Consider the following 67,500-nt stretch of genomic DNA (forward strand, 5'->3'; position numbering starts at 1 on the left):
AAGATTCCAGGTGCACACAGAGCCTAACCTGGTCAGAGGAGGGGCCCCAGGTGCCCAGGGAACAGCAAAGAGGTGATAATGGGAAGGGCTGCAACCTCTGGACCCAGAGTGGTTGTGGGCTGTGCTTCACCCCACCTTGCAGCCCCCAGCTGAGACAAGTCCCACATGCCCACCAGGCAGAGGCCAGCACAGGCCCTGCCAGGGGTAGAATGCCCAGTCACACTGCCACTCCACAGGACACTGTCACTCACAAAGCCTCACTGGACCACATCTCTGCCAAAGATTGTGAGGATCAACCTCACCAGTACCCCCCTTCACAGGTGGGAAACTGAGGCCCAGGCCCCAGACAGTTGACCAGCTCTGAGCCACTGGACTCAAGGAGAGCATTCACTGAAGTTGGTCAAGCCTGGCTGCAAGGAGACCAGACCCAAGACTACCACAGCCCAGGCCCAGGGCAAGTGAACAACTTCATCAATACAGTCTCGCCCCCAGCACTGGACCGCGCTGTGGACTTCACTGCACAGAGGAGGACACTGAGTCCTGTAGAGGCTCAGAGGCTTTCCCTGTCACACAGCTGGGAGACAGCAGAGCCAAGAAAGGAACCCCAAAGCCTGGCCCCAAAGTCTACACCCTCCAGGAGACTTGGCCAGTGGGGCGTCCCCCACAGGACCTTGACAGACGTGGCCTGGAAAAGCAGGGGGGCAGAGCTCACGCTGGCCGGAAGGTGGCAGGGCAGGCAGAGCCTTAGTGCCCGCCAAGGACTATGGAGGTCACTCGTACGCCCCGCCCAAGCTCCACCCAATCTCAGCGCCACCGGGACTCAGACCCTGGCTAGCTTCAGCCCCACCCAGATTGCACCCCAACTCCACCCAGGCCCCGCTGCGCCTGGCCAATGGCCCAGGCCTGCAATTGGACACCTAAGAAACTCCAGACTAGGGCTGGAGTTGACCTCTGCTCCATCCCCCAGGGACCCCAACTGTGGGTGTAGGGGTGTAGGGGTGTAGGTAGGCAGTAAAGGCCGGCAGAGCCCAGGAGGGCCTTCCCCCTGGTCCAGCCCACAGTCACAGCCAATCAGAACCCCACTCCCGCAGGAATTGTCGCCTGTGTTAGCAGCTTTATTGAGGTTTAATTTGCATGCCCTGCAGTTCACCATTTAAGGTGTACATTTAAGGTGGGTTTCACTCAGGCTGTGCAGCCCTGGACACAACCTAATTTGACAGCATTTTCACCCCTTAAAAAGAAACCCAACACAGGGCTGGGGCTCAGCGGCAGAGCACTCGCCTAGCATGTGTGAGACTCTGGGTTCCATCCTCAGCACCACATAAAATAAAGGTATTGTGTCCAACTACAACTAAAAAAAATATTTGAAAGAAAAAGAAACCCAATATCCACGAGCAATCACTGCCCATGTTCACCTCCCCCGAGTGCCCTGTGTTTGTGTGTCTGGATTTTTTTTTTTTTTTTTTTAACCAGGATTGAACTCAGGGGCACTTAACCACTGAACCACGACCCCAGCCCCCACCCCCTTTATTTTGAGACAGAGTCTCACTAAGTTGCTTAGGGCCTGGCTGAGTTGCTGAGGCCTATGCCACCACACCAGTTGTGTCTGGATTCTTTGACTCAGCACAGTGCATTCAAGACTCACCCGTGTTACAGTGTGTCAATGCTCCACTCCTTACTACGACTCCACGGTATGGGTTTACCACCTTGATCCATTCATCAGGCATCATCAGAGGTTAGATTGCTTCTGTCTTCCTGCCATTATGGGTAGCTCTGGAACATTCCTGTGGCAGCCTTTGTGTAGATGCATGTCTTCATTTACCTCTGGTAGGGACCAACGGTGAGCTGCTGGATCTTATGGTGACAACGTTCAGTCCCTTAAAGAATTGCCTGTTTTCAAAGACAGCTGCCCTGTGATTCAGTCTCACCGTCTCTGCCTGCAGGTCCTCGATTTCTCCACATCCTCCCCAGCGCTGATCTCATCAGGCTTTCTTATTCTAGTCACCCAGGAGGATGTTAAAGGGCATGTCACTTTTTTACTGGTGCATTATAATTGTACATTCATCGATGTGTGTTTGTAAATGCCCAAGTATGTAGTTTTGATTTGCATTTCCCTAATAACCAGTGGCGCCAACCATCTTTTCATGTGCTCGTTGTCCATCTATATGTCTTCTTTGGAGAAATGTCCAGTCAAGTATATTGACTATTTTAGTCGGATTAATTGTTGTGTTCATATTAATTGTAAGAGTTACGCATTATGGATACAAGTTCCATCAGATATACGATTTGCAAATATTTTCTCCCACCCCGTGGGTCATCTTTTCGTTTTTTTGGTAGTGTTCTTTGACACACAAGTTTTCTTTCATTTTTCTAGTTTGATGCCGTGTTCTTCATCTCATCGCGCTTTTTAAAATAACGTTTTTTAAGTGCCCTGCACCAGCCCCCTGCAACCCGCAGAGCCAAGCAGAGTGCGGCGGGAAGAGTCGGCCGCCAGGGGGCGCCGCGGGCATGCGCCGGAAGCCAGGACTTCTTTGCGCCTGCGCCGAAGCGGCGCGCGCGCCCGCCTGGCGCGTACCCGCCCGCCTTCGAGTGCGCCTGCGCGGAGCCCGTGGCCGCGCCTGCTCGCGCCGGGCGCTGGTCGCTCCCGGCGGCCATGGGGGAAGCCGAGGTGGGCGGCGGGGGCGCCCCGGGCGACAAGGGCCCCGGGGAGGCGGCCACCAGCCCGGCCGAGGAGACGGTGGTGTGGAGCCCCGAAGTGGAGGTGTGCCTCTTCCACGCCATGCTGGGCCACAAGCCCGTCGGTGAGCGCCGGGCGCGGACCCGCGTGGGGGCGGGGCGGGGCGGCCGCAACCGTCGGGCGGGGCGGGGCCTGCGACCCCGCGCCGGACCGCTGCCCGGGACTCCCTGCCCTGGACCCCGCTGCCCCTGGACCCCGCCGCCCCTGGGACTGTCCTTCCCCTGGACATGAACTCGCCGCCCGGGACACCCCTGCCCCTGGACACATCTGTCCCGGGACACCCCTGCCCCTGAACCCGCCGCCCAGGGCACCCCTGCCCCTGGATCCCGCCGCTCCAGAGACACCCCTGCCCTAGATCCCCCCGCCCGAGGGACATCCTTGCCCTAGACCCCGCTGTCCCGGGACACCCCCTGCCCCTGGACCCTGCTGCCCCGGGACACCCTTACCCCTGGACCCTCCCCGGCCCCTGGATCCTGCTGGCCCAGAGACACTTCTGTCCTCAGATCCCGCTGCCCTTGGGACACCCTTGCCCCTGTGCTCCAGAGACACCCCTACCCTGGATTCTGCTTCTCTGGGGACGCTACTGGACGCTACTACACCAAGATAGTCTTGTCCCTGGCACCCAGCCCCTGGTCACCCCTATTCCCAAGGACTTCTTGCAGGGACACCACACACGTTCTCCCTGCCCCAGATATTGGGCTGTTCTCAGACCACCCCTCCACCACCACTCCTGGCACATTCTGGCTCATACACACACTCTGGCTGCCAGGGACACCTCTCACCTCTGTCAAACCCCTGTGCCCACAATTCCCCCCCTTAATATCCCTTTCCCTGCCACACCCCTACCCCTGCAACACCCCTGCCCTTCCCCTTGGGCACTGCTGCCCCTCCTACATCACCTCCACTCACCCCTGACCCTTCCTACCACTCACTACCCTCCCCACTGCCACCCTCCCGGCTCCAGCCCCCATTGCCCTTTCATTCTCCAGGACAGCACTTTCTCCCCTTCCCCTTTATCTACTGTCCTGCTTCTCCTCTCACAGGGGTAAACCGACACTTCCACATGATCTGTATCCGGGACAAGTTCAGCCAGAATATTGGGCGGCAAGTCCCATCCAAGGTCATCTGGGACCATCTGAGTACCATGTACGACATGCAGGCACTGGTGAGCTGGACCCCTCTCCCTCATGGGGTGGGGAGACAAGAAGCCCACACTGTGTTCCCTGGAGGCCAGGCCCAGTGGGTTGGGGAGTGCCTATTGCTGACCTCCTAGTGTCTGCTGAGCAGAGCAGCAGAGGTGGTCCCACAGATGAGGCTCATGAGAAGCACAGTCTAATCGTGGCAATTGGTTACTTTTTCAGGGAACTTACTTGAGATTGGGCAGTCAGCGCAAGTTTCCAGGGACTAACTGGGGACCTGAGAAGCAGGGGCTTTCCCCACAGGGTGCCAAGGCATGGGCCCCTTGCTGTTGTCAGTCTCTGGGAGTCCCAAAAGTGCTTAAGGTAGGAGGTGAACTTATCTGAGTCACATAAGGTGAACATGGTGGCACAGAGAGCCCCATCCTTATGGAGCCCAGAGCTGGCAGTGTCTGACAGGCAGGTGGGTTTGTTGAATAACCAGGGTGGCCAGTAGACAGGTGGGTGTTCTTGGCAGAGGAAAGGCAGCTGTCAGAGCCCTGCGGCAGCAGGAGTGGGTGGGATCAGGAACTCAAAGGTGAGTATGCTTGGAGTGTGAGGTGCGTTGAGGTCAGGGGGCCAGGAGAGCAGTGCTGGTAGAAGGAGATCTGAGCCTCCGGGCTGGACTCAGCCCTGCTGGTCCTTGCAAGACTGGGGTACACACTGTTAAAGCAGAGAATGCTGCCTGTTGACCTTGGGTGAGTCCCAAGTGCCCCACTTTCTGTAGCTGTAGGGAGCCAGTAGGGATGCCCTGAAAACCTGGGTGGTGGCTGCCAGTGGCATCTCACACTGAAGGCATTCTGAGCCTGGTAGGCAGTTTGCAGCAGCACCTGTAGTGACCAGCACCTGTAGCCCAGATGTAGCCGTCAGTGAGGTCCTCCCTGCAGCAGCCTCACTCCTGTCTGCACAACGAGCATGTCAAGTCAGGTGTGAGTCCCTGGTCACCACCCGCTCTATCTGGACTCCCTAGGATCCCAGTTGTGGGGTTTCTTGGAGCACCTGCTCCCCAGATGTTTCCTGCCCAGGTGCAGAGATGAGTACAGCATCATGCCCGTCTAGGGAAGACAAAGCTCTGGGCTGAGATTGGCACAGGTGCTTGCTTGGGAGGCACAGTGGCCTTCCAGGTCCTCAGGGAACTTCCATTTACCCCCAGGACAGCTGCCCCATGTCTTCTACAGTGGCCTCTAAGGACAGGAAGGACTGTAAAATACGGATCTGTCCCCTTATCTGGCACACCACACATTGATGCATAAACTTAGACCGACCACCTGACTTCACGCAGCACCTGGGCTGCCAGTGGAAGCCCCTCTCCTAATCCCCTCCCATCCAGGGACCTTCCTGCCAACTCAACCTTCCCTTGGTTCCATTGTCTTGTATTCTCAGGTCCCTGTCCCCTCTGGTATGTGGGACATGCAGGACAGGTGGAAGCCCAGTCTGCTTGAGGACCTTTCCTCACTTGCCTTACTCTCTGGGCTTCTTTGCACATGGCCTTCCTACTGGCACCATGTGGGCAGGGACTGTCAACTGCCTTGGTACACCACGGTGCAGTCACTCTTATGAGGAAGCCACAGGGGTAAGCTGCCCAGTGTGTCTGGGCAGGACTGCTCTTCCCTTGGGGCCCTCCAGTGGTATGGACCCCCTTCTGCCTTCCCATGGCTGCCTGTGGTGTCTGTGCCCTCCTGTCCCTCCCTCTTCTGTCTGCCAAGCCTAGATTATGGTAGGCTCTGCAGGTGGAAGGAAGGAAGGGTCAGTACCCACAGATCTGTCCATTCGGCCCAGTAGTTAGAGGCACTTGCTGTTGCCCCCCGAGCAGCTTCTGTATGTCTTTACGACCTGCAAACATTACACCTGTTTTTCTGTTTGTTTTTTCTTTTTTTAAATACAAAATGCCGTATTTGCTGTCAGCATGAGTCGGAGATTCTTCCATTCCCGAATCCAGAGAGGAACTTTGTCCTTCCAGAAGAGATCATTCAAGAAGTCCGAGAAGGTGAGGCTCCAGAGAGGTCTGATCTGGGAGTAGAAAAGGTGGGACCTGGGCCAGGGGTGGGCGGTTACCGTGAAGGTCAGGGGCCTTGGGGAGGGGGAATTCTGCCTCCACTGCATGGGGGTGGTCTGGGGGCCTGGGGGGCAGGGCAAGGGTGGGTGTTCAAGGGCATCCGTGTGACGGATGCTGCCGCCTGTGTGGGCAGCCAGAGTCGGGGCAGTCCTGGCCCACCCGTCCCCAGCGCTGGCCGCCACCGTGGGTTTCCAGTGAAGGTCAGCTGTCTCCTCCACAGGAAAAGTGGTCATTGAAGAGGAGATGAAGGAGGAGATGAAGGAGGACGTGGACCCCCACAGTGGGGCCGACGACGGTAAGTGTGGAACCCCCCACCCTGCCCTGCACCCGCTGGAGCACAGCACCCCGTCGCCCTCCCCGAAAGGCCTCCCTCACGCAGGGCGCGGTCAGGTGGCCGTAGAGTCTGCAGGACGGAGGGTCATCTCAGTGCAGGAGGAGTCCTGACAGCGTCCCCGCAGCAAAGCAAAGTGCAGGAGCCGCGGGCTCAGCTGCTCCTCTCCTGACGTCGTGGCGGAGCCTGGAAGCCTAGCGTGGGACGCCCGAGGCTCTCTGTCGGGAGGCCCCTCTTCAGGCCTCGCGTAAGGGGCTCCCCACCCAGGGGGAAGCCTGCTGGGGTCAGGGGTCCTGTGTGTAGATTCTGATTTTCCTAACTGAGAAGACGATGAAATGAGGTTCTGGGTATTCTGTCTTCAGCCAAATGATTTTGTTTCTCAGTTTTTTCATCTTCAGGGAGCTTGGGGAAGTCAACAGAAAAATCCAGCAAAGACAAAGAGAAGAGCTCCTCAGACTTGGGGTGTAAAGACGGGGCGGACAAGCGGAAGCGCAGCCGGGTCACTGACAAAGTCCTGACCGCTAACAGTAACCCCTCCAGCCCCAGCGCTGCCAAGCGGCGCCGAACATAGACACCACAGCCTGGCAGCAGAGTCGTCCAAGCTGCAAGCCCTACCGCCTGCCCTCAGGTCCCTGGGCAAACATGGCCATCTACAGGAAGCTGTCTAGGCTCCCGCCATGTTGTCAGATCGCCAGGGTCCCTGGGGGACCCAAAAGACCAGGACCAACCCTCTTGGACGTTGAGCCGCCAAGTCCACGTCTGTCTTCTCTGGGCTCAGCTCCTCCCTTGCCAGGTCTCAGGGAGGAGAGCAAGGGCAGGGGCCAGGAGAAGGCTGCGAATCAGCAAGCAATAAAACAGCCTCCACTCCGTCCTCAGAAAGACCATAGTGCTAGCCTTCCCTGGGGACTCGCTCTGCATTTGCTTGTCCTTCTAAACCTCCCTGCTGTCCCATGGAGGCATCAGGAGCATGTGGCCCAGGTCACCACGTGCCCCACTCCCTACCTGGGAGACTAAGAACTGGATGTTTTTCTCATTCACTTGTACTGTAACGATGTATATAATTTGGTTGGTATTTCACTATTTAATTTTTAAGAAGCCTATTTTACTAGCATTTTATATGAGAAAGAATACTGCAGAAGTTAAACCTGTGTTGTATTTTTTCTGAGATGTTTTGTTTTTAGGTAATAACTACTGAGATACTTTTTGCTCAGTTTTTATATTCCAGATACAGAGAATTTATAGTGGTTATTTTTGTAATTCTAGTAACTTACAAAAAGACCAAATGAGGGAGTTGAGGGGAAGACGCAACCTTTGGGCTGGTGAGGCAGTGGCCTCAGTATTGGTTGAAGTATGCTTTCATTGGACTACAGAACATTAAAGCACAAAAAATCAACCTGGAGTTGTGTGGTTTCAATAACCAAAAGGGGTCAGCTTTTTCTGCAATAGGAAGTTTTATTTTTCCAAGATTTCTAACTGAAGAGCACACTTAAACAACTTGTTAACATCACTTGATACAATGTACAAACAGTAACCGTCCAGAGAGATTACTTTGTTGAACATGTGTCACATCCAGAGAGACATACAGCTCTGGCACCTGCCAAACTGCTCTCTGGCCTGTGACCTTAGACTGCTGAATGAGTGTTCTTCACAAAGCACAGTCCAGCCACTGGGCATGAGGAGGTGTGGTAGGAGACCAGCCTACACACACATGCACCTCAGCATCTCAATACCAACGTAAAGCTGAGCAATCTGCAGTGTCCTGGGTGACAAGAGGCGCAGCATGGGGTCCAAGTTGATCACACCAAACCCAGTCACTTCTGGGTGGGGCAGTAGGGTACCTGTAAAATATGACTGGATCCAGTTTCCTTGCACAGAAAGAATATCTTGTGGGGACAAACGAGCTGGTCTCACAGCCTTCCCTTCCACATGCCCAGGTTAGACCAGCTGCAGAGCCTGGGCTGCTCTATGCCCTTGTCCGTACTATCCTGCCCCATGGGTGGGAGCCAAGGACGGAGTTTTGCCCCATTTGAGATGAGGTCCCAGCACAGTAGACTCCTTGCTCACTCTGACACTCAAGACCTTGGCCTGTGCAGCGTCAAGACAGAGGTCAGCACTGCAGACAGTTGGGGGCCAGCCTCAGGAGCACCCCCCCCCCCCGCAAACCCCACAGAGGGAAGAGTAAGGTCTCTGTTCACCCAAGTGCCCACCCACCTCCATGTGCTCTCTCCTTCCAGGTCAACCTTCACTCAGTGCCCATTTGTGCTGGTCCTGCTGCTGGATCCTGGCTCTTTTGAGTCCAGAACTAGCATGGGAAAGGGAAGCAGACAGTCACCCTGAGGGATGACCAGGAAGGAGGCCCCTCTCCAGCAAGGACCACTGTCAGAAGCCCCACCTAAAGCTGCGTCTTCAGGATTTCAGCATGCACTGGAGAGCCTGGTCAACAGGTCAGCCTCCGCCTTGTGCTGCCCCTCAGGAGCAGGCGTCACCCCACAGCCCCAGTGGCCCTACCTGGTTCTTCAGCCCTTACAGCTCACGGGAGCTCCTGCTGCATGTAAGAATGACCAGGTGGAATTCACAGCACAAAGTCCTGCACTGTGATCCACTCGTTTGCAAAGCCTGTCCATGCTAAGATGGACACCTCAGCAGACACACTGTGTGCCAAGCACGCCTGACCTCCAGGCACCTTTCCTGCAGCGGACAGATGTTCCCTCAGGTGTCATCAGTGTGCAGGGAGTCAGTAAGGGCTGCTCAGCTGGGCGTGGTCTCACCTCTTCCAGACTGGTCCAGGGACAACAGGGAAGCCACAGTTAGTTCCACTGTTCCTCAAACTCTGGCAAGGCTGAGCCATAAGCAACACTACTTGCAAAGATGTCCTCTCCAGCATGACAAGGCAAGCTGTGCCACTGCTCAGCTCCCATCAAGGGCAGCAAAGCTATCTGGAAAACGGAGCCCCACTGGGTGACAGCTGACTGCAGAAGATGCTCAGGGAAGACACAATGCCATCTCATGGCTCTCTAAAGATGAGCTCTGCACAAACTACACAAAACCAAAGGACAACTCATGGTGGCTGTGTGTGCAAAAGAGAGGTTGCACAATATCTTAAAAACAACTCTTTCTGGCGCTGTAGCCAGGTTCTTACTCTGGCAGCAGGCAGCGGTAGACACTGTCCCTTGGCTTGGCATGCCTGTTTTTCTGCTCTCTGAAGTACTAAAAGGGCAGCCTGCTCATCCAGGTGTCCCAGATCAAACCCTGAAAGCTGTCCCAGCAACCATTAGTGCCCCACCAAAGACCGCCCTGCCTACCCTGGAGCTATAACCAGAACCCAGCTGTACATCACATAACAAACAGGACCATGTTCCCAGTCTGCAGTGGGTCTGCCCCACCAGAAGCCCTGGGCTGCTTGCTCACACATTCACAGTAACCTTGCACTGGCTGCACAGTGAGACAATCTGCAGAAATATCCAGAGCTCTGTAGCTTCGGGGTTCAGTACTGTCTTCCTAGGAAGTATGTCACATGGACACATGCTCAGCCAGGAGAGATTGTCCCCAGGTTAATAAAAGTCAGCAGGGACTAGGGGCCAGCACCAGAGGTCCTTAATAAGAGTGCTCATGACTGAGATGGGAAGACTGCATTCACTTCCTCACTCTCACCTGTCCCCCACAGGCACCAAAATCCTGTCAGCTGGCCCCAGTCCCAGCAGTTGGGACTGCCAATGTGTAAAGGCACACCTACCTCCAGCCACCATCAGTCCCCCAGAGATTCCTAAGGAGGCATTTTATTCGGGTCAGCCTATGTTGCACCATCCTTAGGCTGACCCCAGTAACCTCTGTCTCCTGGCTTTCAAGACTGTGTGGTCCCTCCACCTAAGTGTGGCACCTGTGACTTCCCACAACTGACCCGGTGGCAACAGCGGTGGGATGTCACTCCCAATATCATGTGGCATTCCCTGAGGCATCACCTGCAGATAGAGTGAGGACTTGGAAGATTACTAGGCTGTCCTGTGCTGCCAGTGGAGGGCGCAGGCACCGGTCAGCAGCCTCCGGAGCCCAGCGCCCCCCACCCCTCGCCTGACCACAGCTAGCAGGATCACAGGGACTCCAGACCCGGTGGCGAGGCACGGAGCACCGACCAGAGGGCATCCTTCAGAGGACAGCCTCTGGAGGAACTTCTCTGGGGAGAAGGGATAGTCTCAGGAGAGGGATTCTCTGGGGTCAGGCGTCCCCTAGGGAGGTGAGACCTAAAGGGGGTCATCCTGAAGCCTCTTCTGGGGGTGGGCGCTGTCCTTCTGGGGGACATCTCCGTAGGGTCATCCTTCAGGGTGGACATGATGGAATAAATGGTGGCTGCTCGAAGGGCATCCTCTGGGTACAATCGTCTGGGGGACATCTCCACGGGTGGCTTCTTCCTCCGCGGAGGCAGGCGTCCTCCGTGGGGACCCCCGGGGGCAGGGGCTCCCGGAACGGCAGCATCCTCGGGGGGTCGCTGTCCCCGCAGGGACGCTCCGCGGCGCGCGGCGCGGGCGGGGCCTCACGGGCGGGGCCTGCGGCCGCCCCCGCCCCGCCCCCGCGCTTCCTCCGCTTTCACTTTCGCTTCCGCCGCGAGCGGGTCCCGCGGCCCCAGTATGGACGACCCGGACTGCGACTCCACCTGGGAGGAGGACGAGGACGCGGAGGGCGGCGAGGACGGCCAGGCGGGCGAGGCGGACGCGGGGGACGAGGACGAGGACGCGGAGGGGCCGCGGGCCGGCGCGCTCCAGGTGCGGGAGGCGGGGAGGCCGGGCCGCGCTCCGCCGCGCCGCAGCCGGGGACCCCAGGCCCCGCCGCCCCGCCGGGGCCGCCCCCGGAGTCGGCCGGTGCGTGGGTGGCGTCAGAGCGGTGCGTGGTGATGTCAGAGCCGCGGCCGCGAGCGGGGGCCGTGCGTGGGTGACGTCAGAGCAGCGGCCTGGGGCGGCGTGGGTGGGTGCCTCGGGGCGCCTCGGGCGCAGGCCAGCCCCGTCCGATGGCCGCGGCTGATCCTGACGGCCCGCCTCTGGCCCGGGCGGTGGGCTCCCAGCCGCCCCGCCGTCGGCCCCGCGGGCGCAGCGTCCCGGCTCGTCCTGGGCTGAGCTGGGGCACCGCGGACCCGCCGCGGCCAGGCGGCTGTCAGCCACTGGTTACTTTTGTTGCCACCGTGCTTGTGACTCCGGGGCTACTTTTGTTGCCAGCGGTTATCCGTTCTGTACAGAGCCTCGTCATCGTTCCAGCTGTGGTTCCAGATGTGGAGGGCCCAGAAAATGGGCTTCAGATTCTCCCCGTGGCAGTGAGCCCTGGTTTCCAGTTTATCTCAGTGCCCTGGAGTGGTCAGGGACAGTGGCCCCGGAACCTGGAGGGCTCCCAGGCCTACCTGGAAGCCTTCCGCGCCCTCTGGCCTTCAGCACACCTGCACAGGGCCTAAGTGCTGCAGGAGGTGGGGTCAGGGTCACAGGGCAGTGTGCCAACCGGCCGGCTATGACGTGAGTGTCCGCGAGGCTCAGGCCGCCATCCTGAGCAGCGCTCAGGCACCTTGGCCCTGTGGGGTGCCCATGATCTCCCATCTTTTCCCTTTTGCCTCCTGCCTGGACCATTTCCTTCCTTCCCCTGCAGAGCCTCCTCAACCCTGACTAGGCTGGCCCTGCTCTGAGCTGTGTGCATCCTGTTGACCAGCAGGAAGTGGGAAAGCACCGGGGCAGCCAACTCCTCAGAGTTTCTGTTTCTGTCTGCTGGCCCTTCCCTGGCAAGAGAACCCTACCAGCTGGCCCTGGTTTGAAATTAGCAGCTGCAAAGCCCTACCTTGGCTGGAGTCCTATCAAGTTGGGGCAGGGGGTGATGAGCTCTGAGATGATATTTGGGAACCTGGCCTCCTGCGCCTCTCAGTGCTTCCCCATCCCTTGAGCCAGTTGTTTCCCAGGTCAGGACAACCTGCGCCTTGTGGGTTGCACCACCCTTCATCCTGCCCAGCTGGGCACAGCCCACCCTCTGCTCCCACCTCATAACACAGTGGGGTCAAGGCTGTTTCCCAGCATCCTTGTGACCAGTTGCCTCCCATCTGTCCTGGACCCCTGGGTGTGTGACATGGAGAAAAAGTGGTGCAGAGCGTGAGGCTGAGGGGGCCACATCTTGCTGAAAGCAGCCTCTGACAGGAGGCACAGGGCTTGTCCTCTCTATGGTCTCTGACCAAGGAGGAGTGGGGTTAGTGGGGACAGGCCTTTGTTGCTTATTTCTCACATGTGGTCAGAGGCCTGAGTCCCCTCCTGGGGCTGTAGGTGGCAAGATGGCTGCCACTGGGGACACAGCCTGATGTCAACTTAAAGCACAATGTAAGGGGAAGTACAGTGGGATCTGGGGACATGGTGGGTTGAGGCAAGAGTGAGGATAGCCAGTAAACCTGGGGGGAAGAGTTGGAGCTGCGGCTTGGGGACAGGAAGGCATCGTGGCCACACCCCGTGGGAGTATACACGTCCCTGAGGTGGAAGCCCAGAGTCTCCCAGGGGGAGCAGGAATAGGAGCAGGCCTCAGCTCCAGCTGTCTGACTCTTCAGGGAGGGGTACTTCACTGGGTCCACATCTACCCACTGGGAACCCTCAGAAATCCAGGGTTAGGGATTGGAGGGAAGAACTGTGACAAGTGACCACTCCCCTTCAAGCACCTCACCAGAGCTGGCCCAGACCACATGGCCTTGCCAGAGTAGGGGCTCCCTGGGGCTTCTCCTAGGGGAGGCTCATCCCATGCCATCTCTTCCCAGTCCAGGATAACAGGGTCCCGCAACTGGAGAGCCATGCAGGACATGCGCAGGTACCGGCACCACTACCCGGTAGGTACCCACAGCCCCCTGTGTTCCCTGTAGCACCCGTGCGTGCACTGGCCCATCTGGAGACACACAACCCATTAGCACCTGTCAGACAGAATGTCCCCTGTCTTGCTCGAAACCTGGGCCTGGATTCTGGGTGTGCCCCTCATTGTCCAGAGCACAGACCAGGTGTGAGTTCTAATCGTGGTGTGAGGGGAACATGCTTCCCCCGCTCTGAGCCTCAGCACCCCAGCTGTAGAGTTGGGTAGCAGTTCTGGCCTCCTAATGCAAGTGTGTGGTCTGGTGGGGGGCTCCTGGGGAGGGTGTTAGAAGCCATCCTGGGGGTGGGGGTAGGAGCATTGTCCTCAGTTCCTGCCCACATGAGTGGGAGGTGAGGAGGCCCTGTCCTCCAAGCCTCTCCTCACCTGCAGAGGAGCCCCAACTGGGCTCAGGGCCTCACGGCAGCCTCCGGAGGCCTGGAGGTTTGCATATGCACTGGACTGAGGGCCCTCGGAGGCAGTGTATTTTTGATGAGGCCCCAGCCATGCCCTCTCTCTGCCCTTCAGGATTTGGTGGAACGAGACTGCAACGGTGACATGCCCAACCTGAGTTTCTACAAAAATGAGATCCGCTTCCTGCCAAACGGTACACACCCCCTCAGCTGCCCTGCTTTCAGAGAGCTCCACAGAGCCCCCCTGGAGGCAGCCAGAGGGGTCCAGGTTGGGGGGCTGTGTAAAGGGTCCCAGAGGAACATTGGAGGCTTCCCCACCACATGGTCTCTGCTGCAGCTGCTCAAGGCAACAGGTGAACTAACGAGCCGATGGTCTTACTGTTCTACGTGGTGTCATAAAAAGTAGGATAATAATTTGTGATGTACAGTTGAGTTGAAATTTAAGTTTCTTTGTCATCGAGTCTTATTGGAACCTACCTGTGCCCATTCATTTATGCAGCTGCTTTCTCTCTGGAGCAGGAAACAGCCTGCTTAGGTGGAGACCATGTGGCCCCCCAGCCTGGGGTGTTTACTGTCTGGCCTCACAGACATGGGCCCACCTGCTCTGGACTGTGCCCCGGGGTTGGGTTCTGCTGGGGTCTTGTTTGAGGACAGAGTGAGTACCAGGGCTCACAGGCCAGGCTTTGAGTGAGGCACCCCTTTGGCAGAAATGGGTCTGAGTCTGGACCACAGGTTCCCCAGAGGGGCCTCCCAGGCCTCCACTGAGTTTGTCCTCAGTCACACTGAGGGTCTGGCTTCCACACTGCAGAGCGGCTGAGTACCTTGAGCCCAAAGCCGTTGATGGTCTTAAAGAGTTGGGGGCCTGAATTGGCAGCACTCTGTCCCTGAGCCCTGTCAGGGGTTTTGTCCCCACTGCTGACTTGGCCCCATGGGGTTCCCAGGATGTTTCATTGAAGACATTCTTCAGAATTGGAGGGACAACTATGATCTCCTCGAGGACAATCACTCCTACATCCAGTGGTGAGCCTGTAGGGAGGAGCAGGAGGGCAGACGGGGAGGGGGGCCTGGGCCCTGGGCCACTTGCTGCCTTCTCATGTGCACTTAGTAGTGTCCTTCCCAGAAGCCCACACCCACGCCGCAGGATGGTGCTTGCACACGCTTGGGTGGGCATCAGCAGACACTGCAGGGGCCAGTGCCACAGAGGGGAGACTCCAGCCTGTCCCACGGTCTGTTGGCTCTTTAGGTCTCAGCACCTCTGTGGTTGGGAACACAGTGGCCCCAGGAGACAGGAGGGGATACACACAAGCTGGGGCGTGGGGTGGGAAATGGCCTGCCTGCCCACCTGCCAGGGGCTGCAGCCTTGGCACCAGGCCTGAGCCCCCAGGGGCAGGTGGGGCTGGGCTGTGCCTGACTCAGGCCATGGTGAGGCTCTAGGTCAGGCTTGGGCAGAAATGTGGGGTGCTCTTGGAGGCCATGACTGCCCTGAAGAGCAGTGTGCCTCTGCTTGAGGTCAGCCTTCTGGGCAGCTCCAGGGGGTCTCCTGCGTGAGGTGCATCATGGGGATGAGCTCCTGGCATCAGTGAAGGGAAGCAAAGGAGGATGAGCAAGCAGGAAGGAGAGCCCTGGCCCCAGCCTGAGCAGGGGGACAAGGCAGCCTTCCATGGATTGCCCACAGGTCACCAGGCATGCATGCTGGGCTCTGGCTAGTCACACTCACCTGTGCTAAACCCTCCTTTTCTACCCTTGACCCTTTGCTTTGTGAACTGCGGGAGGCCACCACCCTCCTAGAGTTAAGCAGCAAGCCCAGAGAGGGTAATACACTGCCCCAGGCCACCCAGCAAGCTTGAGCCTGAGGCCTTGGAAGTCTGGCCCTGGTCATTAAAGGGCCTGCGCCCTCCCTGTCTTCGCAGGCTGTTTCCTCTGAGGGAACCGGGAGTGAACTGGCACGCCAAGCCCCTCACACTCAAGGAGGTCCAGGTGAGCTCCTGTGCCCCTGCTAGAGAGGTCACATCTGATACCAGGTGCTGAATGCCACCTGGAGGGCTGCTGGGAGATGCAGAGGCCCAGAGAACCTGCGTCCCACACTCTGCCTTCCAGAATGGTCATCTTCCTGCATGGGCTCCTGCAGCATCTAGAAATCTGACTCTCAGGCCGTCTGCTGCCTGCTAGGGAGTTGGGGGAAGGGCCTGAGCAGGAGGAGCACCTTGATGCCAGGGCAGGATCGGAGCGGAGGCAGCCTTCCCCCGGCTCTGGGAATCTGGTTCTGTACAGGGAGGAGCTGCGTTAATGTGCCTGCTGTCATTCTGCCTTAAAAGGCTGAGTCATGACCCAGGAGGCATCTGCCCACCTGGCGTCCACGGCCGTCCCACACAGCCCAACAGAGGCCCAGGAACGGCCTCCTGAGCTCCCTTGGGGGTGTTTTCCAGGCATTCAAAAGCTCCAAGGAGGTCAGGGAGCGGCTTGTCCGGGCCTATGAGCTCATGCTGGGCTTCTACGGGATCCAGCTCAAAGACCGGGACACGGGTGTTGTGTGCCGAGCACAGAACTACCACAGTCGCTTCCAGAACCTGAACTGGTGAGGAGCGGGCGAGCCTCAGGTGCAGGACACTGGGTTTCAGGCAGGTGTGAGGGGCCTGCGGGGAGGCATGATGCCCACCCGGTCAGGTGGTGAGGACGTAAAGGAAGGGCTTCCTTTGCCTGGGAGGTGTCAGCCCTGTGGGGAAGCGGGTCAGGGACAATCTGTAGGTGGCACCATCCCCCTTGCTGGGGGTGTTGGCCCCTCTGCCCTCCTCCAGCCAGCACCTCCCCACGTGAGTCCACTGATGGAGTTACTGCCCTCCGTGGACGCTCCCCATGGGTGTGAGTCCTCCTGGAGGCGCTAGCCGAGCTCGCTCACCCCTCCCCTCTCACAGGCGCAGCCACAACAACCTGCGCATCACGCGCATCCTCAAGTCTCTGGGCGAGCTGGGCCTGGAGCACTACCAGGCCCCGCTGGCACGCTTCTTCCTGGAGGAGACGCTGGTGCGCTGCGAGCTGCCCGGCGTGCGCCAGAGCGCCCTGGACTACTTCCTGTTTGCTGTGCGCTGCCGGCGCCAGCGCCGGGAGCTCGTGCACTTTGCCTGGGAGCACTTCCAGCCTCGCTGCAAGTTCGTCTGGGGGCCACGTGACAAGCTGCAGCGCTTTAGGCCCCGCGCCACACTCCAGCCACTGGCAGCCCCCAGGCAGGCAGAGGGGGACGAGGGCCCAGGGGACTCCCTCCAGGAGGCTGGCACCCAGGATCAGACCTGTGGGCAGGAGAGGGACCCTGGTGGGGACAGGGTGTCAGCTGAGGTTCCCCAGCCACTGAGTGTGAAGCACCAGGATGCGGAAACCCTGGAGGGGGGCCAAGGGAATGAGGCTGAGCCCCCAAGTCCCAAAGAGAGCAAGAAGAGGAAGTTGGAGGCAAACCGGAAGGAGCAGGCCCCAGGGGAGCCAGGCCCCCCAGGCCCCTCGGAGGTGGAGAAAATAGCTCAGAACCTGGAGGGGTGTGCCCTCAGCCAGGGCAGCCAGGACCTGGGGGAGACGGAGCAGCCCTGCCCCCAGCCTCCAGGGGCCAGGGTGGCCGATGAGGTGAGGAAGCGGAGGAAGGTGGAGGAGGGTGCTGGGGACGAAGCAGTGGTCAGCAGCAGCACCCAGATGCCTGCCCCCACCCCATCCCAGTGCTTCAGGGCCCAAAAGGGTGGAGGCGAGGTGGAGGAAGAACCAGAAAGCCAGGTGGGGCCCGAGCAGAGTGCCGGTGGGAGCCCGCCAGAGGGCCCAGGGCCTGCCACCACAGGGACCCCTGTGGATGGGATGGGGGAGGCAGCCGGGACCGGACCTTCTGCCAAACCTGGAAACGGAAAGCCTTAAGGATCGGGGAGCCTGCGGGCATCTTGGCCCTGCCCAGCCCTGCTGCAGGGGGAGTCTGGGTCCCAGGAGCCCTGTTGCTGGCTCTTCTCAGTGCCCAGCAGTGCTGGCCTCTCCCTGGTGGTCACTGCAGTGGCCACTGGATGGACCGAGGCCCCGCCCTCAGGGAAGGCCCGAGCCTTCAGAACCCTCCTTACCTCACTGCGTTCTCCCTGCTCTTCCTCTGAGCCCCCGTGTTTGTAAATAAACCCTCCAGGGTCCCGGAGGGTCCTTTTCTCAGTGTGGTGCCAAGCAAGGCCTTTTCTGAATAAACTCCTCTGACTTTGAGTCTTCGTGGTGTGGGCAGCAGTCCTCTTTGGTGGCCTGGGACTGGTTTCCTGAGGGTCCTCTCCAGGTTCTTCTACGCCCAGCTGCAGAGTGGCCTGGCCTGGTGCCATCTCACTTTGCCCAGGCAAGTGCCCACCAGGCAGCATGGCACAGCTCTCCTGGAAGCACAGTCCCCTGATCCTGTCCGAGCAAGCAGCCTCTCCAGCCCCGGCACTAGACCTCTGGCCCCTCAGCTGCCTTGGGTCACCTTCCAGTAGTCAGTCTAGGACTTGAGCATAGCCCCTTGGGTGGGGGGACAGCAGTTGGGGTGCTACAGGTCTAGAGCAGGTCTTACTTCTGCCTGGTTGGGGTGCACTGATGCCTCAGGCCCCAGTCCAGCAGTGCCCTTGCCCAGCCCTGCCCCTCCACACCTCCCTCTGCCTTCCTAGGACTCCCTTGGCTGCACCCTACCTGGTGGAGCCCATGAGCCTCCCTTGGCAGCCCTTGGCCACAGCTTGGCTTTGTCCTGAGCCAGGAGCCCAGGACACCTAAATTAGCGGGTGAGGAGCTTTTGTGGGGCCTCTGAGAAAAGGGTTCCCCAAGTGGCTCTCGGCCGCAGGCTTGCCTTTGGGCCAGAGAAGGGTGGAAGGGCCATGGCTAATTCTGGGCAGAGGCCTTCTGCATCTGACTCACCTCCTCCACTGGATGCTGTGGGACCCTGGTGCTGCCCCCACTCATTAGCTCAGTAGTGGGGTTTCCACCTGGAGGGGAAATCAGGCTCTGGTGTAGAGGTGGGGCATCAGTGTCTTCAACAGGCCCCCTCTGATCTCCAGAGCTCGGGGACCTCGGTCCAGCCCGTTGGGGCCCCAGTCAGTTGGGAAATTACAGCGCCTGTTGTGATAAGAGGCCCCATTGGAACAACACTGAGGAGAGGGCTGTGTCCAGCACTGGGCACCTGGGGATGGTCATTCTGGCTCACTGAACCCTGAGCTTCAGAGAAAGTGTCCCAAAATAGGTGAATAGGGCTTTGGCTCTGCTCAGCTTGGGTGCTGGGGAGGCTGGACTCTGGCTGGTGGGTGTGAGGCCAGCCCCCTGCCCTCAGCTGGCCTGGCCCTAAAGGTCTGTGCATTGTTGGGGTGGGTTTGTGAGGGTGCCTGAGTGGAGGGGCTTGGGGAAGGACACTAGGCTGTCATTTCTCCACCCAAGGTGAAGGCTAACTGTGCTTCCTGAGTCTAGCTACATGCTAGGAACTGGGGTAAGGGGCAGAGCTGGACTGGGGGGCCAGGTAGGAGCCTGGGATGGGGAGAGAGAGCCCGAGGAAGGGGCTGCCATGCCCCCTCGTTCCAAGTTGAACCGGGGAGGAACCCTCTTGCTCCTAGATGCAGAGATTGGAGTGGGGCTACCCCAGGCCTCTACTCCCAACCCCTGCTATCTGCAGCTCCCTCCCCTTTCCACGAGACTGTCTCTGAAGATGTGCCCTAGGATGTCCTGGACTCTGCTGGAGGGCAGGCCCTTTTGAGCTTCCCCTCGCCTCCTGATGTGCCCCAGCCCTCCCACTGGAGGGCTCCTGGGCAGACAGCTGTGGGTTTTGGTGGTGGTGAGACTCTCCTGCCACCTCACCTGGGCCGAGGGGTGCCGACTCCTCACTGAGCTGTTTTGTCTAAACTCCCCTTTTCACCCCTACTTGATTCCCATCCTCTCGACAGTTGTGAATGGGCTGGGGAAGTGGCTCCATGGTGCAGGGCCTCGGCTGTGAATGGTGATGGCCTGGGTTCCACCTCCAACCACTGCACTCCCTGCAAGGGGGCCAGGCCAGCTGAGAGCAGGGGGCTGGCCTCACACCCACCAGCCAGAGTCCAGCCTCCCCGGCACCTAAGCTGGGCAGAGCCAAAGCCCTATTCACCTGTTTGGGGACACTTTCCCTGAAGCTCAGGGTTCAGTGAACCAGAATGACACCCCCAGGTGCCCAGGTGCCCCACTGCAGTGGCGCTCCAACACACCCTGTAGGGGGCAGCACTCCCAGAAGCCGGAGGATCCCCGGTGCGCGGCAATCCTGCATGGGTTCCGGCCCCATGGGGAACCTGAACATTGAGATGTGCCTAGGGTAGCTTGGAGGCCCGTCCCAGGCCAGCGCTCACCCTGCTGCAGTATCAGGGTAGGGTAAGTGCAGCAGTCTTAGGGTCCTGTTGGTGACAAATTCCCTCAGGCCAGGATAAGGAGCTGCTTCCCCCTCTCTTCTAGGGGGACCGTTTTGCTCTCTCTTGAAGAGGCAGGGTGTCAATGGTGACCCACGTGGACAGAACCCTTGGGAGAGTGCAGGTTTCAGTGTGTGACGTGCCTGCAGGCAGCCCTGCGCTGTCCCGGGTTGGAGGGGATTCACCCACGGAGGTCTCCTGGGCTGGGGCAGCCTGCTGGCCCCCCTCCTAAAAGGCCCCTCCAACTCGACCGCGGAGAAAGGAGCCTTTCTTGTCGGCTGAAAGGTGTGTGTGTGCCCGGCGCCAGCCCGGGATAATTTTAACTCCGGGCCGGCCAGAAAATGCCGGAGGCTGGCCCAGCCCGCGCCCGCGCCCGCGCCCCGCCCGCCCAGGTGGGCCGGCTGAATGGGGGCTTGTGCCGCGGGGCGGGGCGGCCGGCCGCGCACCGCCCTCCGCCCCAGGCCCTGCGCCGCCGCCGCCGCCGCCGAGCCGCTCAGAGTGCGAGCCAGCCATGGCCCGAGCGCCCGCCCTGACCCTGCTCCTGCTGGGGCAGCTCCTGGCGGCCGCCGCGGCGCAGGTGAGCGGCCCGCGGCCGCCCCGGCTCGACCCGCTCAAGGGCCGTCGAGGGTTTGGGACTAAGGCTGGAGGTCCAGGCGCGCGACCCGGGACGACCCCGCCGCGCCACCCCGGACCGGCCACCTCTCCGCGGCCGCGCGGAGTCCCGCTGAGCCCCACCGACGCCGAGACGCGTCGGGGATGAGCCCTGGCGGATGAGCCCTCGCGGGCCTGGCCCGGCTGCTGCCAGCACTGCCACGGGGCTGGAAGCACAATGTCGCCTTTGTTCCTGACCACTCCCAGCCAGAGAGATGCAGTGGTTAAACTGCCCGCTGGCGCCAGGCTCCGCAGGGTGGTGGGCTCTAGTTCAGACCCCAGAGCTGCTTGGAGGGGAAGAAGGGACCCTGTACCCTGAGCAGACTGGAGGGCTGACTTGTGGGACTGCGGTGGGGTAGGGATACCTCCCTAATGACTTTTCTACATTTCAGAAAGCAGGACCTCGAGGCCCTCCTGGCCCCCAAGGGCCACCTGGAAAGCCGGGCAAGGATGGCATCGATGTGAGTTGGGGGGTGGGCTGGGCTGGGGGTTCCCTGCATTCTAGCTCTGGTCCTAGCCTTCCTGATGGAGGTAAAACAAGTCCCACCTTCAGAGCTGGGGTCATACAGGGTGATGAGCCAGTGCCCGTGTTGGACTGAAGGGACAAAGACACTCCTTGTTCCTGCTCCGGGCAGAACCTGAGGTGGGGTAGCATGGTGGTCCTGGGGCCAGAAATGTGGACACTGAGGTGTGTTTCTGGGTCTCCTGAGGGGCTGTGCTTCTGTGGGATATGGGCCCTGGGGCTCTGTGCTGGTGTGGGGCTTGTCCTTCTGGGTGGATGGGGGTTGTGGGTCTTGTTGGGGGATGCTGGGGGCTGGAGCCAGTCTTGGAGGGGCTCGGGGACACATTTAGCCCCAGAGATGGCATCCTCTATGGTATCCTGGGCTTGTGTGAGCCCAGTGATTTGGGGAGGCACAGCTCCTACTGGGGCAGCTCCTGGCGGCTGGGATGGTCCGGGATAAAGACCTCCCCTGTCCAGCCAGCCACCTCCAGGAAGGGCAGGGATCCCTATAGGGCCTGTCCTCACCTGTTGTTCCCTGTCAGGGTTTTGGGAGGGCCATGGAGAGCCACATGGACAGTCCCCCACAACCCCTCCTCAGCCTCCCTGCAAGTCTCCAGCAAGCTTTGCCTTGATGGCCATAAGCCTCCCTGCCCCCACCACAGGGCAGCTGTTCTGGGGCCATGTTGGACTACATCCTAGGTGGCCCAGGGCCTTGGCCTCCCAATACCCCTCTTACTGGGGTTGGGCACCTGGGTCCTGGGCTCACACTTAAACCCTGGCCTCTCTCCCTCTGCAGGGAGAAGCTGGTCCTCCAGGTCTGCCTGGGCCCCCGGTGAGTGTCCTTAGCTGGAGAGAGGGGCAGCCTCTTTCCATCTGGCGAGGAGGGATAGACACAGAGAACAGAAGGTCATTGACGCCATGTCCCACCATGCTGGGCCTAGCAGAGGCCTCAGAGGGCTGGAGTGGGGGTTGGAGCCAGGAAGAGGGTGGGGGGAGAATGTGTGGGATCCGATGTCTCTGGAGGCAGGGTCTGGCTGGAAGCTTTCTTTGGGCCAGTGCCCAGGCAGGCCAGGCAAGGGGGACAAATACAGCTCTGATGGTCTCCCCAGCCTGGAGCTACCCCAGGCCCCTCAACTCGTCCAGCTGTAAGGACTGAGGGCACTGGAAACACTGGCAATCCCACACGGGCTGCTGGCCTGGGGTGGGGAACCTGAATCTACCAGGTAAATGACTACTGATGGGACTGAAAGATGGGGAGGGTAGTCTTCCTGGGGCCAGCGTTCTTGGATGCCTAGGTGGTACCCGGCATTTCTTCCTTGTTGAAGACCAGCGTTTGAGGCTGGACCCTCCCTCACAAGTCTGCCCTTTCCTCTTGCTCAGGGACCAAAAGGGACCCCAGGGAAGCCAGGGAAGCCAGGAGAGGCAGGTCTGCCGGGACTGCCTGGTGTGGACGTGAGTGTACAGCCCCGGCTCCTCACAGACTAAGGGTCACCTTCTAATTGGTGTTCTCCCGCTGGGCCTGCTCAGGCTGGAAACCCAGTCCTGACAGAAGTCTCCAGAAGTCCCCACAGGGGTCCCTGGCCCCGGCCCAGACCCTGCCAGGCCTGGTGGGGGACAGAGCCAGCCCACAGCAGAGCTGGAGGCCCTGCCAGCTCTGGCTGATGCAGGAACAAGTGCCCATTGTCAAGCTCCTCTGCCCGTGCTGGCCGGGGGCCCTCCTAGCCCAGCCCGGCCCTGGGGGTTGAGGTGGACTGGAGGCTGGGCTCCAGGTTCAGCAGGCCAGAGTCTGGCAAGTGAACTGCTGTCTGAGCAGCTGGTCCCCACTTACTCCCCCACCTCCCAGCTCTGGGGGAGCTAGGTCCACAGACGGCAGAGCCAGACCGAGGGTTGTCACCTCTGGGCTCGTTTCAGTGAAGAAAAGATCTGTGTCCATTTTTGTTTTGGGGGTGGGGGACAAGTGCTTCCCATATGGTCTCTTGATCCCCTATTCTGATTCCCTCCCAAGGGTCTGACTGGGCGGGATGGACCCCCTGGACCCAAAGGTGCCCCTGGAGAACGGGTAAGTTCCTGCCCCACGTCCAGTGGCTATGTCCCTTGGCCAGGTGGTTGCCAGGTGGAGTTTCCTATGCCCACAAGGCCATGGGGCTGGAAGTTCTAAGAGTGGTGACCATGACTGTATTGGCTGGGCCCCTGTCCCCATAGAGGAGCAGGCAGGCAGAGGGTGCCGGGTGGCCAGCCACTGTGGCTGCCTCCCTGTCCCACACCCACGTCTGGTCAGAGTTGTCCTGGGGTTCAGACTGTGGAGAGCTGGTGTGGTTGGGGGGTGGCGACCAGCACCAGGTACCCCATCCTCAGAGTCCTGGCTGCACTGGCACGGTGGCCAGCCTTCTGTGTCCCACATCGGACTGTCATGACCATCATTTGAAGTCACCTGGTACTTTCTTTAGCTGATTTCCCCTCCTGTGGCTTCTGAGAGTAAAACAGTCCTACCAGCTCTCTCCTCCCTCATGAGAGGTGACTGGCGGCCAGCAGGCGCTCCTGGCCCTAGGCACAGAGCATAGCCAAGAAGAGGAAAGCTGGATAGGGACACGCCTGTCCTGACAGCCTGCCCTCAGGAACTCTGTGTGCAGCATCTGAGCTAAAGGCTTCAGAGAGGAAGCAGCTGATGGCCAGGGAGGCCACTGATGCCCACCTGGGACGGGCTGGTCCCAGGCTCTCAGGGAAGCTCTGGCTCCCATTCAGGCGTGGGCTTGTGCCTTCCCGGGGCCTGCAGACCTGTCATTGCAAAGGCAGGGCATGCGGCAGCAGGAGGCCGCAGGCTGACCAGCTGCAGCACTTATGGCCTCTTGGGGCTGGTGTTGGGGGTGCCTCCTGGAGGGAGGGGCTCGTGGCGCCTCCGCCTGGCTGGTGCCAGCCCTGGCCTTGCACTGCCGTGGTGGCTGAGCCCCCAGCAGCCTTTGCAGGAAGAGTGCTGTCCTGGCCACCAGGACAGCAAGCAGAGGATCCCACCCAGGCTGCTGGGGCAGCTGAGCCCCTTTTCCTTTTTGGTCTTCCGTGAAAGGGACTTCTGTCCCTGTTCCTCCTCCTTGGAGGAGTTGGATCAGACTTTGGGGCGGCAGGGGGACAGGCCCACCGATACCCATTTTCCTCCTCAGGGAAGTCTAGGACCTCCGGGGCCACCCGGGCTGGGGGTGAGTACTGTCCTCTCCGTGGGGGTTTGAGCCAGAGTGTCCAGACCTATCAAGCTGCCCCTTGTGGTCTCCCCTAGAGGCTGGGCCCTGGAGTGGGGTCCTGGGGTCCTACCTAGGCTGTGCCCTTTGTGGGGGTCTCCTGGGCCAGCCACCAATGCCCTGAGGTGCCTTCTGTTGCCTTGGGGTGGCAGGGCGAGCCCACCCTGTGCTCTGACCCTGTGCTTGGCTTTGCAGGGCAAAGGCCTCCCTGGACCCCCCGTGAGTACTGCACACCCTCATGGCCTTCGCCCAGGCCGCTGAGCTCCCAGGGCTGTCCCCATACCCAGAGCCCACTTGGGCTGGGGTGTCCCAAACCGCTGCAGGGGTGGAACTTCTCAGGATATGACCCATACCCAGAGCCCTTGTCCCTTCAGAAAGAGCACACTGGCCTGGGGGGTCCCTCCCCAGGACCCGTGTGGCTCCTTGGGTGCAGGCTCCCTCCCTCTCACTTCTTTACTCCCCAGGGAGAGGCGGGAGTGAGCGGCCTCCCAGGTGGCATCGGCCTCCGTGGTCCCCCGGTGAGTGGCTCCCCCTGCCCATAAGTCCAAACTCAACTGCAGGGCTCCCTGTCCCTCTTCCCCATTCCTTGTGGTCATTGACAGAGCCCAGGCAAGGGGACATCCCAGATATCAGGACACCACACAGGCTGAGCCAGCGCAGGTGTTGTCCAGGGAGAGGAGGGAGCTGGGAGTGTCCTTGTCCTTGGGCAAAGCTGGTCCCCTCACTCAGGTGGGGCTGGCCCTGTTTGAGTCATGATCACTCCCCAGGGACCCTCTGGACTTCCAGGCCTGCCTGGCCCCCCAGGACCTCCTGGACCTCCCGTAAGTACTGGGTAGGGGCCCTGAAGTCCCAGGCATGGACTTCCCTAGAAGCATACAAGTGCTGGATTGGACCCTCACCCAGACCACATGACACTGGAGATGCTGGCCACTCCCCAGAAACAAGCTGGGGCAAGGTCCAGGCCAGAATCTGAGGCCTCCCTGCCCCAGGACAGGTGGTTTCTATCATTGTCACATGCACTGAGGATGGTCCAGATAGCACTGTCACTTGGGAGATGGGATGAGGGGTCCCCAGCCTCATGGGTGGGGGAAGTCATGGTGAAAGTGGGTGGGAGGGCAGGTGGACTCAGCTGCCCCCTTCTGTGTTTCAGGGACACCCTGGGGTCCTCCCCGAAGGTGCTACAGATCTGCAGGTGGGCACTTGTGGCCATTTGTGAAGGGGGCAGGGGGTGCTTGCTTTAGCGGGAAGCATCTGGCCCCGATCGCCATCTTGGGGACCCCCAACACAACACTGCCTCTGGGAAAGGCCCCGCTCTGCATGGCAGGACGGCAGGGCCCGAGGGAGCTCCTGCTGACGGGTGCTCAGTGCGGGCAGGTCAGGAGTAACCTGGGGCCCACCCTTACCCTCCCCACCCTGCCCTGCCACCATCTGGACCTACTTTGTTCCTCACAAAGCCACTAGCCTTGTGGGGTGATGCAGAGCTCAAATCACTACAGTCACGTCAGATGAGAACTCAGTCCTGCACCAGCCGCTCTGCCCTGGGCACGGCAGGCAGTGTGTCCCTCGTCACGGACTTTTACCTTGGTCTTTGAGCCCTGTCCTGAGCCTGGGGCACAGGGTCTGCTTCTCTGTCTGTGAGCTGTACGCAGTACAAGCACCCGTTTCCATGGAGAGAAAGTGATAATGCCTTTGGCTAACGCTGAGGGCTGTTTGCAGCTGTCCCTCTGCCTGTGGGCGGAGTGCTTGACCAGGTCATGTCCTGGAAGGGAGGGCTTAGGGTTCTTCCCCACAAGAATGCTGGACGCAAGGACGGGCCACAGTGGGCAGTTGACAGGACTAGCTCTGCCTCTCTGCCCAGCCTGCCCAGTGCAGTGTGGAATGATCTAGAAATCTACATATCCTCCCAGGGTCCCCTGCCTCCGGCTCAGGGTGCCTTCAAGCCAGAGCGTCATACCTGTTGCTTGGGCTCACGGTAGCATCTTTCCTAAAAGCCACCAAGCGCCTGGTCAGAGGATGAGGTCTCTGGTGGAGCCAGCAGTCCCCCTGTGATTGGCTGCTTGGAAACCCAGCACCTGCTCAGAAGGTGGACGTCTGGGAGGGAAGCCCCCAGCCCCGGCTGGCCTCGCCGCAGCCCCTCGCCACAGCCCCAGGCCGGCCCTGAGTGGCGCCTCGTCTGGGCTCATCCGTGGTCCCCCCATGGCGTGGCCTTCCACGTGGCCTTCCACGTGGCCCCTCAGGATGCTGACTTCTCTTGGGGACCCTGCCCTGTTGGACTGGGGTCTGACTCTTCTGTCTTCCAACAGTGCCCGGCCATCTGCCCACCGGGTCCCCCAGGTCCCCCAGGAATGCCAGGGTTCAAGGTGAGTGGTGGCTGCAGGGGGACTTGGGCTGAGCTCACCTCCCCACTGTCAAGAGGCATCTCCTCGTGGCGGGGGGATCTCAGGGATATGGGGGTCCGGGGCATCACTGGGAGAAAGTGGTGTTGGAACCCCTATCCCACCCTCTGCACCCCAGTAACATGCTGAAACCTGGTGTGGCTGGGCTGGGCCTGGACTGTGGCGATCAGAGGAAGCCCAGAGAGGGCAACAGGGCTGGCCCAGGGTCCCCTGGTAGGTCACAGTGCCTCTCAGGCCTGTTTCCCCTACCTGGGCCTGGGTCTTTGGTCCTGAATGCTGTGGTGTTACTGTGGCTAGATCCTGGGCTGACTGGCTGTATAGGCCTCAGTTCAGTGCTGCTTGAGGAGGGTGCCCAAGGGTCTGGGGACTATGATTTCTATGTTTGCTTTCAGGGGCCCACGGGCTACAAAGGGGATCAGGGAGAAGTCGGCAAGGATGGTGAGAAGGTACCATGCTGACTGTGCCCGGGCACTGACCCTGGAGGGCCTGGCCTGGGCTGGGGGTGGGCCTGGACTCACCAGGGGAGGGTGGCACAGCCTCACGGGCTCCCCCCGAGTTGACACCTGCTGTGTCTGTCCCCTAGACAGGTCTAGCTGGTCAGAACTGGTGATTGGAGCAGGGTCCCTGGACAGACCCCCACCAGCCTGACTTCATGTGAAAGCTCCCCTGGGGTTGGGAGGGTACCCGAGTGCCTTGGCCCCACATGGCCTGAAGAGGCCTCAGCAGTTCTTGCCCCTGCTGACAGAGGGCATTCGCCCCTCCTCACCTCCGGCTGGGAACGAGGTCGAGGACACCCTTTAGTGTGGCAGGAATGACCAGATGAGGACGGTGCCTGACGGTAGGGGCCAGGAGGGGTTGTCTGGAAGGGCCAGGGGACTGTGCCACAAGAGACCCCAGCCCCAGCCCGGGGAGGGGCAAAGCCCAGGTGACACATGACCTCTCTGGAGCCATGGGTGGGTAAGTGACCCTCACTCAGCCTCTCTGGCTCAGATGTGAAGTGGGAGCAGTGACCCTTACTGCCTGGCTCTGGTGGGCCCTGGAGGGCAGCGGAAGGTGCTAGAAGAGCCAGGATGAACCCCTGACCACCACTTTCTCCATTGCAGGGTGACCCTGGCCCCCCTGGTCCTGCTGGCATCCCAGGCACCGTGGGGCTGCAGGTGAGACCAATAGAACGGGAGCCCCACAGACAGCCGCCCTCAGACTTGGGGACAGTCAGCGCAGGACAGGGGCTGGTTCCACTGTGCGCACCGAGCTCCCCCAGAGCCAGGCCCGCGGTGGCCCGGTGAGGTGCATTCCAGCTGTGCAGCTCCAGCTCTCTCCCAACAGGGTCCCCGAGGATTGCCAGGACTTCCAGGGCCACTTGGGCCCCCTGGGGACCGGGTAAGTTCTGCTGGGCTTGTGAGGTGCCATGGCCAGCCAAGGCTGGCCCAGGTGGCTGTGGGGCCTGGGCTTGTCCTGCCCCCACCTTCATGTGGCTCAGGGTTGGAGGTGCTCAGCAGCTGGCACGGGGCTCTTCCCATGTGCCTAACTGGCTGGCTGTGGCCTCCCTCTGAGTCCCTATTCCTACAAAAGAATCCCAATGCCCGCTCTCCTTTGCAGGGTCCCATTGGGTTCCGAGGCCCCCCTGGGGTTCCAGGAGCACCTGGGAAAGTGGTACGTGTGCGTCTGGAGTGGAGGGCCCCATGTAGGCCCAGGCCCTCTGGCCTCTCCTTCTGCTGTTGCCCCCTCGGAGACCTCCCCTGCTGCGGCTGGCTGAGCCCCAGGCTTGCTGTCCCAGGGGCACGTCTTGGTGGGCTTGTAGCACACCTGGGGGGTGGCCACAGTACTGGGGGGATGGTGCAGGGTTCCTGTGGCCTACCTGGGAGCCCTACTGCAGCTGGGGACACCTGAGGAACTTGTTAAGGGAGGGTCCACCCTCTGTAGGAGATCTGCCCCCTCAGTCTTCCTGGAGGTGAAGTGGGTCCTCCCTCTGGCCCCCCATGACCCTCAGTAGCATCTGTCTGGCCATCTCTGGCCACACCTGGAGGGCTCCCATCAGGTCACATGTCAGTCTGGCTCTCCTGCCTTCTCTATGACATTTGTCATTTTCAGGGTGACAGAGGCGAGAGGGGCCCAGAAGGTTTCCGTGGCCCCAAAGGTGACCTTGTAAGTACAGACTTTGATTCTCTAGTCTTTTGTGGACGAATCTTATCTAGTCTTAGCTGGTGTCAGGGGTGGGGGTACATGTGGAGGGACCTGAATGGGGTCTCGGGGACCTCCCCATTCCAGGCGGTCACCTGGGAATGGGTGGGGACAAGCTGCTGGACACATTGCGGCTTGGCCCTGGAAGGACCGCAGCCCTCCCCTGCCCCTTAGCCCCTCCCAAGCCTGCACTGAAGCCCTTGGCCCACCCCAGGAGGCAGCTGCTGCTGCAGGGAGGGGCACGCAAGGGGGACATGGTGCAGGGCCCTGGACAGAGCACAGTCCCCAGTGCCCAGGTTCTCAGCCGAATAGTGGGAACAAGGGAGAAAGCCGCTCTCGGTCTAGGTGTGCGAGTCCTGAGCCAGGCGGGCATCTCCTGAAGTGAGCCAAAGGGACGGCCGTGCCCAACGTGCCTGCCTGCGGTGACTTCCACACGTGCCTGCGAAGCCGAGGGGCTGGGAGTCCTGGGGTGCTGCAGCGTCCATGGCACCACCCAGAGTCTTCTCCACACTCCGGTCCTTGGGTGGCTGCCCCCACCCAGAGCATGTGCCTCGTGCCTGGAGGGCCATGGCTGGAGACTCCCCAGGTGCCAACTGCTGCTCTTCCATCCCTCTGTGTCCTTCAGGGCAGACCCGGTCCCAGAGGGATCCCTGGAATGGCGGGGCCAGCTGGCGAGCCGGTGAGTCCCCGTGGCTGCCGCAGCGTGCTCAGGCAGGAGGCCCTGGAGCCGGCAGGAGGCGCGCGGCTGTGCTCCCAGCTGGGCTCTCCTCGCCTTTGGATTCTTTCATGACGCTGGCCGTGCACACCCAGCAGGCCTCTGACCACGGTCAGACAGGGGTCCCTCCCAGAAGGGCCCATGCGTGGTCTAACCCTTGGCTGTTACCTTCTCGACAAAGTAAAGCTGGACGGCCAGCGGCCCTGCGTTTCCCTCCTGCCCCCGCCTGAGATCCTCTGCCACCGCAGCCCTGCAGAGCCCAGGGACCAGGCAGGCCTCGTCTGCTTGCAGAGCTCATGAGCAGGAAGGGTGCCGGTGGGACTGGGGTGCCCGAGCGTCCTGGGCACGCTGCCTGGCCAGTGACGCCAGCCTGCATTTCTCCCTGGGCTGGTCTGTGAGGGTGAAACAGGTTGTCACGTGCCCTTCCCGGTCCTTAGAGCACAGCACCTCCCAGGTGCTCCAGGGACAGACCCCACTGCAGGGGGTAGAAGAGGCTGCCCTGAGGGGAACAGGGCTGTGGAGGAAGGGGAGGCCTGACGCTGTCCCTTGTCCCCAGGGCATGCCAGGCAAGGATGGCCGGGACGGGGTGCCAGGACTCGACGGCGAGAAGGTGGGTGCTTGGCAGGCTGGGAGAGGGTGACTGGGGAGAGCCGGCCTCCTGAGGCCTCAGCGTCTGTCTCCCTCCCATCCCAACTGCTGTCCTGGCAGGGGGAGGCTGGTCGCAGCGGAGCCCCAGGAGAGAAGGGTCCCAACGGGCTGCCGGTGAGTGCCTGTGTGGGGGGCGGGGTCTGCAGGGCTGGCTCCTGTGGGTATCCCTGGGAACTGTACCCTCTGGGGTCTGGCTTAGCCCTGGTGCCCAGTGGGACCTGTGGACAGGGGCCTGTGGTGTCCAGGCCTGTGTCCTCATGTGCATGGGGACATGCAGTGTACCTCTGCCCATCCCTGAGTACTGCAGGGCGTCTGTGGGCCTTGCCTGGGCTCTTGCAGGGACACTACACCAGAGGCAAGGGAAGCTCAGGGCCCACCCTTGGGTCCGCAGGGCCAGAGGTGGCCTGGCCCCTGCCTGAGTGCGGGAGGACTCGGCAGCCTTAACTGGGAGCTCTCTCCTGCAGGGCCTCCCTGGACGAGCAGGCGCCAAGGGCGAGAAGGGAGAACCGGTATGTGCAGCTTCCTTCTGGTGAGGGGCAGGCAGGGTCCTGTCCTGGGAGGCTGAGGCCTTAGGCTCCCCTCCATTCTCCAGGGTAGAGCTGGGGAACTGGGTGAGGCTGGCCCCTCCGGAGAGCCAGGAGTCCCTGTGAGTACCCAGGTCCTCCCCACTCGTGGGCACGGAACCCTGGCCCTCCCTGACGTGTGTTTGGGACCCGCCCTTATACCCTTTTCTCTCTGGTCAGGGAGATGTTGGCGTGCCTGGGGAGCGTGGTGAGGCTGGTCACAGGGGCTCAGCGGTGAGTGGGCACAGCCCGGAGGAGTGGGCGCTGGCTTCTGAGCAGGACAGGGTGGCACTATGGGGGTACTGATGGGCCAGCCTCACAAAAGCTGGAGATGTTAGAGATAGAGACCCTAACTCCTGGTCCCTCACCCACGGGGGCGGGGGTGCTTGCCTGGGCTGCCCTGTCCTCGGGTCTCTGTGCCAGTGCACAACTTAGAACCCAGCAAGTACAATGGAGGTGCCTAAGCCTCCAGCCTCCACAGGGATTGCCAGCCAGCAGTGGCCTTTTGTGACTGACAAGCGTCTGCCTTGACAAATAGGGCCTAAGAGTGTACCTGAGCTCCGAGACCCCTCACTTGTCCCCCGCCAGGAGGTGCCCTGCTTTTGTCCCCAGCAGCGTGGCCTCAGATGACTTGGGACTAGCCCCATGATGACCTAGCTGCATGGGGAGGCAGAACTGGGCTCCCCAGGCCGCAGAGGCTCCGGGGTCCCCTCCAGGACTTCTGGGCCTCGAGGCATCCGCTCACACTCTGTCTTTCAGGGGGCTCTTGGCCCACAAGGCCCTCCGGGAGCCCCTGGTGTACGAGGCTTCCAGGTGGGTAGTGTTGGAGTGGGAGTTTGGCCTGGTGCAGTGGCCAACACACCCAGGCCAGGGCAGTGCCCTCTGGTGGGCTGGGCAGGAGAGGGATCCTGGCCAAGTTCTCATGGGCACCCACGGGCTGGAACTTTGTCCACAGGGCCGGAAGGGCAGCATGGGAGACCCCGGCCTTCCAGGTCCCCAGGGTCTCCGAGGCGATGTGGGTGACCGGGTAAGTGGCTATCCTGGCAGGTGAGCCCTGCTCTTGTACCCCAGTGGCCATTACCACTGCCCGTTGGATCTAGGCAGCAAGAAGAGTGCCCCCAGCTGCCAGTGGGCTAGCCCACTCTGCTCGCCTGGGTGGTGACATTCTTTGTGGGTGAGAGGGAGCCTCCAGCCCCAGGGGGAGGTGTGGCGGGGGAACAACCCAGTAACTGGGGCAAGGTGTGAGGTGGAGGCCCAGAACCCATGCCCTGCACCACCTGAGGGTGCCAGCTGAGGCTGGATTTGGCCAAGAGTCACACTGCTGTAAAGTAAGTCTGAACACCAGTGTTCCAACAACTGGAAATTTCCAAGACCTTTGCCTGCCAGTCTTGAAATCGATGACAATATAAGCTTGTGGAGGACCATGGCTCAGGGTGCAAGGCATGCCCCCCGTTGGTGGGCAAGGCCTCAGTTCCCAAGGCCAAGGGAAGAGGCTTGGGTTGGTCTGGCTGTGCCACCAGGTCCCTGGGGTCCAGCGGATCTGCCTTAGGCTGTCCCAGTGGGCAGAGACGGAGCCCTTTCTAGAGTATGCACACGGCCCTGGTTTCAGAGGCAGGGAGCTGTTTCCCCCACACAGTAGGACAGGGGCCCCTTATTAGCCTCTGGACAGGACATTGCAGAGGTCAGGGGACCTGCCGACAACACTGGGGCCTTGGAGAGGTTTGCAGGGCCGGGCTGTCCCAGGGGGTGAGGCGGGTCCTGGCTCCCCTGCCCCCACTCTCACACCTCCATAGGTTCCCACACTTTGCAAATGGATTTTTTTTAAGAGGAGATCCTAGCAATTCCCAGACATGTCCCTAATTTTCCAACCTGATGGGAAGACAATTAGGATCTTTGCCTCAGCAAACACACCAGGATGACACTGTCCTGGGCTGCATGTGCAATGACAGCTTCCCAATCCACGGTCACCACCAGCACCAACTTAAAGGACCCGCTCTTCACCAGGACCAAAGGACAAGGGGCTCTGGGGAAGCTGGCACTCAAGGGACCGAGGCCAGAGCAGAGCTGAGTGCACAGGGGCAGCTGGCCTGGGAACAGGCCTTCAGGCCCTGTGGGGGGAGGGGGCGGTGTTGCTGCCTCCCCACGAGGAGCCCTGTGTGAATTCCTGGGACCCCCTAACACACGCCTTCTCTCTCCAGGGCCCAGGAGGTACCACAGGCCCTAAGGGAGACCAGGTGAGCCAGCGCCGGGGTCAGGTCAGGTCTGAGTCCTGCCAAAGTGCAATCCCAAAGTCCTCCGGCTTCAGTGGCTCCGTGCTGTTTGGCTCTGGGTCTGCTTTTAGGGTTCTGGACGGCTCCCTTGGGTCTCATTTCCCCTCCTCATCTTCTTCACTCCTGCTTAGCAAGTGACCACAGCTCTGCGTACCAGCCTCAGGTGGAGCAGGCCGCCTTCCTGGTACAGACCCCTGGCCGGACAGATGCCGTGGAGCCCTGGGTGCAGTGGCAGAAGCCTCCGGTGCAGAGCACTAGTGTTGCAAAAGCGTCTCTGGGCTCTTGCCCCGCGGCCAGCAGCACGTTAAAGGCGCCTGCTTCTCCTGGAGAAGCTCAGGGTGGGGGGGCTGTGGCTACTGCTGCAGACCCTGCTTCCTCCTACGCCAGACGCTGCCGGGGCCTTTCCATCTAAAACCACACACAGCTCTGCCCGGCACAGAAAGCCTCGTTAGGCAAACATGTGCCTTCAGTTTCCATCCTTGGCTAGGTCGTGGGTCTCAGAGGCCGTGGAACCAGTTCACAGACAGGTGCCTCATCTCAGGGATGATGTTAGACACCTGATGTCTGAGAGCTGGCAGTGCAAGGCGAGGAGAGCTGCTGCTAAGGCTGGAACTCATTGCAGGGCATGGCGGGTTCCGATGGCCTTCCTGGGGACAAAGGCGAGCTGGTAAGTGAACCAACTAGTCCGTTTGGGTGGGGTGCTCTCCCATGGACAAAGTCAGTATCTGCAGATCCTAGCAAAAGAACCAGCAGCGTCTTGGGCAGCATGGGGAGAAGTGCAGTGTCCCCTGGGCACCAAGGCCTGGGCACTGGCCATCCTTGGAGTGAGGGGCGGGGCCTGGCTGGTGTGGGTGCTCGCGTACTGAGATGGGTCTCACCCGTGACCTGCTCTGTGCAAGTCACTCCTCCGTGCCTCTCGGGGGAACCGACCACAGCTGGGGCCTAACCAGTACAGACTGCACTTCCCAGAGAGGACTCAGGCCGAGCCCAAGGTGAGCTCCTTCACCTGGCAGCTCAGGCTCCTGCGTCTCCTTCCTGTACCCGAGACGAATGACTGTGATGTCCTTGCTGGCTTTCCAGTGGCCAGGCTCAAGCTATAGCTGAGTTTTCTTGCCCTGATGTCTGGGGGCAGAAACCGCCTGCTCCCGGGTAACACCGCCAGCCCAGCATGACCTCTCACTCCTCTAGCCAAGACGATCTCGTTAGAGGTGCTTTATTTATTTTGGCAAATTCTTAAATAGTATTGATAAGCAGGAGCCCAGAAATCGCCCCACCCAGCCACCCTGAAACTGACGGGATGGTGGGTCATGACCGAGAGGGACAGAGCTGCCCCTGGAAAGCCCACAGGGGTCTCTGCCCCTCTATCAGCAAGCGCAGAGGGCCCTCTCCCTCAGTCCTTTTGGCCTTGGCTATGGGCAGTCAGCTCTGGGTGTGGACAGAGGGGTGGCCAGGCCCCAGTCCACCTGCTGTCTGGTTAGGACCTGGGGCCATCGTTGTAGGTCCCGGCTGGAGAAGGACCCGGAGTTTTAGGACAGAGATGTTCAGCTCAGTGTCAGTTGGGATACTGTAGTAAAAATAATGAAAACACAGCAAATGGGTATCAGAGTGTTTCAGTCAGCTTTTCACTCCTGTGACTGACAGATCTGAACCAGAACAATTTAGGGAAGAAGAGTTTACTTGAGGCCTCACGGTTTCCAAGGTCTCAGTCCATGATGCCGGCTCCGTTCCTCGGGGCTGGAGGTGAGGTGGAACATCAAGTGGAAGAGTGGCAGAGGGAGCAGCTCACATGGTGACCAGGAAGAGAGAGAGGCTCCACTCCCAGACAGGAAGCCGTGCCGCCATGCCCCCTCCTCCAGCCGCACCCTCCCTCGCCTCCAGCCACCACGCATTGATCCCATCATTTGATTAATTCCCTGATTGGGTTAAGGCTGTCCCAACCCACGGAGGAGTGCCTCTGCTAAACCTTCTTCCATTGACTCTCACGTGAGCTTCTGGGGGTCCCTCACATGCCAACCACAACGAAAGAATATGATGCAGCTACTAAAAAACATCAAGACTGAGCGACCTCTCAGCCATAGCAAAAGCACACGCAGAAAAACAAAGGGGGCTGGCCCAGTGACCACCCCACGATCCCCGCAGGTCTGAGGCTGAGGAAGGACAGCCACAAGCTCCAGGCCAGCCTCAGCTACTTAGTGAGGCCCTGTCTCAAAATGAAAAATAGAAAGGTCCAGGGATGTACCTCAATGGCAGAGCTCCCCTGGGTTCTATCCCCAGCCAAAAAAAGTTAAGTTAGAAGGGAAGAAACCTGTCAGTAATATTTTGATGGGTCGTAGATGATTTTTAATTTTTTCCTCGACTCTTAAATGTCCAGGGGCTGGGGCTGGGGCTCAGAGGTAGAGCGCTTGCCTGGCACATGTGAGGCCCTGGGTTCCATCCTCAGCACCACATAAAAACGAAATAAAAAGGTATTGTGTCCACTTATAGCTAAAAAATAAATATTTAAAAAATGATAATAAGGTGCCAGACGGGTTCCTCGGCAGTCACTTCCCACTCACTGACCATGGTCTCTCTGCAGGGTCCCAGCGGCCCCCTTGGACCTAAAGGAGAGGTGAGTGCCCGCAGGCATTCCCACGGCAGGTCCCGGGAGCCCGCAAGCCCACCCGCCTCGGCACTGCTGGCCCCGCAGGGTGCTGCCCAGATGTGAGATGGGAAAATGCTCCCTGCTCCGAGCCGCTGGGGTGGCAGCTCCTGGCCGTGGGCCAGGTGTGGTCCAGCCCTCTTTGTCCTGCTTCTCTACAGGCTGGAGATCGAGGGGAGCTGGGCCCCAAAGGCATCCAAGGACCCAATGGCACGAGCGGAGTCCAGGGCGTGCCTGGGCCCCCAGGTCCTCTAGGCTTCCAGGGCGTGCAGGGTGTCCCCGGCATCACCGGGAAGCCTGGAGTTCCGGTGCGTGGCTCTTTCTTCTCCGTTGGTGCTGCGGGCAGTGGGCAGTGGGTTTAGATGGTGTGTTTGCTAAACGTCAGGTGGGGTCCTGGGCCTGCCAGCATGCTGCCCCTGGCTGATGACCTGGGGGGTGACTTTCAGGGGAAAGAAGCCAGTGAGCAACGCATCAGAGAGCTGTGTGGGGGAATGATAAGCGGTATGTCCCCTGCTGTCCCCTTCCCTGCCCCTGGGTCCCAGAGCCTGGGTCCATGCAGCCTGCTGCTCCTCAGTCACCCCCTGCCACCCCACCTCTGGATCCTTGGTGTCCACACCTGAGCTCCTGCCTCTATACTAGGGGAGGCTCGGCCTGGTGGCACACAGAGATGCCCTAGGTGTCTGCTGAGTGCTGCGTGCTGTGGACAAACCTCTGTGCCCTGGAGGGACACTTCCCTAGGTGCTCCCCAGTGGCCGTTCTTTGCTTCTCTGATTCTTAGAATTGAAGGCACTCCAAGGAAGGGGGGTTCTCCCATGTAGCCCTCAAGGTCCCCCAAAACAGTTAAAACCACTTTTAGTCAATATGCAAAAACTTCCTCATGCTGTCCGTGAGCGTGTCTGATCCTTCTGAAGTTGATGCTTGTCCCTGTCTTCCAAAAGAGCAAATCGCACAGTTAGCAGCGCACCTGAGGAAGCCTTTAGCACCAGGCTCCATCGGGCGACCTGGTCCAGCCGGCCCCCCAGGGCCCCCAGGTCCTCCCGGCTCCATCGGCCACCCTGGTGCTCGAGGACCCCCTGGATATCGTGGTCCCACTGGGGAGCTGGGAGACCCTGGACCCAGAGGTGAGTAGTGGACTCTCTGTCCCAGCTGCATAAGGAAACCCAGACAGTATGAAAGCTGCCCCTCCACACTGAGGCGTCCCCTCTGGAGGCACAGGAGGACCTAAGGGCAGCCCAGGCCAGGCCCGCCTGGGCTGAGCTCCCCTCACCCAGCCCAGAGCCTGGCGGGCACGTCCAGGCCCCCAGCAGCAGGGCTTATCTAGGAGTGCTGTGAGAACACAGAAGGTCCAGCCGTTGGCCAGCAGGTGTGGGTCCTCCAGGGTGGCTCCTGGAGGCTGGACCGTCACCCCTTCAGGGCCCAGCACAGTTAATTCCTCACCAATCCTGCAGGAACTAGGACATTTTCTTATTGTGATATTTTTCTCAAATACCATCTGAACAACATTTGGTGGGGAGGGGTGGACCGCAGTTTGGGGAGCGGATGCACAGCAGCCCCCCTATACCTGGAGGCACACAACTTAAGGTAGGCTGCCAACAGGAAGGTGTCTTGTAGCAAAAGGAGAGAATAAAAATTCAGGACTCTTCCACTTCAGGAATCATGAGAGTCAAAGTCCTAACTTGGGCAGGAGGCACAGGTCCTATGTGGGCAGTGGAGGCCTGGCCCAGTAGGGGCCGGGTGCCCTGAGGTGAAGTGGGCACCAAGAGCACAGCCCTTTCCGTTTTAGAATGCTCATGGGAAGCATCTAGCCTGTGGCCAGCCAGGGTCTGAAGCTCAGATTCCAGCAGCGGACCAGCCGCCTCTGCTTCTCAGAAACAGCTCAGGACGTTCCAAAGGGAGATGTTTTTTGAGGTCCTTGCACACGTCCGAGATGCATCGTAAATGCTTTAGCAAGTGGAAGATCCTCCAGTCAGCAGTGACATTTCACTTGTTAGGATCCCTAGAGACTGAGGAAGCTCAACACAGAGGGCAAACACGTCAGTTCACCTGTCCACATGCTGCTGCTGGCCCAGACCACTGTCCTTGGTCACCTTAGATCATGACTTTCTCATGCTTTCTGTGCTGTCTAGTGCCACACAAGAAACTGCACGCTTTAAAAACAGACCAGATAAGATTTTCTCCAAGCAGAGACCTAAATTTCTTCTAGAGTTTTGGGAAAAGAAAATCCAAACACCACATAATCACCTTTACAGAGTCTGAGAAAAGCAGTTTGCAGTGTTGTTAAAGTAAAGGCCACGGCAGAGACGCAGGCATCACAGGACGTCCCTGGGACCGGGTCAGCCCTGTTTCTGTCTGAAGGAGGGCAAACCCTGCAGTGTGCGCTTCTGCACCTTGCGCTGGGGGCCTCTGTCTCCATCGGCAGAGCAGACCTGGGGATGTCCGGAGGTCACTGTGCAGTTCACAACATGCACTCAGGACTGGGCCTTGGCTGTGCCTCCATCTGCCCTCCCAGCAATCAGGGTGCGGGGTGGGAGCACCCCACCAGGACACAGCAGGCAGACAGCTTCCTGGAGCATCCAGGCCACTGGAGCCACTGCCTGCCAGGGAGGCCAGTCTGCACCTCTAGGGCCACGGAGCCGTCCCCCACCGGATGGCAGTGATGGCTCGGGATCGACTGCCAGTCCTGCCTGTGCTTCTCTTTTTTGGGGGAGGTGGGTACCAGGGATTGAACTCAGGGGCACATGACCACTGAGCCACATCCCAGCCCTATTTTATATTTTATTTAGAGACAGGGTCTCCCTGAGTTGCTTAGCGCCTCGATTTTGCTGAGGCTGGCTTTGAACTCGAGACTCCTGCCTCAGCCTCCCGAGCCGCTGGGATGACAGGCTGCGCCATGGCACCCGGCCTGCCTGGGCTTCTCATCCACTTCAGCAGCTACAGCACTGAGATGCATCCACAGATCACAGCTGAACAGAGGCCGTGTTGACACCGTGGGCACAGGGACACACCCGCACAGGAAAGCCTCTGCCTCACGGCGCAGCAGCACTGACCGAGGTTCAGTCTGCAGGGCAGACTCCCGGGGTCACTGTGCCCTCAACATCCCGGCTCCAGATCCCCCAAGACCAGTGTTGACACACCTCTGTCACGACAGGTTTTAACACATCCCTCTGTCTCCGTGGCTCACACAGACCCAACACAGACACCTAAGACTTGAGTACGGCAACTAAGGACATTTTAGATCACTCTCAGGTCACTTATGGTTCAAAGGTCATACAGAAGCCACGATTGCCAAACGAACACACAACTGCTGAAACAGAACCAGGCTGCCATCAGAGTGGCTGCCAGAGCTCAGGAGGCTCCTGCTGCCCGCAGACTAGGTGGGGACACCTGCCCTTCCCTGAAGAGCTCTGCTGCAGTAAAAAGCTTGTAAAAGGTGGCCCCTATTTGTGATGAGGTGGGGTCCAGCACTGTCACTGTGTGGTTGTGGCAGCGGTTCTAACCATGCACCTATGTCCTCCCTCCTCGCAGGAAGCCAGGGTGACAGAGGAGACAGGGGTGCAGCAGGTGCAGGGCTGGACGGGCCTGCCGGAGACCAGGGGCTCCAAGGTAGGAGGCCACTGTCATTCACGGGGTTTACATGGGGGAATACTGGGGTTATGAACATGTCTCATTTTCTTAAAAGGAAATGTTGTGGGTTTTTTTCTTTAATCTGGAATTGGACCTAGGGGTGCTTGACCACCAAACCACATCCCCAGCCCTTTTTTATATTTTATTTAGAGGCAGAGTCTCATCAGGGTCTCGCTAAGTTGCCTTAGGGCCTAACTAAGCTGCTGAGGCTGGCTTTGAATTCAAGATCCTCCTGCCTCAGCCTCCCAAGCCACAGGTATCACAGGCTTGGCCACTGTGCCTGGCTTGGCAAGGCATTCTTAGAGGCAAGATTAGGAACTCCCTGAATAACCACTTTAGCATCAGCTGGGGGCTTGTGACCCCCTACATGGGAGGGAGGAAGGGGATGGCCAGTCTGAGGGCAACCTCAGCGACTTAGCAAGAACCTGGGTCAAAGTGAGAAAATAAAAGGGCTGGGAATATAGCTCAGTGGTAAAATGCCCCTGGGTTCAGTCGCTAGTACGGGGGAAAGAGCACTTCACTATGCAGAAGTCCAATCAATCATCACATCTTCCTTATCCGTTTCAGCTAAGTAGGTTTGGTTAAATCCTGTCTAACGAAAGCTATTTAGTATCTATTTTGGTCAAACAGAATTTTCTCCTAATTGACCCACATGTACATTGAATGCGTCCATTTTAATGTTCAAAGTGGACACTCTGATGAGGGAGGCAGTGTTGCTGTCCCCAGCCACAGCCAGCCCCCATGTCCTGAGCCCCTCGCAGCCTCCTAGTGTGGGCATGACAAGCCCTGCAGGGCCGCTAGAGCTGGACACCAGGCTTCTGGACACCTCAGGGGGCAGAGCAGCCGCCACACCCCTCCTCCTCGCACACCCTGTGTCCCTGCACCAGTGTGGCCTTAAGTGTCACACATGTGGCCCGGTGGACAGCACCTGCAAGCAGCACCACAGCACCTGCAGGTGGCTGTCGGGCACCCCCTGCCCCTCAGGCCACCCCAGGCCACCCCAGCCCCTTCCCTGCCACACCCGCTTCCTCGCTCGCTCACCCCAAATCCACTCTTCACATGCACCTGGCAGAGCCTTTCACGCTGGAGCGGGCTGCACCCTCAGGGCCACCTAGACTCCGCCACCTGGCTGACTGTGCCCCACCTCCCCTACACCTGCCCCTCCCACCCACCTGCAGCCCTGCCAGCCTCTTGGCCAGCTGTCCTCCCCTTGGGATGTCGCACAGTTGGGAGATAACCAGTGCAAAAAGGCGGGCTGGTGTGGCCAGCAAATGTGAACTACTGCCTCTCCTCAGGCCCTGTGGCCTCTAATTCCGGCCTCCTTGTCTCCAGGGCCACAGGGTGTGCCTGGCATCAGCAAAGACGGCCGAGATGGTGCTCATGGCGAGCCTGGGCTTCCTGGTGATCCGGGCCTTCCTGGCGCAGTCGGGGCTCAGGGGACTCCAGGGATCTGTGACACCTCAGCCTGTCAAGGAGCCGTGCTGGGAGGGGGCGGAGAAAAGTCAGGTGCCCGGAGCTCGTGAAGGAGAACTTGAGGAAACCAGAAGCGTCGGTGGCAATTTGAGCAAGAGGCTCTGACAGGGTCGCGGCCTGGCTATCAGGAGCAGCGGGCACCACTGGCCTGTCAGCCAGGAGGCCTCGGAGGCTGGCACATGGCCACGGCCTGTCTCTGCAGTATTTACAGGGGCCGTCCACCTGCGACAGCATACCTCAGACACACGCCCTCTGGGAGGACACGAAGCCCACGCCTGGAGGGACGTGAGGTTCTGTGTACAGACCTGCCTACGACCCACAAGCTACAAGACACTCGGCAACTTGTTTACATCACACCCACGTAAAGACCCCGACACGATCCCAATAAAATGACGTATTCAATCTTCAGATCAGTGACAGGTTATGGTATAACAAAACCAGATAATTCCATGTACTGTGTCCCTCTACACAAGTCCATCCGCTTTACCTGCTTTCTTTGTACAAACTCGCGTCTCCAACTGACAGTATTTATTGAAGGTGCCTGTGCCTGTGCTAAGGTCTATCGGATCACCTGTCGTAATAAATAAAGCCACGCACTGGAAACTCCGCTCCAAACATGCAGTTTATTACAAGCAAAGTAATGACTGGCAATATGAAAATGTGGGCATTTAAGCAATCTACCGAGAAAATGTTTTATTTTTTATGGAAAAAAAGTAGCTTTAAAGAAAGTCTCTGGAAATTTTTTGGCAAAAGTTTTAAAATAGTACTGTATTTTGCAATACAGAGTACATGAGACTGGAAATAATTACAAGGGGGAATGATATAACAAATGAAATAAAATTTCCAAACTAGTAGTTAAGAACAATTTACCTTCTTCCAATTGCTAAGGGGGCATTTTTAAAATGTAAATAAAATAAGTAAAAAGCAATGTACCTTTTAAGACTAAAGAAATTAGAAAGGATGTTAATTTTTCAAGTTATCATGTTAAAAAAACATGATGGAATCAGACAGATAATTGAAAAATGACTTACTCATTATCAAGATGTCTTCATCCCCAAAAGGTCTAAGAGGACATTAATGGAGAAGTATTTTGTTCTAGATAAATACTTTTACAAAATGTGCTTCCAAAGTCCCTACTGGAGTCCCATCAACTTGAGCCAGGTCCTTCTCATGTCAGGCGACCAGGGTGGAGCTCCAGGGTGGTGGAACAGGTGCGTGCATCGCAGGAACGGCTGTTTACTCCCAGGGTCCCTGTTCAGTCCGTCACTTGATCTCCATCGCAGGGCTGCTCTGCAGACTGCCCTGTGCAGGACAGGCCACCAAGGAGTCCGGTCTGGTCAGCTTTAGCCTTCTGCCAGTTTTACCGCAAAACACACTCTCAAATTCCTAAAGTCGAGAAGTGATCATTAATGTACTGAATTCTTAAGATGTGAACAGTGCTATCTTCAAAGGCACAAAAGGTCCATAAAAGGAGCTATGTACACTACTTCAAAATACATGGCTTTCAGATGTCACCATTTAAGGGGTGCCTGTGATAGAAACAGGGGTTCACTTTCCCCAATAGTAGTCACCCTGTACGTGTATTCTCATTTAGCTTTTCGAAATCAATTCTCAACATGTCTGACCAAATTGTAAAAGCAGCCACAATGTTTTATTGTGATAAAAGTCACATTAACATACAACGTACTACTTTAACCATCTTGAAGTGTATGGGCAGTGGCATCTACACTGTTCAACAAAGGCAGGCCCTGCCCTCCCACACACTGGTGAGCGTCCAGTGGCCAGGCAGGTGTTAGGTGTGGTCACTGAGATGGCTCTGTACGAGGTATGATGAGGAGCTGTTCCCTGCAAGGGCAGCAGTGGTCCCTGCTCCTGACACCCTGCTGCTCTCCACTCTTCAAAAGGCCCCAATTCTAATGGCCCACCTGGGCACAAGGGCACTCTTAGCCTCACAAAACAGAGCCCTGGAACAGTGCCACAGGCCTCCCGCCTGGACTCCACCGAGCCCATCCTTGCCACAGTTCACAAGAAATACAGGCAACAAGGCATGTTAGTCACCACCATGAATATGCAAAATACAGAATGTGCAGAAATTTACAGAGAACAGGACAAATTATCACCTCTTCAATAAATAAATGGCAAGAAAAAGAGAAAGGGCTTGGAAACTATTTTAGATTAAAATATATTTAAGTGCTGTCAAGCCAATGAATATTTGGATCCCAATTCAAATAAACCAGCTATAAAGACATCTGTGAGCTGACAGGAGGACCTGGGCAGAAACAGTGTCAAGGAATGGCTGTATTCCACAGTGACTGTGACGGGGGGTTACATTTTAAACAGCCCTTTGCTTCTTGGAGAGTCTGTGAGACAGATGTTGGGAACTGCTTTAAAATGACCGAGAGGACGGGAGAATGGGTGAACAAAGTCACGCTGGGAACAGAGTTCCAGGGACTGGGAGTTTATTATTCTATTCTCTCCATTTTTGTGCATATTTGGATTTTTTTAAATATTTATTTTTTAGGTGGACACAATATCTTTATTTTACATTTATGTGGTGCTGAGGATCGAACCCAGTGCCTTGTGCATGCTAGGCGAGTGCTCCACCACTGAGCCACCATTCCAGCCCCCATATTTGGATTTTTTTTTTTTTTGGTGGTGCTGGGGATTGAACTCAGGGCCTTGCAAATGCTAGGAAGGCACTCTACCAACTGAGCTATGTCTGCAACCCCATACTTGGAAACTTGCATTTTATTTTTTTAAAGCATAGCACTCTGTTCAAGTATAGGTTGATTTTATTTGTTCTTTTTAGATATACATGACAGTAGAGTGTATTTTGAAATATCATACATACATAGAGTATAACTTGGCTTCAATTAGAATGGACTTTTTTTTTTTAATTGTAGTTGGACACAATCCCTTTATTTTATTTATTTTATGTGGTGCTGAGGATCGAACCCAGGGCCTCGCACATGCTAGGCGAGTGCTCTGTCATTGAGCCACAACCCAGCCCCAAGATGGTCATGTTTTTTATTGTGGTAAAATATACAGAGTTTCCATTGTGACTATGTGAAGTGTTCTGTGGCGTCAAGAACATTCACCTCATTTTGCAGGGATCACCACTGGCTTTTTCCATCATTCCAGACAGAATCTGTCCTAATTAAACACTAACCTCCACCCCCTGGCACCCACAGTCTACTCCCCACCTCTTCATGGCTCCTGTCCCCAGAGAGCTGCACTCTTTGGTAAGAGGGCACTGTGTTGTAGCAGGTGTCAGACTTCACTCCTAATGGCTGGCCAAGCTTGGGTGTACACAGAACACTTCATTCACCATCACCTGCTGATGGCACTCAGACTGCTCCACTTGAGGCCTCTGGGAGAAGTCCACTGTGGAAGTTCACAGACAGCTGTCAGTTTGGGTTCCATTTCCAATTCTTTCCAGTTTCTACTTGGCAATTTGGGGAGCATATGGTATTCTGTTCAACTTTTTGAGAGGCCACCATACTCTTTTTCCACAGTGGCTGCACTGTTTTGCATTGCCCCCAACAAGGCACAGGGTTCCAATTTTTCCATGTTTTTGCCGCCACTTGTTACTTTCTGCTTATTGATAATAGCCAACCAGATGAAGCTCCTCTTTGATTCTGATGTGCAGTTGTCTAATGATGGAGCAGAATTACTGGCATCCACATGAGCATCTATGGAGAAACGTGTACTCAAGCCTTTTTAAAATTGTGTCTCTTTTTGCTTAATTATAGTAGTTTATATTTAACTCAAGGCCAGGAGGAGAAGCAGCATAGGTGCCCCACTGCCACCAGTTTAGCTTCAGGATCATCTGCAGTAGTTCTAACACTCCACCTAATCATACTCCAAGTGAATTTGACCAAAGCAATCTGTCATTTGCAACTATCACCTACACTCAGAAGCCATATTTGCATATAAATACTCTAATTTTCTCCCAAAACTTCAAGAGGCTTTACAATGCAATTTAAGATGAACCACAAGTTTATTTTTAATTTTTGTGGTGCTGGGGATTGAAACCAGGGCTTGTGCATGTGAGGCAAGCACTCTACCAACTGAGCTATATCCCCAGCCCTAAAAGTTTATTTTTATGAACATGCACTAGTTGTACATATTAATGGGGTTCAGTGTGATATTTGAGGACATGCATTCAGTGTGCACTGATCAAGTCCAGCCTCCCTCTGCCCCCCACCCACTTCCCAATCTCTGGTAATTCCACTTTCAGGTCAAAATTGTTTAGTTTCTATATAGAGAACCTGCAGTACTTGCCTTTCGGAATCTGGGTATTTACTTAACAACCTCCACTGCCATCCATTTTGCTATAAATGACAGGTGTTCATTCTTTTTTATGACTAAATAATACTTCACAGTGTATATAGACCACATTCTCTTTATCCATGCATGTTGATGGGCACCCAGGCTGATTCCAACTCAGCTATGGTGAACAGTGCCACAATAAACATGGGTGTGAAGGTATCTCCTCGATATGCTAATTTCATTTCTTTTGAATATATACCCAGAAGTCAGACAGCGGGATCACATGGTAGATCTATTTTCAAGTTGTTTTCTGAGGGGTTGTAGACTTCGGACTAAATCCAGGGACATTCTACCACTGAATTGCATACCCAGCCTTTTTTTTTTTTTGAGATGGTCTCACTAAGTTGCTGAAGCTGGTCTTGAACTTAGGATCCCCCTGCCTCAGCCTTCTCAACTCACTGATCACATGCATGTGCCACCATGCCCAGCTTATTAGATTTTTTAGGAACCTCCATGCTATTATCCATAGTGGTTGTAACTAATTCACATTTCCAACAGCATATAAAAGTTCTTTTTTCTGCACATCTTGACAGTATTTGTTATTTTTTAATAATAGCCATTCTAACTAAGGTGGGATAGTATCTTATTACAGTTTTGATTTGCATTTCCCTGATAGCTCGTGACATGGAGCATTTTTTCATATATTTCTTGGCCATTTGTATTTCTTCTTTTGAAAAGAAGAAATTTGCCCATTTTTCAGTTGAATCACTTTCTGTTAAGTTTCTTGAGTTCCTTGCATATTCTGCTATTAACCCTGTCGGATGAAGAGCTGGACATATTCCATCCTGTAGGCTGCCTCTTTACCTGTTGACTGTTTCGGATGAGAGATGGGGGCCAAGTCTGATCTCCTCCATGTGGTGGCCAGTGTCCCCAGCACTGTTTGTTGAGGAAGATGTCCTTGCTCCAATGCATAACTTTGGCACTGTTAAGATTCAGCTGGCTGCACATGGGTGGGTTCTCTTCTGGGTTCTGTTATGCTCCACTGGTCCATGAGTTTGTTTTTATGCCAGTACTATGTGGCTTTGCTTACTGTGGCTCTGCAGCGTGTCTTGAAACCAGGCATTGGGATGCCTCCAATCAACCACATTTTCTGTAAGCCTGCATCTAAAGCGAAATATAAACTGTTTGTCTATATTTGTCCAGGTAGAATTTATCTTTTAAAATAATTACATGAGAGTCAAAAAGAAGGAAATACTGATTTCTCACATAAGAAAGTACTTTGAGAGATTTTCTTAGTCATTTTCTCCCAGTGATGAGGCCTGCATCCTGGAGTGGGCAGGGTGGTTATGCTGTACTTCAGCTGGGCTCTGGAAGGCCCCTGGACCAGCAGGCCCGGAGCCAAGTGTGAAGGAGTAAAACGAGCAGCATGCTCCAGTTTGTAAGCTGTGGATTACCGGCACAATCAGCATCTATTCAGCTGAGTTTTAAAGGATTTATATGATTTATCAAAATATTTTGAGATGATGTCTGACCAAAGTAAACATTCATATTAGATTTGCAACTATAATTCTGATGATAAAAACTATTCCTTAGAGGGGGAAAAAAAAAGATGGTTCTAAGTATATCTTGGAAAATATACCAGGAAGTTACTAAGAGAAAGAAAAGTGTGAAATCTGTGTCCAGAGTTAAAGGTGAAGGGTTAAAAGAAACAAAGAAGGATACCTCAAAGTGAACAAAGAACCCACTCAGAGGAAGCAGGACAGCAGGCACTTGTATGTACCTGATAACGTTGAGTAGACATTCAGCAAATGCCCAGGACTCAGTGGCTTTGACAAATCCAATCAGGGGAAATGTCCACACTGGTCTGGAAACAGGTCTGACAGAAGAGAATGGCAGAAGAGGTGTGACTCTCGCTCATGTCAGCCTGAGCTGGCACAGTGGCAGCCCTGCACTCTCAGCTACTCAGGAGGCTGAGGCAGGAAGACTGCTTGAGCTCAGGAGTTCAAGGTCAGCCTGGGCAACATGCAAAGGCCAGTCTGATAAACATGTAGAACTCCACAGAGAGAATGCACACTGTCTGATCATCAATGCGACTGTCTTAAATCGATTACATTAAGAGGTCGCACTGGAAGTCTCAACAGACTTTTAAAATCACTCTTTTATACAGAGCCACTTTACTGAGCACAATATGATAAATAAACGTGAGAAACAAGTAAGACAGAAACAGCTGGGCACAGTGGCACGCCTGCAATCCCAGCGACTCACGAAGAGCAGGCAGGAGAATCCCAAGCTCCAGGCCAGCCCAGGTGACATAGGGAGACCCTGTCTCAAATGAAAAGGCTTGGGATGTAGCTCAGTGGGAGAGCGTCTCCCTACCATGTAGGAGGCCCTGGGATCAATCCCTGGTACCTGGGAGGAAAACAAAGATCCCACATATGTGGAAAATTAGAAATCTACTTCCAGAGAATTCATACACTGAAGAGGTAAACAAAAATTACTCAAGAGACTGTATGTGTATAGTCTCAAGTAATTTTATATATCTATAATTATATACAGATTACTCCAACCTATAGGACATTTTTGAAAGAGCACTGAAACAGAAATTTGCTTTAAATGCATTAATTAGAAAGCAAGATTGAAAACAAATGAAGCAGACTTTCAACTTGAGACACCAAAAAAAAAAAAAGGGAAAATCAGACATAAGGCTTTTAAATAATAAAAAGCAAATTATCACAGGAAAAAACATCACTCCTAATGCCACACAAAAGGTCAATAGAGTGAAGGAACAAGACCAGAACTGGCTCTGCATGTAGGAAGGCCCAGAGCCCAGCCACAGCAAGCATGCAGAACAGGCGCAGACGGAGGGGCTCGGAAGGCAAAGGCACGGCAGGCTCACTCAGGAGGACGCAGAGCACAGTGGCACTTTTCCCAAGATGCTTTATTTTTACAACAGGTCACAACACAGCTTTGATTCATTCTGCCATGCAGAAGCTGGGGGTGTGTGTGTGGCAGCTGAGGACTCTCCTTGTAGCATGTTCAAAGAGCATATTCAAATCCGCATGATATAGACATTCAAGTAGCTAGCTCCCAGAAGAGCCAGGCAAGTGTGACCCCATCTTCTGGCTTCCATGTTGCTGCATGTGCCAACCCTGCTCCTACAAAGACATTTCAAAACTTGCAGTAGTTAAGTCACGCAGTATCCAAATCATTAAACTTGAGTGTGGCCCACAGCCAACAGCCACAGGAATGGCCCTGACAGCAGCATCAGCTGAGGCAAGAGCTGTCGGCCACTTCATCTGTCTGCCTTCCTGAGCACAGATGTGTGCTGCTGGCCTGCTCCTCCACTTGGGGGAGTTGTGGCTCTGGATTTGCTCCATGGGCTCCAGATGGGCCCCTGGACTTCCTTGAAAGCAGCAGCAGCTGTGTGGGTGCCGCCTTCCCCTGGCATCCAGCACAGGGGTAGTTCACAGCAACCCCATGACCTGGGGGTGGCACACGCTGGTTGAGTATTACTTATCTGGTTTGGGTCTCTTGCAGAAGGGACTTTATGTGGGCAAGATCATAAAGGATGTACTTAAATGATACACATACTCCATCGTTCACATAATTAAAGGTCTGTCCACGAGGATGGCACCTAGGAGGGTGCAAAGTGAGAGGAGTTTCAGCTGACCAGGGGCTTGACAAGCAGTGCTGTCAGGTGGACACTGTTAGCAGCACACAGACCCTCAGGAGGCTCTGCAAGGTGAGATGGTGTTCAGCAGGACCAGGCACAGGTCTCTGCAAGGAGGGTCTCCTTGTTCTGTGCCCACCAAGACAGCAACTCATCCCGTGGCCTGGGAGTGGAAGGCCAGGGTCCTGACTGGAGAATCTGCAGCAGGGGCTCTGGGCTTGCGGAGACATGGGCCATGTAGTAGGGGAGGCAGCCCACTGACCACAGAGACCAATGGGTGCTGCACACTGAAAGGGAGACTCTCTGCTCCCTTGGCTGCTCTAGTCCTGGGCCCCAGGCAAGCCAAGGACACCCCATCAATGAGAAGTCAGGGAGAAGAGAAGGCAGGCCCAGAGAGGAAGCCAACACCTACTTCTAAACCAATGTCTTAGAAGTGGGTGCTGAAAGCAAAGGGGTGTCTGTAAGGCCAGCCATGGGCCCATCTCTGGCTGAACAGCATAGGGAACAGCCGTCAGGCTGCTGGGAGTAGGTCTGGGGACAGGAAGAGGGTACAGACTGTACCTTTGAGGTGGCAACAAAGGAAGGCAAAGAAACAGGCAAGTGCTGACAGGGGACAATGGGAGAAGCAGAAGCCATCCACAGGGGAAGTGGGAGGAAGGGAAGTGGCAGCCCCAGGTGGCCAGAGGGAGAAAGCAGGTAAGGTGTGGCCTCGGTGACAAAGGGAGGTGGAGAGGAAGCAGAGCTGCCGCGGAAACAGGAAGAAAGAGGGCTGAGGGGAGGGGGGCGATGGCCTCTGCCAGGAATCTAGACCCGCCTTTCACCACCACTGTCACCAGCCGAGGACTCTGACTGGGGAAAAGCCATGAGGATTCTGGTGGAACAGGGCACCAATGCTCGCTGGTGTTAAACCTTCCGACTGTGACCACAGTGTTCTGGCTACATAAGGTGACACCCCTCTTCTGGAAAGGCACACAGTGAAGTGTGGGGTGTGGGAGGCGTGGTGTCTTGACTCAGCATCCAACCATTCAGAAAGCCACAGAGACTGGAGAGAGAACATGGGGCGCAGGGCGAGTGGGGGCTCTGGGAGACCTGGGCAGGTACATGTGGGGCTCTTTGTACTGTTCTTGGGATTTTCCTGTACATTTGAAATTACACCATAACTAAAGATTACCATAAGTGGTACAAATCCAGAAGGTGGGGCACTACAGATAACTGGCCTGATGTCTTCAAAACCTCAATGCCGTGATAGACAACCGTGGGTGCAGTGGAACTGCTGTAGCTTACAGACTGAAAAACACAATCAAATGCAACATATAATCCATGGCTGGATGCTGGACTGGGGGGAAAAACACAGCTACAAAGGCGGTTTTAAGAATAGTTTGGAGGGCTATGGTTGTGGTTCGGTGGTAGAGTGCTTGCCTAGCATGCCTGAGGACCTGGGTTCAATCCTCAGTACCACATAAAAATAAAGATATTATGTCCACCTAAAAACTAAAAAGTAAATATTTTGAACAACAAAAAAAGAGAATAGTTTGGAGCTGGGTGTAATGGCACAAAGCCTGCAGTGGGAGGCTGAGGAAGGAGGATCACAACTTCATCACCAGCCTCAGTAACTTAGTGAGACCCTGTCTCAAAATAAAAAGGGCTGGGGATGTTGCTCAGTGGCAGAGCACCACTGGGTTCAATCCCGGGTACCAAAAACCATAACTATTTTGGGAAAATGTGAATAGGGACTGCATATCCAAGCAAATGAGCGTTGCCATCAGCTCTGTGGGCCGATAACGGCTCAGGTCATGGGGGTGATGGGGGTGGTGGGGGTGGGGGTGGCTACCTTTGAGTTGTGTGTAGAAATATTTCAAGATGAAGGTTCATGTTTGTAATTATCTCTGAATGGTGTGTGTGGAGTAAATACGTTTGTGTTAACGGCTACGATGAGGAGGTGGGCGCACAGGCATTCGTCATGCTACATGAGCTCATCGAGCTAACACAAAGGGAATCCCCATCTGTGCCCCAGACTCACTTAGCAACATCTCCTGGACACTCTACCTGGGGCCTTCCAGGCACTGAACACTCAGCAGGTCCAGGCCAGACGCTGAGCCCACCCACACCATCTCCCCCCACCACTGGATGAAGCCAGGCCAGGCATTCCTGACAGGCTTCCCAGGGCAGCAGGAGCCCAGGCTGAGCCCACCTCTCCCCAGAGCACCTCGGTGGCCTCCTAGCAGTCTGTGCTCCTTCCCACCCACCCCACCCCTTCTGGAGCACCAAGTGATGATTGTAAAATGTCATGTCCCTCCCAGACCTAAAGCCTTCCAGGGGCTCCTGAGACCTCAGAATACCCAGGCCCACCAGGCCCTGGCCTGCCTGCCACATGCTCAGGACCCCAATGTGGCTGCAGGCAACACTCTTAACCACAGTGTGTGACCCTGCCCAAAGACCCAGAGATCCACAGCTCCCTGGCTCAGGGCTTCCCGCTCCTCCTTGGCATCTGCATGCATACAGATGCCGTCGGTGACCACCCAATCTAAAGAAGCCCTCTGCTATTACACTGGCCCACAGTAGGGGTGGGCCACAGCAGGGCTCCCACCCATGGCAGGACCCAACACTGTCCACAGGTGCAGGTGTTGAAGTCCCCCTCCTTGCCAGTAGGTGGGTGCTGTTTTATGCAAGGCACCCCAGAATCTGGAGCAGGTACCTGGTTATAGTGGGAAAGACTCGTTGAGTGAAGTGTGTACTAAGATAACTTAGAAAACCCACTTAGAACTCTCGTTACTGCAACTGTAAGAACAAAAGTATGCATGCAGGTAAGAGGAGCAGCTACCGTGGAAGTGAGCCAGTGCCTGAGCTAGGCTGGCCAGCAACCCAGACTGACCGCCTCCCACCTGTTCTATGTGACCCAGAAGCAACCCACACATTCAACAGGACTCCACTACAGAAGTATCCAGAAAACATATTATACAAAATATAATATCCATAAGTTCGCAATCTAGTCTTTGATTATACAGTTAAAAAATGTTTTATTCCCCAAATTATAAACATATTCATTGTATTTGAATTACATCAATAAGTGACTACAAATAGGTACACAGAGGCAAACACTAAGTCATTTTAAAAAATATTAAAGCTTTATTTTATTGAAACAAACCAACAGTCTACCACTAACAAATAATGTTAAAAAGCAACATTATCAATAACCATAAATGATCCAATTAGAATAAATTTGACATAATATTGCTTTAAAATGCAATTAAATGTATTGTCAAAGTAAGGGACTCACAAAATTAGCTAATTTGCATGGTGTAAATGTCACGTGGTCACAGACCAGGAAAAGGAAAATAACAGGCCCTGCTGCGAGGCCCAGAGAGGTAGCCCAGCTCAGTGCAGCTTGGCCATGGGCGGGAGCCCTTTCTGAGAAGGTTCCAGGTTTGCCGCACCCATCTTAGCCCCGCCTCCAAGCAGACTCCTGCTGGGTCAACAGCAGCAACTGCCCAACAGCTTGGGAGAGATAAAATCAGGATGCTGAGGGTTTATGTACTGCACTGCCTGGTCACTCCTGGGAGGACAGAGCCAGGTGCTGACCAACAGAATTCCGAGGCTAGCACCCCACATTGAGGTCCCCCAAGGCACAGCTCAAACCAACTATTGAGTGCCCCTTCTCCCTCTGCAGCCCCAGGGGCTGACTGAACTCACTCCAACCAGGCATTCGGTTCCAGCAGAACCGAGCAGGCTCACCAGCCATCACAGCCTACAGCTGCACAGATGGGGCCCAGGCAGCCAGCAGCCCCCCAGGAAGCCAGGAGTGTAGGGCAAACCCTGGTTCCCCTGGTCACCCTCTGCCCTATGGAAGTAACTGAGGCCCAAGCCACTTATGGGACACCCATTTCTGCCTTTCTGCTCTGCTCTTGTGCTACTCTGCTTTCATCCCCTTCACCAGGCTTTCTGAGGGCAGAAATCATGCCCCATGAGCCCCTCAGACCACTGTGCAGTGCACGGTGCGCAGCAGTGCTCACCCTGCTATCGGACAACGGGCACGGCATCCCACAGATGAATCTAGGCTGGATCATTACTTTAGTAAATGAAAAGTTACATCATTAATGAGCAGAGCTTCGTTCATATCGGACTTGGTATGTGACAATAGATTCCAGGAAACAAAGGGCAGTTTGAGATTTCCTTGGAAAAAGAGGACAAATTGGAACACTGATAAGTAAACTTACAAAATCCTAAAAATCTACCTGGCCTACTTAAACACTGACCTTTTTAAGAGAGTCCCCATGTCTTTCCTGAATGTACTTCAGGAATGCTGTGGTCCACTGGAGAGTCGTTGCCTTATCCGTCTCCGCGTTGCAGAACGGAACTAAAAGATTCAGCTCATCACAGCAAATGCGGATTCTGCGCCTGCAGGCAAAACCCAGAGGAGTCAGCTGGCAAAGCAGCAAGCAACGGGAAGTTCGTCATCTTGCTAAAAGGAGCCAGAGCTCCCGGAGCTGGCCTCCGAGTGCTGCAGAGGCACCCTGCGCCCCAGGAAGCCCCGGGAAAGCCTGCACTACTGTGCTGCCACACTCCCGAATAGAGGCTGCTGCACCCATGACACCCTAGCGGAGTCCAGTCCCGGCACAGTTTTCTGCTCACTTAATTATGATCAAGTCTTTGGAGGAGATAACATCCCTTTTGTAGGCGAGAAACTCCAGAGAAAAGATAAAGAACTTGCAGCAGTTTGATAAACTCCTAAGGTCCAAGTCTCTAGACCAGAGATGGCATCAAATTTCCTAACCCTGGAAGCAAAACTGTGTGCGCTTTCTCCAGGCAGATCACTCCTCTGGTCAGGACTATTACACCCTGCTGTCCATGAGCCAAGAGACACGATGGGAACGTGGAGTGCCAGACACCTTGAGGGGCCCTGACAAATGAATCAGACTGCGCTGTCAGTCTCCTGAAACCTCACCCTTTTTAGAGAGAATTTAAATCATAGCTTGAGTCTTACTATTACATAGTTTTTAACCTTTATTTCTTACATCTAGCAAAGTCCTAAGTGAGGTGACACTGGGCACTCAGCAATGTGGCAATCACCAGGCACTGGAACACCTGTGCACTAGAATTGTACTAATAACTGCACCAGAGGAAAGAGCAGGCATGCACCAGCCACTCCCTGTCTTCCAGGCACAGGGCCAAGAACTCTTCAGCCATCTGCTCATTTAATTCTAATCAAGTCTATGCAGTAGATAACATTCCTTTTATAGGTGAGAAACTCCAGAGAAGAGATAAAGAACTTGTAGCAGGTCGGTAAACTTCCAAGTGCTGCAGTGAAAATTCACACTTTCAAACTGTCGCAGGCATTAGAAAAATGTTCTTAAACAAATGTCCAGGCAGGCAGAGTGCAGAGGCCCTTCACAACCCACAGCAAGTTCAGGGAGGTCCCTCAGTGTGTGCACACATGTGCAAGGGAGGGATCAAGTCAGCTTCAACACATCCCTTCAAGAAGCAATGGATTGAGCCAGCGCCGTGGCGCACACCTGTAATCCCAGCAGCTTGGGAAGCTGAGGCTGGGGAGGATCGCAAGTTCAAAGACAGCCTCAGCAAAAGCAAGGTACTAAGCAATTCAGTGACAACCTGTCTCTACAAAATACAAAACAGGGTTGGGGATGTGGCTCAGTGATCAAGTGCCCCTGAGTTCAATCCCTGGCACCTGCCCCACCCCGCCTCCTGCAAAAAAAAAAAACAACAACCAACTGCCCTAGACTGACATTCAGGACCTCAGCTTTAAGGCTGATATCTGTCTCATTCAATGTTATTTATTTCCTAATCCTAAAACAAAACTGGTACACAGTAATTAATTATGATTAGGGAAACACTGAAGAAACCCCCTATAACAGAGAAAAATTAACCACCTTGATTCTATGTAGAACACAAACAAAACCCTCAGTAAGACCATTTAAATAGCAGTTTAAACCTCCTCCTTCCCCAACATTCTTAAAAGAACCAAACAAAATGCAAAACTAAGCCGCCTACTGTGCCAAGAGTGGGCCTGCCTGGCTGCTCTGCTCAGAAGGGCCTGCTGACGAGGCTGGCCCTCAGCTGGTGTCCAGGATCTAATGGACAGACAAGATGTGGCCTGAAGCACCTACCCTCTACTCATGAGATGGTTTACCCTGAGCACCTGCGTCCCTGGGAGGACTCCATGTGCTGGGCAGGGCATGCGGGATCCCCAACAAAACCACTGTGTCTGATGACCTCTCCTGCTAGGCAACCTCGCTGTGTGGCCCACACCCGCTGGGGAAGTGCGGGCACCCAGTGTGCACTGGGAGGGACCTGGGAAGCTCACACCTGGTCTCCCCAGTCTTCTCCCAGGTACCTGAATCCCTTCCTTAGAGTGAGTCGCAGCCCTGAGTATGCCAGTGAATCACTGAACCTGGGCTGATCCTGGGGACCCTGATCAGAGCAAAACAAAATCAATGTGACCCCTGCTCCTGCCCTCCCTCAGGACAGTCCTAGAGAACTGTGTATGTCGACCTGACCGCCAACCGCACACATACCTCCTGTCTCGCTCCATCCGGTTGTGCCTCTCGCGACGCTGAGACCTTCCTCCCTGGGGCCCGCTCTGGGCCTGCTCCCCCAGGTTAGACTGCGAGGACTCCGAGGACTGCCAGGCACCCTGTGCAGCAGTGGAGCCTTCACCCACATTCTGAATCTCTCCAAGGGCCCGCCGTTCTACACTTGTGTCCAACTGACGAATTCTACTCCGATTCCTCTTATTTATTGCTTGTTTACATAGCGCTTCTTCTTTGCAAAAGAAGGAAAAAGTGGTATTTTAATTTTTTATTCTTCTTAACTTGTACCTGTTAAGCTGAATATATTTTTTGGCATTTTCAAACCAAGATATAAACACTATTGCATATGCAGCAATCTGAGCCATAAGAAGCTGAGGCAGCAGAGAGTCCACATACACTGGCACTGAGCTCCAAGCCCACACTGCATGCAAAACTGAAGCATGAGTCTACCATGGAATACAATACTGCTCCAAGTGTTAACATGACCAAAGCAGCCTTGTCAAACCTTTTCTTTTTTTGCAGTACTGGACACTGAACCCAGGGACACACTATTCCTGAGCCACATCCCCAGCCCTTTTTATTTTGAGGCACAGTCTCACTAAGTTGTTGAGGCTGGCCTCAAACTTGTAATCCTCCTGCATCAATCACGTGAATCACAGGATGACATGCATGTGCCACCAAGCCCAGCAAAAATTCCCCTAATCAAGTGTTGCTATCTATGAATACCAAAATCAAGACGCTGTTCCCTTTTTCTGAAATCAGAATAGAAAAGAAAGCTAGAAATATTTTCTACAAAAAAGGTTTTCTTTACATATAATTATTCTGACAACTGGTATTTTAACTGCAGTACTCAGAGGAGAAGAAAGGTGGGTTAGGTGGGTTAAGATTAAACGTCGTCACCCTGCAGTGACTCTTCACACAAAAGGCACAGTAAATGGCATCACAGCCTTCATGTTACATGCTTCGGCATGTGCTGCACAAAGATGTCGGGGTCCCATCAAACCAGGAGCAGGAATCCACTTAGCAGGGGTGGTGACCTATAGTCCCATACACTACACAAAGCCAAGTGAAGGATCTGTCACACAAATTTCCTGATGGTGGAACATTTTAAGGGGGATATTCCAAAGCTTTGGTGGTAACTCCTTCCTTAACCTAGCCATCAGCACAGGACCATTCCAATGTTCATCTTTACTCCTTACAAATGTCACTATGCGCTGTTGCATACAATGTCCTAACACGGAAAAGGACAGGGAGAAAGCAGCAGCACTCTTCCCCATCCTGCCTGCTTAGTCATGAAAACATAGCAGAGCAGTACTAGCCTCCTGAGTCACATGAGAAATAATTCTCTTCGAAGAGGAAGGAGCTGAGAGCATTTAAGGATACCAACTATGCCTTCTGCAATGTACTCCTTTCCCAGTCTTTCTGACCCTTATGGCTTCTGGCTCCTAGCCAGTCCCTGCCCACCTATAGTGTCCTGCTGGGAGCCATTAGCCAAGTAGGTATGACAATTTCCTTGCCAGCGTACCCCATGTTGCTGACATGTTGCAGCGACATTGAATGTAGGTGACCTTGCTCAAGGACCAAGGCAGATTAGGGTGTTCCCGGTTTTAAGATAATCGTGTTTAGGGCGTTCCCAGTTTAGGTTCCAGGTTTAAGGTTTAAGATTATTCCTGCTGGGAATAGGGCGTATCCTGCTGCCTGAGTTCCCCTTGAGTTCTCACGGGATTCAGACAGTATATTTTGGAGATAGAAGCCCAGTGGAGGTGGATTTGGGCAGAGAACGTGGATTTCCCCAGAACGTGATTGTAGATGGCTGGTGTGAGTTCGGGAATAAAGAGTTGCTGTTTGAATCTACAAGGTGTGTGGTGGCTCGTGATTTTGTGCCCAGCCAGACTGCGGCAGTGTCCTCCTATTACACACCTCAAAGGTTTCAGAAGGTTTCAGACTCCTGCTCACAGTGTATGAAACAAAAATAATCTGTAAAATGCTTTCAGTAATGAAGATAATGAATAAGTCTGTCATTTTACTGTTAAAGTCCTCAACAGAGTTCTCCACACTAAGGTCAATCACAATGTTCGAAACTCAGAACAACATTCAAAGTGAGAAGATAGGGGGGGCCCCACAGATTGTCCCCAGGGTATGCAATCAGCTCCCTCCCTCCCACAGCTGGAAGAGCCTACTGTTTTATCACTTACCTCCCACTTTAATCCAAACCTGCTCAGGCAAAGCTTTATTTCTGCTACCTAAAGTCTGTTTTGTGGACTCAATCTCTTGTTGGTAACAGAAGGAAAATGCTCGGGGTAGTCCAATGTCCTGGTGCTTGGCAGCTTCCAATATAGAACATGAGTTGCTAGAACTCTGAAAAAATGAAACAACAGGAGTCTTAGGAACATGGGACTTAACCTGCCCTTCACTGCACAAGCAAAACGCACATAGCAGAGCACCCTCAAGTCACGGGCATGCCACTTGAATCTGTTTCACTGAGGATTTTCACACAGCCCCAAACCACATAAACGTTCTCCATTTTAAAAAGTTATTAAGTTCTATGAAAGGCAAAACAGTTCTTGAAACCTAAATCTGCCTGTTTATTACAAGAGGGCTGGTCATCTTCCCACCTGCGTCTGTGAAAGGCTGGGATTTCCACCAGTGGAGCAGGCACTTGTGAACAGTGGATAGGTGAACTGCAAAGCAGTAGTTGCTGCAGCGGTTTTATTTTTCACTAATGTTGTACATTTGTTTTGTTGCTGATGAAGAGGAACATTCATTAATTCAGATGGATGTCGAATAAGAGTTACCAAACTGCCAAGACAAAAGAAAGCCCAGAAACCTGAGAATAAATGGCAGAAAGACTCCAGAAATATGAAGTTCACCCATTCGCCCACTAATGAGTCACGTTTACTCTGGTTGGGAGCGGGATCCCTGCTCTGCAGCACCCTCACACAACCACCAACTAGTGCTAGCTCCTTCTGGAAGGAGTGTCTGTGCCTGACATCAATCTGTCAGCCAAAGATGGGCTAGAGGGGTCCAACCACAGCCTTGGAACAAAGGAAAACAGAACTGTCACTCTTTTCCACAGCCACCCCTGAAGGTGGGTCACCAAGTGGGCGGCATGCTGCTGTGGCTCTGTCTTGCAGCTGCAAGCTCTGAATGGCTCTGCACATGCCCTATCAGAATCAGCTCTCTGGAAGGCAGAAAGGCTTTTCTAGGAAGAAAGCCCAAGGCCACCTGTGTCCTAGTCCCAACTCTTCCAGGTGCCACCTGGAACTGTGACTTCAGCGCCTGCACAGAGAGGGCCTTTCAGGTCACCCCACACATGGGTCTGCCTGCTCTTTGCTGGAGACAGTGTCAGAGCAGGATGGTGGCTTTTATACGAGGACACCAAGACTTGGTGGTGGGCCAGGTCCCTTCTCCCCTCCACCCAGGGCCAACTGTAGTCCCGCTGACACACACTCCCCTCTACCCAAACCCTGCGTGTGGCCAGGCTGACCCCTGGTGCGTGTGTGGTGGGGGCTGAGCCCTCTCCTCCACCCAGACAGAAGGTGAGCTGGGGGTCCCTTCCGGCACCCCGCAGGTGGCGGGACTGCGCCCGCGCCTCTCCACCCAGCCCCACAGGCGGAGCGGCGGACCCCCACCCCGTCTCCACCCAGTCCCCGCAGGCGGCCCGACGCCCTGCACGCACTTGTTGAGCGCCACGCCGGGCTCGGGGGGCTCGGGGCCGCGCGGCGCTGGCGGTGGCTCAGCCGGGATGCTGTTGAAGCGGTCCTCCAGGCGGACGCGCACGGCAGGCTTGGCCCGGGCCTCGGGCGCGCCCTCGGGCCCCGCGGCGCCCGCGCTCTCCTTGGCCGCGCCGTCGGCCCGCGCCCGCGCCCCGTCCGCGCCGCCCGGCGTCTTCTCGGCCGCGCCCGCCTCGCCCAGCAGCATCATGCGCAGCTCCTGGAAGTCGACGTGGCCCAGGCAGGGCGCGTCGGCCGCCAGCGGCGGGCAGAGCACCGGGTACAAGGGCGGCGCCGGGGCCAGCGCGCCCGCCGCGCCCGCGCCCGGGCCGGCCAGCAGCGCCGAGCCGAGGCGCGCCTCGAGCTCGCCGTCGGCCGCCTCCATGTGCGAGTAGAGGATGTGCTGCAGCTGCGTGTACTCCACCTCCGTCATCTCCACCAGGCTCAGGTCCGTGGTCGTGAAGCTCAGCCCCGACTCGCCCAGCGCCGCGTCCCCGCCGCCCGCGCCCTCGGGGCCCGCCTCGCCGCCCGCCGCGCCCGCCTCAGGCGGCGGCTCCCGCGGCCCGGGGCCCGACATGCCGGCGCGGCGCGGCCCAACGGCGGGGCGCGGGCGCGGGGGCGGCGAGGCGGGGACGCGGCCCGAGCAGGACGCCGCGCCGGCCACCGCGGGCGCGCCGTTGGGGGAGGGAAACCGCTGAGCACCGCGCAGCGCGCCTGCGCCGCCCCGCCCCGCAACGGTAACCCCACCCCCTCAGGGCCACGCCCCTCCGTTACCCGCCGCCCGCCGCGCCCCGGCCCAACCGCCCCCCGCGACGGGCCGGCCGCGTGCGCGCGGGACGCGGCCACGCCCCCGCTCGGCCACGCCCCGCTTTCCGCCGGCCACGCCCCCGCTCCCGCCGCGCCGGAAGGATGCCGCGAAGCCTCACTCCCAGCCATGCGAAGTCCCGGCTGGCTTCGCCTGGCTGCTCCCTGGCCACGCTACTTCCCAGCTACTCCCAGTCCGGTGCCTGGCCACGCCCCTCGAGAGCGCCGAATCTGGGCACTTTGCATACACAGTATCATCCAGTTTGCGCTCATTTTAAGAAACTCATTTGCAGGCTCAAAATAATTACAGTGTAGAACCCCCATCTCAGTGGTATAGGAATTAGGACATTTAGAGGCCTGGGACCACGCAGGCTCTGAACCTTGCGCTCATGCAATCACAGTTTGGAATGCCTTTTTTTTTTTAAACCGTCCCTTTTTTTTTTTTTTTTTGTGGTACCAGGGATTGAACTCAGGGGCACTCGGCCACTGAGCCACAACCCCAATCCTATTTTATATTTAATTTAGAGACAGGGGCTCATAGAGTTGCTTAGCATCTCGCCTTTGCTGAGGCTGGCTTTGAACTCGGATCCTCCTGCCTCAGCCTCCTGAGCCGCTGGGATTACAGGCGTGCCCACAGAGCCCGGCTTTTTTTTTTTTTTTTTTAAATAAATGTAACATTATACTACACTTGCAGTTTTATAATTTGCTTTTCTTTTTTTCCCACCTAACATATCCCCAGTGGGAAAATGATGGACTCCCAATAAAGGCTATCAGGACAACTGGTAACTCATTTTCAGAATTTTTAGATTATTCTTGTTTGTTTGCGGTACTGGGATTCAAACCCAAGGCCTCATGTACGCTAAGTACTTTACCACTGAGCTATATTACTCAGCCCTTTTTATTTTTTATTTTGAGACAAGGCCTTATTAACTTGCCCAGGCTGGCCTGGAACTTGTGATTCCCCTGCCTCAGTACCCACCAAATAGCTGGGATTAAAGGCATGTGCCAGTACTCATCCCCCTTAGTTTAGAGCATATACTTCACACCTAACATAAAAATTAGTTTCAGATGATTGCAGTAACAACTTTTTCAATCAGAATTATGAAATCATTAGCTATACAGCATGATATTTTAAATTCTTTGAGGCAGAAGATTGTAAGCATGACCACACATGCACAGACACGCCCTGGGGATCTTGTTACAAAGCAGATTCTGATTCTGGGTTGGACCCTTAACCCTGTGTTTTTAGCTGGTGCTGGTGTGCTCAAAAGAGGAAAAATTGGGCTGGGTTTGTGGCTCAAAGGTAGAGTACTTGCCTAGCATGTGTGAGGCCCCGGGTTCAATCCGCAGCCACACATATAAGTAAATAAAGGTATTATGTCCATCTGCAACTAAAAATTTTTTTAAGAAAAAGAAGAGAAAAAAATCGAGGTCAGTTCCAATTTGGCTTTATTGGAAAAAAACACTACGGACTCCTACAGATTCTTTCTGTTTCTTGTTTTGGGATGGGAGTTTTGAAAGCTCTCTTATTTAGATATAAAACATGAGAACAATCTGGATTTATTGGGGCTTGCCTAGAAATAAAATATAGAGAAGGCTGGGGTTGTGGCTAATTGGCAGAATGCTCGCCTAGCACGTGCAAAGCTCTAGGTTCGATCCTCAGCACCACATAGAAATAAATAAAATAAACGTATTGTGTCCAACTACAACTAAAAAATATATATTAAAACAATATATAAAGAGAATACTGAACATGCTTGTATAAACCCCAATATGGCTCTGCCTTTGGGAAGGTAGCCCTCTGGAGGTAAGAACCCTACTTGAGCTGGCCAAGGATTTGAGCAGAATACTAGGAAGCAGGGGAAAGACCCCTTTGGTCAAAAAGCATTCCCCTGCTCCCATATATGCAAGGGGGAAAAAAAAAAGGTGGCAACCATGGATCATTGCTAAAATCTAACAGGGCCAATGAAGAAAGGAACCAACCTTCAAAGACAGGAAAACCAGGCTCTGGGTGGAGAGGTCATCTAGGTGGAGGCTCACAGTGGGTCAGAAAATCAGATTAGAGGCTCAGGACCAACTTTAAAATCAAAAGCCAAGCCAGGTGCAGTGGCCCATGCTTGTAATTCTAGTGACTCAGGAGGCTGAGGCAGGAAGATTGCATGTTTAAGACCAGCCTGGGCAACCAAGTGAGTCCCTGTCCCAAACAAAATGAAAAAAGTGCTGGGGGTGTTAGCTCAAGGGTAGAGCATGCCTGGGTTCAATCCCAAGTACCAGAAGGAAACAAAAAAGCAAAACCTCCAAGTGAACTGTGTGCAAGAGGACCAGTTCTGAGCAGGAAGATTCCGAATACGTGTGTGCACCCAGGTCACTGTGTACCTAATGCCTCTTGTGTTTCGCAGCTACCCACTGGTTGGTTGTTGGAATAGTAGGAAGTCCCAGTTGTGGATGAAACCCAAGGTTGTAGGAAAGTTAGTTACAACAGAATGGCATGCTGACTTGCAAAAAGTGAACTCCTGACCTCCTGACCCTAAAAAGACGTGCCTCTCCTCTTCCGTCACAATATACTTCTTCCCACGCACTCTGGGAAAATGCCCACTTCCATGTCTTAGAAGAGGAAAAGTCAGGATGGAGCTGGAACATCAGATGTTGGCCAAAAGCAAGGCTACTTTTGAAGACACCAAGGGACGAGGACTCCCAATGGCCAGAAATGAGGCAATTTGCTCCCCAAAAAGAAAATAATCAGGTGCTTGTGAAAGATCAGGGTCTATATTAATTCACAAAAGAGACAAATATGATCCCTAGCAAAACCTCTGTAAAGGATAACTACAGGTTCTGTCTCTCTGAAGTGGGAACGACCCCAAGATTAGGAAAAAACCAAAGGAACATGCCGCCGTAAGAGCAGAGTGGTGAATAATAGACACAGAGCAGTCCAAGCTGAATTAGCCCAAGGCAGGAAAAGAGAAAACCCCTCTGAGAGGTGACCCTTGAGCCCCAGGGCATATGTTCACATGACAGATAACAAGGTGTCGCCAAGTCTTAAAGGTGTCCAGTAACATCGACCACCGGACCAAACCATCCCAGTGATTCCACAGTGGGTCACGGAATGTCAGCCATGCAGAGCTGGAGTCATGAAAACTGAACTACTGCACAGGGTAACATATCAGGGTTCAAAAACAAAAACCAGTGAGGAAGACAGACTTGAAAGAACTGGGGAAATGGCAGCAGCAGTCACCCAAAATCACAGCGAGAGGAGAGCCAGTGAACAGAGCACCAGAGAGCTGCAGGATGACCCCTCACCACGGGGACTGCAGCCCTGGGGCCAGGGGGCCAGGGGGCCAGGAGGAGCACATTCCAAGAAGTAATGACTGACTACAAACCCACAGAGCCCAGAGGCTTGACAACCTCAAACAAGAAAAGGATGACTAGACTCCTAATCAAATTACTGAAAATTAGTGAAAAGCACTCAAGGGAACTAGCGAAAAAAGACGTGATGTTCAGAGGAAGTCAGGTACAGGTTGGGTTAGGCAGAACAGTGCAGGTGGGGACTCCTGGAGTGACATCTGGAGAGTGTGAAAGGAAGACCGCACCTTGTGTTCTATTCCCCGCAAGACATTTTTCAGGAACAAGGCAAAATAAATACTTTTTTGAACATGCAAAAACTAAGTGAGCCTGGGGTACAGCGCAGTGCTGAAGGGCTGCCGAGCACGCACAAGGCCCCGGGTCCATGCCCAGCATGGGCTATCCCCAGCCCCTCATAGTCCATCCTAGTGGACTTGTACCCTGGACACGTCACCGAGGTCCTCCAGGACCAGGCAGGGCAGTGCTGGACAGGAATCTGGGTCTGCACAACAGAGCAAGGGGCTGGGAAAGTTACCGTCACTCAGCACGGCCCTAAAGCCCCCTCTGAACTGACAGAGACCATGTGACCATGAACACAGGAGGCAGGAAAAACGGAGAAAATGGAACAAGGAACAACCAGGAAAAGTGGAGACTAAGTAGCTCGATGGAAGGTTTAAAATCCGCAAAATCACATAAAGTGTCAGTGGCATAAGTATGAAAAAGTAGGAATGACCAGAGGGGACCAGGGGCCGATGGCAGGACATCGAGGAGAAGGGCAAGGAGAAGGACAGTGAGAGGGTAGGAAAGACACCCCAAGCTTGCACTGATACAGAAAACTGCAGGGATGGTATGATTTACCACAGTAGGTGTCACAGCCAAGCGCTCTATGCAAGATGAGGGTCATTTTGGTAATGCAGCAGGCCCGTTCATCCAGGTGGGGTGATGAACTCATTACTTTCTTCATTAGAATGCACTCAACTATGTGCAGTGGCCACACCCATCATCCCAGCAACTGAGGAGGCTGAGGCAGGAGGATCCCAAACTCAAGGCCAGCCTCAGCAACTTAGCAAAGCCCTGTCTCAAAATAAAAATAAAAAAGGTCAAGGGTTTGGCTCAGTAAAGTGCAGTCAACCAGAAGTATGAGAGTATCGGGAGCAGGGAGAAGTGGACAACCCTCAGGGAGAGTTGGAGGTGCCAACATCCGTCTCAGTGGTGGATGGGACAAGCAGTAGCCAGCAGGCTCTGGTGCTATTCCAATGATGCTCGTTTTGCTTAACATTTGAAATTCAACTAATGTAATTATTATATTAATAGATTAAAAAGTAAAAGCCATGTGATTATCTAAAACATGGGGGACAATGTATTTGATAAGCCTAACATCTGTTTCTGATCAAAACTTTGCAAATAAGGGCCAGATGTGGTGGTCACGCCTGTCATCCTAGTGGCTTGGGAGGCCAAGGTAGGAGGATCGCATGTTCAAAGCCAACCTTAGCAATTTAGTGATGCCCTAAACAACTTAGTGAGACCCTGTGTCTAAATAAAATATAAAAAGGGCTGGGGATGTAGCTCAGTAGCTGTTTCCCTGGTTCAGTCCCTGAGAGTGAGGCTGGGGGACTCTATACACAAGGAATGGAAGGTAGCACCCTCAACCTCGTAAAACACATGTAGGAAGTAACTGCTACCAATGTGGTCTTGAACTTCCAGTCTGCTGACTGTCTTTTACCCTCAAGGTTAGGCACAAAGCAAGGTAGCCACCATCACCACTTTCATTGGACATGGTACTGAAAGTTCTACTCAGTGAAACAAGGCAAGAGAAAGGAAAAGCATTAAGATTAGGGGGAAAAAAAAAAGTCTTTCCTTGCAAACAGCATGATGACCTATGTAGAAAATCATGTGAAATTGTAAAAAAAAAGCAGGCTGGGGCTGGGGCTGGGGCTCAGTAGCAGAGTGCTTGCCTAGCATGTGTGAGGCACTGGGTTCGATCCTTAGAACTGCATCAAAATAAGCAAATAAAATAAAGGCATGCTGCCCATCTTCAACTATAAATTTTTTTAAAGAAAAAGCTAATAAGTTCAGGTTTTACATGTTCTATTCTTGAAGAATACAAGAACATGGAAATATCAATATATTTCTATGTGCTAACAATAATCATGTGGACACTGAAATTAAACACAATAACATTTACAATCACTCAAAAGTATGGTTTGGTATTAATCTAACAAAACGTGTTAGGACACACACACTGGAAGCTACAGAACACTCATAGGCAAAATCAAAGAAGATCTAATAATAGACACATGGATTGGAAAACCCATTCATCCAGGTAGTGGAACACTTTCCTCATTAGAATGCAAATAGATATGTAAATATAAATGTAAATATATAAAATCCCCCCCAAAGGATATACAGGTCTAATGAAATCCCTATCAAAATCTAGCAATATTTTGTTCTAGATATAGACATGATAGCAACAGCCAGATTCATTTTTTTTTAAATCCATGAACTGGACTTTATCAAAAGTAACACCTTTTGCTCTGAGAAATGAGCCTATTAAGATAGTGAAAAGAAAACTCAGACTAGGAGAAAATATCTGCAAACCACATTTCTGACAAAGGACTCATATCTAGAATAAGTGACCATTATGGACTGAATAATCGCGGTTAAATGAGGTCATCAGGACGCATTCCCAATCCATCAGGACTGGTGTCCTTATAAAAAGAAGAGACACAGGGGAGGCGCGTGCAACCCTGGCAAAGCAATACTGTGTGATTTCGTTTATATTGAAACAAAGAACTCAGAGAGATGTGTGACACACAGGTGGTGGCCAGGGGTAGGCCCAGCAGGACGAGCATGGGGGACATCTCCGGGGTGATAGGCAGCTCTGTGAACCCACATGTGATAAATGGCATAGTCCCCATGTGAGACTGTGCTGTTGTTATGAAGATGTGAGCACTGGGGGAACGGGGAGAGGTGCATGGGACTCACTTCCTGTGAACCTATGGTACCTCCAAATTTTAAACTTTAAAAATTCAATTGCATTTTTATGAAGTAGCAAATTCCAAAATTGAATTCTTTAATATGTATTTTTTAATTGTATATGACACAATACCTTTATTTTATTTATTTTTATGTGGTGCTGAGGATTGAACTCAGTGCCTCACATATGCTAGGCAAGTGCTCTACCATTGAGCTGCAAGCCCAGCCCCCAAAACTGAATTTTTAAAATATGTCACTTACCATAAAGAATATGAAATTTGGGAGGCTGGGATTGTGGCTCAAGTGGTAGAGCGCTCGCCTAGCACGTGTGAAGCACTGGGTTCAATCCTCAGCACCACATAAAAAATAAATAAAATAAAGATATTGTGTCCACCTAAGACTGACTAAATAAATAAATAAATATTTAAAAAAAAAGAATATGAAATTTGGGACTGGGGTTGTGGCTCAGTGGTATAGCACTTGCCTCGTACTTGTGAGGCCCTATGTTTGATCCTCAGCACCATATATAAATAGTCAAATAAAATAAAGGTATTGTGTCCATCTTCAACCAAAAAAAAAAAAAATCATGAAATTCAATCATGCATTGCCTAATGGAGTATATTATGAGAAATGCATCAATAGGCAATTTTGTCCTTTTATGAACATCAGAGAGTGAAACCACACAGACCTACATGGAGGGGCTGGGGCTGGGGTTGGGGCTCAGCAGTAGAGCGCCCACCTAGCATGTGCGAGATGCTGGGTTCCATCATAAAAATAAATAAATAAAATAGGTGTTGTGTCCAACTACAACTAAAATATATTTATATAAAACCCTAAATGGTGCAGGTCAGCCCCTGTTTGTAGTCTTTTCATGCACTGAAGAGACACAGTAAACACAAGGTACGCCAGGCCTGCTGTCATTGTCACGCATTACTCTTCATTGTAAGTGTAAGGAGGACGCTCTAAAACAGTGGTAAGGCCCAGCACGCGGCACCCGTCCTAGCTGCCCAGGCGTCTCGGAGACAGGAATTGTCCAGCTCTGTTATGATTCTTATGGAACCACCGCGACACATGCAGCCCATCGCTGACTGCAATGACATTACACAGCACATGAGTGTACGTAAGGATGAATCTGACAAAAGATGTGAAAGACCTGTACGATGAAAACTACAAAATATTGTTGAGAGAAATAAAAAGATATACAAAGGTAGAGGTATACCATATTCATGGTTTCGAAAGTTTAATAGCATTAAGATGTCTGTTCTACCTGAAATAGATGTATTCAATTTCTTTGGGGTTTTTTGATTGTTTTTTGGGTACCAGGGATTGAACTCAGAGGCACTCAGCCA

The 67,500-nt window shown here is 55.1% G+C and overlaps 4 protein-coding genes and 1 long non-coding RNA gene across 11 annotated transcripts; 3 read left to right on the forward strand and 2 right to left on the reverse strand.

Annotated features, from left to right (window-relative positions):
• Positions 1–2,599: 2,599 nt before the first annotated feature.
• Positions 2,600–7,692, forward strand: Mrgbp (MRG domain binding protein). 2 transcript variants are annotated; one of them, XR_003585274.2, is made up of 6 exons: positions 2,600–2,801; positions 3,781–3,902; positions 5,818–5,899; positions 6,189–6,263; positions 6,359–6,546; positions 6,683–6,838. XR_003585274.2 is itself a non-coding variant. In XM_027954311.2 (5 exons), exons 1-5 carry the CDS (start codon positions 2,654–2,656, stop codon positions 6,868–6,870), a joined length of 615 nt encoding a protein of 204 aa, XP_027810112.1. In that variant the 5' UTR covers positions 2,600–2,653; the 3' UTR covers positions 6,871–7,692. The 2 variants fall into 2 exon arrangements, 1 of the variants encoding a protein (XP_027810112.1); XM_027954311.2 differs by lacking the exon at positions 6,359–6,546 and having other exon boundaries at positions 6,683–7,692.
• A 39-nt stretch (positions 7,693–7,731) lies between these two features.
• LOC114107057 (uncharacterized) lies at positions 7,732–10,902 on the reverse strand. The gene is made up of 2 exons (XR_003585278.2): positions 8,511–10,902; positions 7,732–8,137 (listed from the first exon to the last, which is right to left on the reverse strand). It is a non-coding gene; the product is annotated as an uncharacterized lncRNA (long non-coding RNA).
• Positions 10,880–17,767, forward strand: Ogfr (opioid growth factor receptor). The gene is made up of 7 exons (XM_027954199.2): positions 10,880–11,056; positions 13,060–13,128; positions 13,671–13,749; positions 14,497–14,575; positions 15,466–15,532; positions 15,982–16,130; positions 16,468–17,767. The coding sequence occupies exons 1-7, from the start codon at positions 10,922–10,924 to the stop codon at positions 17,441–17,443; spliced, it is 1,554 nt and encodes a 517-aa protein (XP_027810000.2). The 5' UTR covers positions 10,880–10,921; the 3' UTR covers positions 17,444–17,767.
• Positions 17,768–20,451: 2,684 nt separating this feature from the next.
• Col9a3 (collagen type IX alpha 3 chain) lies at positions 20,452–41,443 on the forward strand. Its single transcript, XM_071609070.1, has 32 exons — positions 20,452–20,518; positions 20,985–21,053; positions 21,891–21,926; positions 22,475–22,546; positions 23,100–23,153; positions 24,250–24,285; positions 24,520–24,543; positions 24,789–24,842; positions 25,092–25,145; positions 25,475–25,516; positions 26,628–26,684; positions 27,113–27,166; positions 27,824–27,877; positions 28,047–28,100; positions 28,320–28,373; positions 28,812–28,865; positions 29,527–29,580; positions 30,173–30,226; positions 30,325–30,378; positions 30,729–30,773; positions 30,857–30,910; positions 31,008–31,061; positions 31,587–31,640; positions 31,783–31,854; positions 33,026–33,061; positions 33,720–33,764; positions 35,673–35,705; positions 35,897–36,043; positions 36,182–36,236; positions 36,674–36,856; positions 39,261–39,338; positions 40,692–41,443. Exons 1-32 carry the CDS (start codon positions 20,453–20,455, stop codon positions 40,880–40,882), a joined length of 2,043 nt encoding a protein of 680 aa, XP_071465171.1. The 5' UTR covers position 20,452; the 3' UTR covers positions 40,883–41,443.
• Positions 41,437–59,609, reverse strand: Tcfl5 (transcription factor like 5). Of its 6 annotated transcripts, none has more exons than XM_071609073.1 (7): positions 58,999–59,609; positions 57,935–58,118; positions 57,515–57,677; positions 55,305–55,551; positions 53,028–53,169; positions 49,946–50,061; positions 42,081–42,218 (listed from the first exon to the last, which is right to left on the reverse strand). In XM_071609073.1, the coding sequence occupies exons 1-7, from the start codon at positions 59,607–59,609 to the stop codon at positions 42,176–42,178; spliced, it is 1,506 nt and encodes a 501-aa protein (XP_071465174.1). In that variant the 3' UTR covers positions 42,081–42,175. The 6 variants fall into 6 exon arrangements, with proteins under 6 accessions (XP_027810122.2, XP_027810121.2, XP_071465174.1 ...); XM_071609071.1 differs by lacking the exon at positions 42,081–42,218 and adding an exon at positions 48,107–48,259; XM_071609072.1 differs by lacking the exon at positions 42,081–42,218 and adding an exon at positions 48,108–48,259 and having other exon boundaries at positions 55,305–55,548.
• Positions 59,610–67,500: the final 7,891 nt, after the last annotated feature.

This window comes from Marmota flaviventris, chromosome 2 (assembly GCF_047511675.1).
Source record: "Marmota flaviventris isolate mMarFla1 chromosome 2, mMarFla1.hap1, whole genome shotgun sequence".
Classification (NCBI taxonomy): Eukaryota; Metazoa; Chordata; class Mammalia; order Rodentia; family Sciuridae; genus Marmota; species Marmota flaviventris.

Coding starts and splice junctions, on each gene's coding strand:
- Ogfr (XM_027954199.2), top strand. CDS start 10,922: ATGGACGACCCGGACTGCGACTCCACCTGGGAGGAGGACGAGGACGCG. Junction 13,129..13,670: donor GGTACCGGCACCACTACCCG/GTAGGTACCCAC, acceptor TCTGCCCTTCAG/GATTTGGTGGAACGAGACTG. Junction 14,576..15,465: donor AATCACTCCTACATCCAGTG/GTGAGCCTGTAG, acceptor CTGTCTTCGCAG/GCTGTTTCCTCTGAGGGAAC.
- Tcfl5 (XM_071609071.1), bottom strand. CDS start 59,609: ATGTCGGGCCCCGGGCCGCGGGAGCCGCCGCCTGAGGCGGGCGCGGCG. Junction 58,119..58,998: donor CCCGGCGTGGCGCTCAACAA/GTGCGTGCAGGG, acceptor TTGTCTTGGCAG/TTTGGTAACTCTTATTCGAC. Junction 57,678..57,934: donor CCAGCCTTTCACAGACGCAG/GTGGGAAGATGA, acceptor TCATTTTTTCAG/AGTTCTAGCAACTCATGTTC.
- Col9a3 (XM_071609070.1), top strand. CDS start 20,453: ATGGCCCGAGCGCCCGCCCTGACCCTGCTCCTGCTGGGGCAGCTCCTG. Junction 20,519..20,984: donor TGGCGGCCGCCGCGGCGCAG/GTGAGCGGCCCG, acceptor TCTACATTTCAG/AAAGCAGGACCTCGAGGCCC. Junction 36,044..36,181: donor CCGGGAAGCCTGGAGTTCCG/GTGCGTGGCTCT, acceptor GGTGACTTTCAG/GGGAAAGAAGCCAGTGAGCA.
- Mrgbp (XM_027954311.2), top strand. CDS start 2,654: ATGGGGGAAGCCGAGGTGGGCGGCGGGGGCGCCCCGGGCGACAAGGGC. Junction 2,802..3,780: donor GCTGGGCCACAAGCCCGTCG/GTGAGCGCCGGG, acceptor CTCCTCTCACAG/GGGTAAACCGACACTTCCAC. Junction 3,903..5,817: donor TGTACGACATGCAGGCACTG/GTGAGCTGGACC, acceptor ATTTGCTGTCAG/CATGAGTCGGAGATTCTTCC.